The sequence below is a fragment of the Hordeum vulgare genome, chromosome 1H, assembly GCF_904849725.1.
Source record: "Hordeum vulgare subsp. vulgare chromosome 1H, MorexV3_pseudomolecules_assembly, whole genome shotgun sequence".
Lineage (NCBI taxonomy): Eukaryota > Viridiplantae > Streptophyta > Magnoliopsida > Poales > Poaceae > Hordeum > Hordeum vulgare.
Window position 1 is genome coordinate 421,309,492 of NC_058518.1, and position 72,089 is coordinate 421,381,580.

At 44.6% G+C, this 72,089-nt stretch overlaps 3 protein-coding genes across 3 annotated transcripts; all 3 read left to right on the plus strand.

Moving 5' to 3' along the window:
- Positions 1 to 21,067: 21,067 nt before the first annotated feature.
- On the plus strand, positions 21,068 to 31,392 carry LOC123442049 (mitochondrial proton/calcium exchanger protein-like). The gene is made up of 15 exons (XM_045118169.1): positions 21,068 to 21,214; positions 23,169 to 23,838; positions 23,954 to 24,266; positions 24,600 to 24,746; positions 24,857 to 24,945; positions 25,027 to 25,119; positions 25,839 to 25,965; positions 26,344 to 26,408; positions 26,499 to 26,670; positions 27,909 to 28,127; positions 28,206 to 28,253; positions 28,362 to 28,508; positions 29,924 to 30,006; positions 30,738 to 30,853; positions 30,941 to 31,392. The coding sequence occupies exons 2-15, from the start codon at positions 23,240 to 23,242 to the stop codon at positions 31,030 to 31,032; spliced, it is 2,310 nt and encodes a 769-aa protein (XP_044974104.1). The 5' UTR covers positions 21,068 to 21,214; positions 23,169 to 23,239; the 3' UTR covers positions 31,033 to 31,392.
- Positions 31,393 to 35,483: 4,091 nt separating this feature from the next.
- On the plus strand, positions 35,484 to 39,604 carry LOC123442058 (probable E3 ubiquitin-protein ligase LUL4). Its single transcript, XM_045118176.1, has 4 exons — positions 35,484 to 36,164; positions 37,338 to 37,830; positions 37,929 to 38,056; positions 39,322 to 39,604. Exons 1-3 carry the CDS (start codon positions 35,689 to 35,691, stop codon positions 38,040 to 38,042), a joined length of 1,083 nt encoding a protein of 360 aa, XP_044974111.1. The 5' UTR covers positions 35,484 to 35,688; the 3' UTR covers positions 38,043 to 38,056; positions 39,322 to 39,604.
- Positions 39,605 to 41,885: 2,281 nt separating this feature from the next.
- On the plus strand, positions 41,886 to 45,028 carry LOC123442069. The gene is made up of 2 exons (XM_045118184.1): positions 41,886 to 42,182; positions 44,224 to 45,028. Exons 1-2 carry the CDS (start codon positions 42,048 to 42,050, stop codon positions 44,542 to 44,544), a joined length of 456 nt encoding a protein of 151 aa, XP_044974119.1. The 5' UTR covers positions 41,886 to 42,047; the 3' UTR covers positions 44,545 to 45,028.
- Positions 45,029 to 72,089: the final 27,061 nt, after the last annotated feature.

Here is a 72,089-nt window from a genome sequence, read left to right on the forward strand (position 1 = left end):
CACCGTCGCCGCCCTCCTCGCGCCCCTCACCGTGCCCCTCCTCCCCGTGCTGCCCTCCTCCCCCTGCGACCTCTCCTCCCCCTGCGGTCCTCCTCCCCCCGGTTAGTTTTCTTTCTTCTTTTTTTAATAGTTTTTGTTTAATTAGTTATATGTTTTAGTGAGGTTTTGGCTTAGTTTTAGTTTAGTTTAGGTTCAGTTTTAGTTTAGTTTTAGTTAGGTTAGTTTCCTATTTAGTAAAGGAGAAAAGGAGAAGAAGAAGGAGGAGAAAGGAGAAGAAGAAGAAGGAGAAAGGAGAAGAAGAAGAAGGAGAAAGGAGAAGAAAAAAATAAGAAGAAGAAGGAAAAGGAAGGGAAGGAGAAGAAAGAAGAAGAAGAAGAAGAAGAAGAAGAAGAAGAAGAAAAATAGGATAGGAAGAGAAGAATAAGAGGAACAAAGAAAATAATAATAATAATAATAAGAAGAAGAAGAAGAAGAAGAAGAAGAGAAGAAGAAAACAAGAAGAAGGAGAAGAAGAATAAGAGGAAAAAAGAACAAAGAAAATAATAATAATAATAATAATAATAATAATAATAAGAAGAAGAAGAAGAAGAAGAAGAAGAGAGGAAAAGAAGAAGAAGGAGAAGAAAATAAGAGGAAAAAAGAAAAAAGAAAATAAGAATAATAATAATAATGATAATAATAATAATAATAAGAAGAAGAAGAAGAAGAATAAGAAGAAGAGAAGAAAAGAAGAAGAAGGAGAAGAAGAATAAGAGGAAAAAAGAAAAAAGAAAATAAGAAGAAGAAGAAGAAGAATAAGAGGAAAAAAGAAAAAAAAATAAGAGTTAGGTCACATATTTTTTGATTATCTTATAAAAACATCATATTTGTGTTGATCGGGTGAATTTCAATGTGCAGTTGTTCGACGACCTCCACGTGCGTTGGACGAGCTCCGCCCCTACGTTTGTTGGTGAGCACAAATGACTTCTCCTCCTACCCCCTTAATTTGCTATGTCCCGGTCTTCGTGCCGATGAAACTTGCTAGCTATATATAGGTTTCTTCAATCATGAGTATGCGTGACCAGTATGCGTCTCCCGTTTGAAAGGGCGACATCTATAAATATGCATGTCTTTGCATATTTATAACCACCATCCTTTTGAATTATCCAACATTATCGATGGACAGCCCGAGTATGTGTAGATTGGGTTCGTTTTCCCGTATGATGTGCTCTGGATCCGATGCGGAATTTCGTCAGTGCCTCCCTGTTGTTCTCCAGATGCACATCCTCTCTGTTTATTGTGGAGACGTGTATCAGGAGAACAGCGGGGAGGTGCTGCCGAAATTTTGCGTTGGATCCGGAGCAGAGCATGGGAAAACGAACCCAATCTACACATACTCGGGTGGGATTAGGACCTATCTTTACCTATTAGCGTGTAGGTTGCCTGGACGTAATAAAAATGGTGAACCTGATTAACCGATGAATATAAATGCTAAATTATATATAAATATATTTATTCCGCCTTTAGTAGCTACGCAAGATGAGTGATTGTGCGTGGATGTATACCGGTCACCCTAGTCAGAAAGAGATGACGAAATAATGGTTTGTAAAACCAAAGGAATTTGTGAAAGCCGCATTCGCAAATGGCCAGGAAAGAAACTATTGCCCCCGTCCTGGATGCGACAACTATAAAAACACGACAGAGGCTGTAATGACTAAACACCTGCAGAGGAGGGGTTTTAATCCTAATTATACGGTGTGGACATTTCATGGTGAGTCTATACAACGCACAAGAGCTGAGGTGGTCCGTCGTCGCACGGACGAGCATGCTACCGGGATCGAAGACATGGTGCAAGACTTTGATGATGCTCGGGATTCGGAAGATGGGATGGAGGAATCTGCAAAGGCCTTTTATGAAATGTTGGAGTCTTCAAAACGTCCTCTCCATGAGCACACTGAGCTCTGTCAGCTGGATGCAATTGCACAAGTAATGGCTCTGAAGGCTCAGTTCAACTTGGGAAGAGAATGCTACGACGCGATGATGACACTATTTGGACGCTTCCTACCCAAAGGCCATATCATGCCTGCAAACCTGTACCAGTCGGACAAAATATTTCCTGTACTTAAGATGCCCTATGAGAAGATAGATGCATGTGAGAAAGGATGTGTCTTGTTTAGGAAGGAGTATGCACACTTGGACTATTGTCCCAATTGCGAGTCTTGCAGGTATCTTGTGGTAGACAACGGTATGGGTGAGAAGAGGCAGACCAAAATTGCAATTAGTGTTCTTCGGTATATGCCAATCGTGTTGGAAATATGCCCTAGAGGCAATAATAAATTAGTTATTATTATATTTCTTAGTTCATGATAATCGTTTATTATCCATGCTATAATTGTATTGATTGGAAACACAATACTTGTGTGGATACATAGACAAAACACTGTCCCTAGTAAGCCTCTAGTTGACTAGCTCGTTGATCAAAGATGGTCAAGGTTTCCTAGCCATAGGCAAGTGTTGTCACTTGATAACGGGATCACATCATTAGGAGAATCATGTGATGGACTAGACCCAAACTAATAGACGTAGCATGTTGATCGTGTCATTTTGTTGCTACTGTTTTCTGCGTGTCAAGTATTTGTTCCTATGACCATGAGATCATATAACTCACGGACACCGGAGGAATGCTTTGTGTGTATCAAACGTCGCAACGTAACTGGGTGACTATAAATATGCTCTACAGGTATCTCCGAAGGTGTTCGTTGAGTTAGTATGGATCAAGACTGGGATTTGTCACTCCGTATGACGGAGAGGTATCTCGGGGCCCACTCGGTAATACAACATCACACACAAGCCTTGCAAGCAATGTGACTTAGTGTAAGTTGCGGGATCTTGTATTACGGAACGAGTAAAGAGACTTGCCGGTAAACGAGATTGAAATAGGTATGCGGATACTGACGATCGAATCTCGGGGAAGTAACATACCGAAGGACAAAGGGAATAACATACGGGATTATACGAATCCTTGGCACTGAGGTTCAAACGATAAGATCTTCGTAGAATATGTAGGATCCAATATGGGCATCCAGGTCCCGCTATTGGATATTGACCGAGGAGTCTCTCGGGTCATGTCTACATAGTTCTCGAACCCGCAGGGTCTGCACACTTAAGGTTCGATGTTGTTTTATGCGTATTTGAGTTATATGGTTGGTTACCGAATGTTGTTCGGAGTCCCGGATGAGATCACGGACGTCACGAGGGTTTCCGGAATGGTCCGGAAACGAAGATTGATATATAGGATGACCTCATTTGATTACCGGAAGGTTTTCGGAGTTACCGGGAATGTACCGGGAATGACGAATGGGTTCCGGGAGTTCACCGGGGGGGCAACCCACCCCGGGGAAGCCCATAAGCTTTGGGGAGACACACCAGCCCTTAGTGGGCTGGTGGGACAGCCCCAAGGGGGCCTATGCGCCAAGAGAAAGAAATCAAAGGAAAAGAAAAAAAAGAGGGAAGAAGTGGGAAGGGAGGGGGACTCCTCCCACCAAACCAAGTCCAACTCGGTTTGGGGGGGGAGTCCTCCCCCCCTTGGCTCGGCCGACCCCTTGGGAGTCCCTTGGACCCCAAGGCAAGGTCCCCCTCCCTCCTCCTATATATATGGGGCTTTTAGGGCAGATTTGAGACGACTTTCTCACGGCTGCCCGACCACATACCTCCATAGTTTTTCCTCTAGATCGCGTTTCTGCGGAGCTCGGGCGGAGCCCTGCTGAGACGAGATCATCACCAACCGCCGGAGCGCCGTCACGCTGCCGGAGAACTCTTCTACCTCTCCGTCTCTCTTGCTGGATCAAGAAGGCCGAGATCATCGTCGAGCTGTACGTGTGCTGAACGCGGAGGTGCCGTCTATTCGGTACTAGATCGTGGGACTGATCGCGGGATTGTTCGCGGGGCGGATCGAGGGACGTGAGGACGTTCCACTACATCAACCGCGTTCTTTAAACGATTCTGCTGTACGATCTACAAGGGTACGTAGATCACTCATCCCCTCTCGTAGATGGACATCACCATGATAGGTCTTCGTGCGCGTAGGAAAATTTTTGTTTCCCATGCGACGTTCCCCAATAGTGGCATCATGAGCAAGGTTCATGCGTAGATGTCTTCTCGAGTAGAACACAAAAGGTTTTGTGGGCGGTGATGTGCGTTTTGCTGCCCTCCTTAGTCTTTTCTTGATTCCGCGGTATTGTTGGATTGAAGCGGCTTGGACCGACATTACTCGTACGCTTACGAGAGACTGGTTTCATCGTTACGAGTAACCCCCTTTGCTCAAAGATGACTGGCAAGTGTCGGTTTCTCCAACTTTAGTTGAATCGGATTTGACCGAGGAGGTCCTTGGATGAGGTTAAATAGCAACTCATATATCTCCGTTGTGGTGTTTGCGTAAGTAAGATGCGATCCTACTAGATACCCTTGGTCACCACGTAAAACTTGCAACAACAAAATTAGAGGACGTCTAACTTGTTTTTGCAGGGTATGATTGTGATGTGATATGGCCAACGATGTGATGTGATATATTGGATGTATGAGATGATCATGTTGTAATAGAAATATCGACTTGCACGTCGATGGTACGGCAACCGGCAGGAGCCATAGGGTTGTCTTTATACTAACATATGTGCTTGCAGATGCGTTTACTATTTTGCTAGGATGTAGCTATAGTAGTAATAGCATAAGTAGCACGACAACCACGATGGCAACACGTTGATGGATAATCATGGTGTGGCGCCGGTGACAAGAAGATCGTGCCGGTGCTTTGGGGATGGAGATCAAGAAGCACGTGATGATGGCCATATCATGTCACTTATGAATTGCATGTGATGTTAATCCTTTTATGCACCTTATTTTGCTTAGAACGACGGTAGCATTATGAGGTGATCTCTCACTAAAATTTCAAGACGAAATTGTGTTCTCCCCGACTGTGCACCGTTGCTACAGTTTGTCGTTTCGAGACACCACGTGATGATCGGGTGTGATAGACTCAACGTTCACATACAACGGGTGCAAAACAGTTGCGCACGCGGAACACTCGGGTTAAGCTTGACGAGCCTAGCATGTGCAGACATGGCCTCGGAACACATGAGACCGAAAGGTCGAGCATGAATCGTATAGTTGATATGATTAGCATAGAGATGCTTACCACTGAAACTATTCTCGACTCACGTGATGATCGGACTTGAGATAGCGGATTTGGATCATGTACCACTCAAATGACTAGAGAGATGTACTTTTTGAGTGGGAGTTCTTAAGTAATATGATTAATTGAACTAATTGTCATGAACATAGTCTAATGGTCTTTGCGAATTACGATGTAGCTTGCGCTATAGCTCTACTGTTTTTATATGTTCCTAGAGAAAATTTAGTTGAAAATTGATAGTAGCAAACTTTGCAGACTGAGTCTGTAAAACTGAGGATTGTCCTCGTTGCTGCGCAGAAGGCTTATGTCCTTAATGCACCACTCGGTGTGCTGCACCTCGAGCGTCGTCTATGGATGCTGTGAACATCCGACATACACGTTTCTGATGACTACACGATAGTTCAGTGCAAAGTACTTAATGGCTTAGAAGCAAGGCACCGAAAACGTTTTAAAACGTCACGGAACATAAGTGATGTTCTAAAGAGATGAAATTGTGATTTCATGCTTGTGCCCTTGTTAAGAGGTACGAGACCTCCAACAAGATTCTTTGACCACAAAGTAAAGGAGAAAAGATCAATCGTTGAGCGTGTGCTCAGATTGTCTGAGTACGACAATCACTTGAATCAAGTGGGAGCTAATCTTCCAGATGAGATAGTGATGGTTCTCCAAAAGTCACTGCCACCAAGCTTTGAGATCTTCGTGATGAACTATAACATATCAAGGATAGATACAATGATCCTTGAGCGATTCGCGACGTTTGACACTGCGAAAGTAGAAATCAAGAAGGAGCATCAATAGTTGATGGTTTGAAAAACCACTAAGTTTCAAGAAAGGCGAGGGCTAGAAGGGATACTTCGTGAAACGGCAAAACAGTTGCTGCGCTAATGAAGAGACCCAAGATTAAACCCAAACCCGAGACTAAGTGCTTCTGTAATAAGGGGAACAGTCACTGAGGCGGAGCAACTCTAGATACTTGGTAGATAAGAAGGCTGGCAAAAGTCGAGAGAAGTATATTTGATATACATAATGTTGATGTGTACTTTACTAGTACTCCTAGTAGCACGAGGGTATTGGATACCGGTTCGGTTGCTAAGTGATTAGTAACGCGAAATGAAAGCTACGACATAAACGGAGACTAGCTAAAGGCGAGGTGACGATACGTGTTGGAAGTGTTTCCAAGGTTGATATGATCAAACGTCGCACGCTCCCTCTACCATCGGGATTGGTGTTGAACCTAAATAATTGTTATTTGGTGCTTGCGTTAAGCATGAACATGATTGGATCGTCTTTATTGCAATACGATTATTCATTCAAAGAGAATAATGTTACTCTATTTGCTTGAATAATCACCTTCAATGGTTTATTGAATCTCGATTGTAGTGTTACACATTGGTGCCGAAAGATACGAGTTAATGATGATAGTACCACTTACTTGTGGCACTGCCGCTTGAGTCATGTTAGTATAAATTGCATGAAGAGGGTCCATGCTGATGGATCTTTACTCACCTGATTTCGAATCACTAGTGACATGCAAATCATACCACATGAGCAAAGCCTTGTTTTCATTGAGATGAAACAAGATAGTAACTTGTTGGAAGTGATACATTTTGATGTATGCAGTCCAATGAGTGCTGAGGCACGCAGTGGATATCATTATGTTCTTACTTCACTGACGACTTGAGTAGATACAGGAGTATTTACTTAATGAATCACAAGTCTGAAATATTGAAAAGTTCAATTCCGTTTCAGAGTGAAGTTCGTCGTAACAAGAGGATGAACTGTCTACGATATGATCATAGAAATGAATATCTGAGTTACGAGTTTTTGGTACACAGTTAAGACAATGTGGAAATTGTTTCACTGTTCATGCCACCTGGAACATCATAGTGTGATGATGTGTCTGAACGTCATAGCCACGCACTATTTAGTATGGTGCATGCTGTGATGTCTCTTATCGAATTACCACTATCGTTTATGGGTTATGCATTAGAGACAACCACATTCACTTTAAATAGGGCACCGCGTATTTCCGTTGAGATGACACAGTATAGACTGAGGTTTAGAGAAATCTAAACTGTCGTTTCTTGAAAGTTTGGGGTTTCGACACTTATGTGAAAAAGTTTCAGTCTGATAAGCTCGAACCCAAAGCGGATAAATGCTTCTTCATAGGGTATCCAAAACAGTTGGGTACATCTCCTATCTCAGATCCGAAAGCAAAGTGTTTGTTTCTAGAAACGGATCCTTTCTCGAGGAAAGGTTTCTCTCGAAAGAATTGAGTGGGACGGTAGTAGAACTTGATGAGGTTATTGAACCATCACTTCAACCAGTGTGTAGCAGGGCGCAAGAAGTTGTTCCTGTGGCGCCTACACCAATTGAAGTGGAAGCTGATGATGGTGATCATCGAGCTTCGAATCAAGTTACTACAAACCTTGTAGGTCGACAAGGTCGCGTACTGCTGCAGAGTAGTACGGTAACCCTGTCTTGGAGGTCATGTTGTTGAGCAACAGTGAACCTACGATTTATGGAGAAAGCGATGGTGGGCCCAGATTCCGACAAATGGCTGGAAGCCATGAAATCCGAGAGAGGATCCATGGATGAAAACAAAGTGTAGACTTTGGAAGAATTACTTGATGTTCATAGGACTATTGAGTAAAGATGGATCTTTAAAGGAAAACAGACGATAATGGTGATAAGTCACTATTAAGAAAAGCTCGACTTGTCGCAAATATGTTTTCGACAAGATCAAATAGTTGACTATGATGAGACTTTCTCACTCGTAGCGATGCTAAAGGTCTGTTAGAATTATGTTAGTTGTTGATGCATCATTTATGAAATATTGCATGTAGGATGTCAAAACATTGTTTCCTCGACGGTTTCCTTGAGCAAACATTGTATGTGATACAACCAGGAGGTTTTGTCGATCCTAAAGATACTAGCAAGTATGCAAGCTCCAGCGATCCTTCAATGGACTGGTGCAAGCATCTCGGAGTTGGAATATATGTATACTTTGATGAGATGATCAAAGATTTTGGGTTTGTACAAGGTTTATGAGAAACTTGTATTTCCAAAGAAGTGAGTGAGAGCACTATAGAATTTCTGATAAGTATATGTGGTTGACATATTGTGGATCAGAAGTAATGTAGAATTTCTGTAAAGCATACAAGGTTGTTTGAAAGGAGTTTTTCAAAGGAATACCTAGATTGCGCTACTTGAATGTTGAGCATCAAAGATCTATGGAGATAGATCGAAAGCACTTAATAGAAGTTTCAACAAGATGCATGCCTTGACAAGTTTTTGAAGGAGTTCAAAATAGATCAGTAAAGAAGGAGTTCTTGGTTGCGTTGTAAGGTGTGAATTTGAGTAAGACTCAAAACCCGACCACGGCAGAATAAAGAGAATAGACGAAGGTCGTCTTCTATGCCTTAGCCGTAGACTCTAAAAGTATGCCATGCTGAGTACCGCACCTGATGTGTGCCTTGACTCAAAGTCTGTTGAGGGTACAGAGAGTGATCCATGATTGAATCACTAGCAGCGGTCAAAATTTATCCTTAGTAACTAATGGACTAAGGAATTTTTCTCGATTATGGAGGTGGTTAAAGAGTTCGTCGTAAAGGTTTACGTTGATGCAAGCTTTGACACTAATCCGAATAACTATGAGTAGTGAAACGGATTCGTATAGTAGAGTAGATATTTGGAGCATTTCCGAATAGCACGTAGTAGCAGCATCTATAAGATGACATAAAGATTTGTAAAGAACACACGGATCTGAAAGTTTCAGAACCGTTGACTGAAACCTCTCTCACGAGCAAGACGTGATCAGACCCCAGAACTATATGGGTGTTGGATTCGTTGGAATCACATGGTGATGTGAACTAGATTATTGACTCTAGTGCAAGTGGGAGACTGTTGGAAATATGCCCTAGAGGCAATAATAAATTAGTTATTATTATATTTCTTAGTTCATGATAATCGTTTATTATCCATGCTATAATTGTATTGATTGGAAACACAATACTTGTGTGGATACATAGACAAAACACTCTCCCTAGTAAGCCTCTAGTTGACTAGCTCGTTGATCAAAGATGGTCAAGGTTTCCTGGCCATAGGCAAGTGTTGTCACTTGATAACGGGATCACATCATTAGGAGAATCATGTGATGGACTAGACCCAAACTAATAGACGTAGCATGTTGATCGTGTCATTTTGTTGCTACTGTTTTCTGCGTGTCAAGTATTTGTTCCTATGACCATGAGATCATATAACTCACGGACACCGGAGGAATGCTTTGTGTGTATCAAACGTCGCAACGTAACTGGGTGACTATAAAGATGCTCTACAGGTATCTCCGAAGGTGTTAGTTGAGTTAGTATGGATCAAGACTGGGATTTGTCACTCCGTATGACGGAGAGGTATCTCGGGGCCCACTCGGTAATACAACATCACACACAAGCCTTGCAAGCAATGTGACTTAGTGTAAGTTGCGGGATCTTGTATTAAGGAACGAGTAAAGAGACTTGCCGGTAAACGAGATTGAAATAGGTATGCGGATACTGACGATCGAATCTCGGGCAAGTAACATACCGAAGGACAAAGGGAATAACATACGGGATTATACGAATCCTTGGCACTGAGGTTCAAACGATAAGATCTTCGTAGAATATGTAGGATCCAATATGGGCATCCAGGTCCCGCTATTGGATATTGACCGAGGAGTCTCTCGGGTCATGTCTACATAGTTCTCGAACCCGCAGGGTCTGCACACTTAAGGTTCGATGTTGTTTTATGCGTATTTGAGTTATATGGTTGGTTACCGAATGTTGTTCGGAGTCCCGGATGAGATCATGGACGTCACGAGGGTTTCCGGAATGGTCCGGAAACGAAGATTGATATATAGGATGACCTCATTTGATTACCGGAAGGTTTTCGGAGTTACCGGGAATGTACCGGGAATGACGAATGGGTTCCGGGAGTTCACCGGGGGGGCAACCCACCCCGGGGAAGCCCATAGGCTTTGGGGAGACACACCAGCCCTTAGTGGGCTGGTGGGACAGCCCCAAGGGGGCCTATGCGCCAAGAGAAAGAAATCAAAGGAAAAGAAAAAAAAGAGGGAAGAAGTGGGAAGGGAGGGGGACTCCTCCCACCAAACCAAGTCCAACTCGGTTTGGGGGGGGAGTCCTCCCCCCCTTGGCTCGGCCGACCCCTTGGGAGTCCCTTGGACCCCAAGGCAAGGTCCCCCTCCCTCCTCCTATATATATGGGGCTTTTAGGGCAGATTTGAGACGACTTTCTCACGGCTGCCCGACCACATACCTCCATAGTTTTTCCTCTAGATCGCGTTTCTGCGGAGCTCGGGCGGAGCCCTGCTGAGACGAGATCATCACCAACCGCCGGAGCGCCGTCACGCTGCCGGAGAACTCTTCTACCTCTCCGTCTCTCTTGCTGGATCAAGAAGGCCGAGATCATCGTCGAGCTGTACGTGTGCTGAACGCGGAGGTGCCGTCTGTTCGGTACTAGATCGTGGGACTGATCGCGGGATTGTTCGCGGGGCGGATCGAGGGACGTGAGGACGTTCCACTACATAAACCGCGTTCTCTAAACGCTTCTGCTGTACGATCTACAAGGGTACGTAGATCACTCATCCCCTCTCGTAGATGGACATCACCATGATAGGTCTTCGTGCGCGTAGGAAAATTTTTGTTTCCCATGCGACGTTCCCCAACAAATCGTACCAAGACTTCAACGTCTTTTCATGGTCGAAGAGACAGCCAAACAAATGACATGGCACAAATTGGGCAAAAGAACCGAACTAGATGCGGATGGGAATAAGATGATGGTACACACATCAAATTGGGCCAATCATACCAAGACTTCAACGTCTTTTCCTTGCTTTAATTTCCCCAACAATGACATAATTAGCCCATTTAGCTCCAAAATGCCATAATAACCTCAAAATGGCATAAGAACCTTGGTTAGCTCATGAATATTATATACTTAGCTTGTTTTCCTCTAAAATGAGATAATTAGCCCATTTAGCTCCAAAAAGACATAATTAGGTAATTTAGCTCCAACAAGAGGAGAAGAGGAGAAGAAATAGGAAAAATGAAAAGAAAGAAGAAGAAGAAGAAGAAGAAGAGAAGAAGGAGGAGGAGGAGAAGGAGAAGGCCAAGGACCTTCTAGTCCTTCTCCTCCTCCTCCTTCTCCTCCTTCTCCTCCTTCTTCTTGATTTCTTCTTCTTCTCCTCCTCCTCCTCTTTCTTCTCCTCTTTCATATTATCCTTGCTTTAATTTCCCCAACAATGACATAATTAGCCCATTTGCTCCAAAATGCCATAATAAGCTCAAAATGGCATAAGAACCTTGGCTAGCTCATGAATATTATATACTTAGCTTGTTTTCCTCTAAAATGGGATAATTAGCCCATTTAGCTCCAAAAAGACATAATTAGGTAATTTAGCTCCAACAAGGGGAGAACAGGAGAAGAAATAGGAAAAATGAAAAGAAAGACGAAGAAGAAGAAGAAGAAGAAGAAGAAGAGAAGAAGGAGAAGGAGGAGGAGGAGGAGGAGAAGGCCAAGGACCTTCCAGTCCTTCTCCTCCTCCTCCTCCTTCTCCTCCTTCTCCTCCTTCTTCTTGATTTCTTCTTCTTCTCCTCCTCCTCCTCTTTCTTCTCCTCTTTCATATTATCCTTGCTTTAATTTCCCCAACAATGACATAATTAGCCCATTTAGCTCCAAAATACCATAATAAGCTCAAAATGGCATAAGAACCTTGGTTAGCTCATGAATATTATATACTTAGCTTGTTTTCCTCTAGGGATAATTAGCCCATTTAGCTCTAAAAAGACATAATTAGGTAATTTAGCTCCAACAAGAGGAGAAGAGGAGAAGAAATAGGAAAAATGAAAAGAAATAAGAAGAAGAAGAAGAAGAAGAAGAAGAAGAAGAGAAGAAGAAGAAGGAGGAGGAGGAGGAGGAGAAGGCCAAGGACCTTCTAGTCCTTCTCCTCCTTCTTCTTGATTTCTTCTTCTTCTCCTCCTCCTCCTCTTTCTTCTCCTCTTTCATATTATCCTTGCTTTTATTTCCCCAACAATGACATAATTAGCCCATTTAGCTCCAAAATGCCATAATAAGCTCAAAATGGCATAAGAACCTTGGTTAGCTCATGAATATTATATACTTAGCTTGTTTTCCTCTGAAATGGGATAATTAGCCCATTTAGCTCCAAAAAGACATAATTAGGTAATTTAGCTCCAACAAGAGGAGAAGAGGAGAATAAATAGGAAAAATGAAAAGAAAGAAAGAAGAAGAAGAAGAAGAAGAAGAAGAAGAAGAGAAGAAGGAGAAGGAGGAGGAGGAGGAGGAGAAGGAGAAGGCCAAGGACCTTATAGTCCTTCTCCTCCTCCTCCTTCTCCTCCTTCTCCTCCTTCTTCTTCATTTCTTATTCTTCTCCTCCTCCTCTTTCTTATCCTCTTTCATATTATCCTTGCTTTAATTTCCCCAACAATGACATAATTAGCCCATTTAGCTCCAAAATACCATAATAAGCTCCAAATGGCATAAGAACCTAGGTTAGCTCATGAATATTATATACTTAGCTTGTTTTCCTCTAAAATGGGATAATTAGCCCATTTAGCTCCAAAAAGACATAATTAGGTAATTTAGCTCCAACAAGAGGAGAAGAGGAGAAGAAATAGGAAAAATGAAAAGAAATAAGAAGAAGAAGAAGAAGAAGAAGAAGGAGAGGAGGAGAAGAAGAAGGCCAAGGACCTTCTAGTCCTTCTCCTCCTTCTCCTCCTTCTTCTTGATTTCTTCTTCTTCTCCTCCTCCTCCTATTTCTTCTCCTCTTTCATATTATCCTTGCTTTAATTTCTCCAACAATGACATAATTAGCCCATTTAGCTCCAAAATGCCATAATAACCTCAAAATGGCATAAGAACCTTGGTTAGCTCATGAATATTATATACTTAGCTTGCTTTCCTCTAAAATGGGATAATTAGCCCATTTAGCTCCAAAAAGACATAATTAGGTAATTCAGCTCCAACAAGAGGAGAAGGGGAGAAGAAATAGGAAAAATGAAAAGAAAGAAGAAGAAGAAGAAGAGAAGAAGGAGAAGGAGGAGGAGGAGGAGGAGAAGGCCAAGGACCTTCTAGTCCTTCTCCTCCTCCTCCTTCTCCTCCTTCTCCTCATTCTTCTTGATTTCTTCTTCTTATCCTCCTCCTCCTCTTTCTTCTCCTCTTTCATATTATCCTTGCTTTAATTTCCCCAACAATGACATAATTAGCCCATTTAGCTCCAAAATGCCATAATAAGCTCAAAATGGCATAAGAACCTTGGTTAGCTCATGACTATTATATTCTTAGCTTGTTTTCCTCTAAAATGGGATAATTAGCCCGTATAGCTCCAAAAAGACATAATTTGGTAATTTAGCTCCAATAAGAGGAGAAGAAATAGGAAAAATGAAAAGAAAGAAGAAGAAGAAAAAGAAAAAGAGAAGAAGGAGAAGGAGGAGGAGAAGGCCAAGGACCTTCTAGTCCTTCTCCTCCTCCTCCTTCTCCTCCTTCTCCTCCTTCTTATTTATTTCTTATTCTTCTCCTCCTCCTCCTCTTTCATATTATCCTTGATTTAATTTCCCCAACAATGACATATTGAACCCATCTAGCTCCAAAATGCCATAATAAGCTGAAAATGGCATAAGAACCTTGGTTAGCTCATGAATATTATATTCTTAGCTTGTTTTCCGCTAAAATGACATAATTAGCTCAAAAACATCATATTTTGTTCTTCTTCTGACTTTCTTATTCACATTTTTGCAGATTGGATATACTACATGCATGGAAGCTGGCATTCATGGAGTTGAACAATGTCGATGGATGAACTTTATATGTATATCATCTAGTTTTCATTTGAGTTGATGAACAATGTCGAACTATATGTATATATGCATAAACAGTGCAATACTTTGTATGCTAGTTCTTTCGATATATGGGGATGTACATTGATTTATATGTATATCATATATGTGTGGTGAATTATATATATATATGTTGGCAAGTATATGTGTGGTGAACTATATATCATATATGTGTGATGAATTATATAAATGTGTTGTCAAATATATATATGTGTGTTGTGAAATAATATAAAACAAAAAAACAGGTACTATATGAGCTCTTTGCCGTCTGCCAGCTGATGGCAAAGACTTGTGCCATCAGCTGGCAGATGGCAAAGGTGACACATGGCACCCAGCTGTGCATCCTGGGGTGTCTATGTAGGCTCTTTGTCGTCTGCCTCCAGGGTGGGCAGACGACAAAGAAGAGGGTGCAGAGGGGGGGAGGAGGAGGCAGACAGCAAAGAGTGGAGGGGGGAGGAGGAGGAGGCAGACGACAAAGAATAAGGGGGAGGCAGACGACAAATAATAAGGGGGAGGTAGACGGCAACGAATAAGGGGGAGGCAGACGGCAAAGACTCCGTTAACCCCTAACGGAGGCAACGCATGTCGGCTGCCGTCTCGAGCACTTTGCCGATTGCTCCTATGGAAAGCTGACGGCAAAGAGCTTTGTCGTCCGCTTTGGGGGGACAGACGGCAAAGAAGGTACGATGCCGTCGTAGGCTGACGCAGAAATTTTGCCGGCCGTGAGATTCTTTGCCGTCTCTGGTTTTCTCTTTGCCGTCCGGGATTTAGTCTTTGTCGTGTGTGATGGCAGACTGCAAAGAAGCTGATTCCTGTAGTGGAGAAAGGAAAAAGCTTAAGTTTAACAATATCACCATCTACTTCTTTATACTTTTGCATATCACAAAGCTCAACAAAATTATTCAAGTGCAAAGCAGCAGCATCTCCACCACCGGAGAATTGATCTTTAATAACAAGGTTCAGTAAAGCAGGTTTAATCTCATAGGAGGTAGCCCCAATAGCAGGAGCAGCAATAGGAGTGCACATAAAGTCATTGTTGTTGTGACTAGTGAAGTCACACAACTTTGTGTTTTCAGTGGAACCCATAGCAACAGCAACAAGCAAGAACAAAGCAACTATTTTTTGTGGTTTTTGGTAGAAGACTTTAAAGCAAAAACTAGAAAGCAAACTAACAAGACTAAAAAGCAAAGGTAAAAGATAGCGTGCAACTCCCTGTCTTGAAGACTGGAGTCCCCGGCAACGGCGCCAGAAACTTGCTTGATGATGAGTTGATGGATATACTTCTCACCCCTCATTGGTTACCCCAAGTGGAAGGTGGACATGTAGTCAGCAACAGGTTTCCCTTACACGGGGACTGTAGGGTTTATCGAAACAGGAGGACTCCGAGGATCAACAAGTAGGTGTCCGCTGCTCTCGCGCTAGCAAAAGACGTGGACCTGCACACACAACAAATAACTTTGCTCCCAACGAGTACAGAGGGGTTGTCAATCTCTCCGGCCTTGTAGTTTGCAAAGGATCAAAACACAAGCGGGAATAGTGACAGTGATTGCAACGGAAAAGTAAATGAAAGCAGTAAATGGTGGAGGTGTAAGCAATGATGGTAATATGGACCTGAGTCACATGATGTTCACTAGTGATGTCTCTCTCCCAAAAGACGATAAACAATTATGCTTGGGTAAACAAATTACAGTTGGGCAATTGACAAAATTATAAACGCACCGCAATGCTAATCATGCTACTAGAAAGTTAGAGGCTCAAAAGTAATGGGCAGTACGCCAAAACAAGTAGACCGTTTATTCATCAACATCTACTTACTTATCATCCACCTTGAGATATCTATCGAGAACATCTCGCTGGTATTAAGTTGCGTGCCCCACCCAAAGTATAAACTCAAAACAACGGACAACTACATTAATGAACTTTGCGTAAGGTAAACAATCCTTGCAACCGTGGTCACAAGCACCGTTGTTTCTCCCTGGTGGAAACAACACATCCCCTAGTCCCATGTTTCTGTCACTCAAGCTAGACATCAGGGGGCATGAACCCACAAATCATGCATAACGCTCCCTCTTGGAGTTACAATCTACCACTCGGCCAAAGCAATAAAGAGTAACGGAGAACATGCATGAATCACTAAAGAACATAATGTAAAAGGATAATCAAATATATAAATCATCACAATCTGAACATAATCTCATAATCCATCGGATCCCAACACGTAGGGCAGCTCACAAGGGCTAATCATGGAAGCACAAGATTAGAGAGAAGACATCACATAGCTATTGGTAATGTACTCATGGTCCAAGGAGGACTACTCACAACACGTCCGGGAAGCGTCCATGGCGGTGTAGAAGCTCCGAGAGGTCAATCCTCCCTTTGGCAGGGTGTCGGGAAGAGGTCTCCTGACGCTCCCGATCTCGGAAGCGCTCTGGCGACGGAACGATGGAGAAATTCGCGATTCTGGATATGATTGAAGGGTTTCCAATCGGAGGGGTAAATATAGTCCAAAGGAAGGCGTCACAGGAGGTGGGGCCCACCTTGGCGACCTGTGGGCGCGGCCAGGGGCCAGGCCGCGCACGGAGGCCATCTGGGCAGCCCCTGGCTCCCCTTTGGTCCATCTTCGATGCTCCGGAAGCTACCGTCACGCTGATTTTTATATATTTTTTCTCGAGATTTTTGGGACTTTGGAAATTTGGGTAAAAGTACCTGCAAAAAAGACATCACGAGACAGAAACTGGCACTGGGTGCACTGAGTTAGTAGGTTAGTCCAAATATGTGTAAAATATATAAAAGTATAGCAAAGCATATAACAATGTCACCCAAAAGATAATGGACACAAGCATAAATTATAGATACGTTTTGAACGTATCACTTAGTACCCTAGAGATTGTTCTTCGTGGATGCTTTGGCGTCCTAGAAGCTTGGTGGTGCCTTGGAGCTCAATCATTGTGGTGTAAAGCTCTACGCAAGCGTCGGGGTCTCCAATTAAGTTGTGGAGATTGCCCTGAGCATTTGAGGTCATCACGGAGCCACAGTCCATTGTGGTGAAGCTTTGTGGTGTTGTTGGGAGCCTCCAATTAAGTTGTGAAGATTGCCCCAACCTTGTTCGTACGGGTTCGGTGACCGCCCTCAGGGCCCCCCTTAGTGGAATCACAACATCTAGCATTGTGCGAGGGCGTGAGGAGATTACGGTGGCCTTAGTGTCATCTTGGGGAGCATTGTGCCTCCACACTACTCCAAACGGAGATTAGCATCCGCAAGGGTGTGAAGTTCGGGATACATCGTCGTCTCCGCGTGCCTCGGTTATCTCTTACCCGAGTCCTTTACTTATGCACTTTGTCCTGTGATAGCCATATTGTTTCTTGTCATATATCTTGCTATCACTTAGTTGTTTATCTTGCTTAACATAAGTTGTTGGTGCACATAGGTGAACCTAATTGTTTTAGGTTTTGTGCTTGACAAATTAAACGTTAGTTTTATTCCGCATTTGTTCAAGCCTAAATCGTAATTATTTTAAAGCGCCTATTCACCCCCTCTAGGCGACAACATCAATAGGTTTTTCTTGACCGACATTGTTGTTGTCGTGGCGCAAGGGGGTTTGAGGTCCTGCTACACCTGGAGATTCTTCTTTTGGCATGTAGTACGGCGGTTCAAAACCCATAGCAGAGGCACCAATTTTGATGGCGGTGGAGAAAGGAGCAGACATGATGGGACGTTGCTGCAAGGCAGCCCGAGGAGGACTAAGCTATTTTGGATGCCATATTATCTTGTTTTTTCTAACTCTACATGTCAATGATTGATACTGAAGGAGGCTCAACATTGATTGTTACGCCCTGCTAAGATTTGAGAAATACTTACGAATTGCAATATTTTTCTGTATTTCTCCAGAGCCACCAAATATGACTTCTGTTTTCTGCGGAACACTACTTTTTGTTATTTTTATTTTCAAAAACTGATTTTCATTTTGGCCAGAGATATACCAAAGCGATGATGGTTAACTTGGAAATAGAGTTTATTTGGTAACATGCCAATGTAATATATACTTCTGGAAGAATGATCAGTTGAAAGTCTACAAAAAACATTAGAAATGACATGCTTGGTCGAGAGTGCACCATTTCGTTGGCTTCCTTCACACAATCCTTCGCCATGCTATATTTATGAAGAGGTAATATTTAGTGTTGTATGTGCACATTATTAGCTCTTATGTGCTAAATGTCAGTCATTATGTAGGTAAAGACATATGACAGGCAAAGAATAGCAAACGATTTCACATATCGGTTAGTGTGCCTTTATGGCCCAACTCCATGTTTCGAACCTTCTACATTGATATTATGGTTTGATGATTCTGAAGGGGTAAGAAAATGGCAAATAATCCATCAAAATTCATGGTGTGGATGTGCAAGGTTGGGGGATTTTCAGACGGATGCGCCATTGATGGTGGTTGCGAGCTTGGCAGCAAGCTTGGCTAGGGAAGGTAAAGATAGTGGGTGAAGAAGTGGAGGAGAAGGAGCAAGAAGAAGAAGAGTGCTTTAAGGATAGAAAAGAAATCAACAATGCTACTTAATGTGCATTAGGATCCTAAAAATGTACGTTTGGGACAATTAAGCACTAGCACATTCATGTCGTTGTTGCAACACACAAGCTGATTAGTTCAAATTGTTTTGTCTCCGCGTCTTGCTTGTGCACTACATAATTATGTCGTCCACAAATAACATACAAAGGGTGAGATGGTGTTAGACTACCGACGTAAGGTGTTCATGAGGGTGGGTGAAGACGAAGGGGAGGAATAATAGGATGCCACATGCATATTTCAACCGGTGCGAAAATATGTAGACGGATGGCGTATGGTCCCTACCATATCATTCACTAAATAAACTTATAAAATGAATTATAAATACATATTGACATCTCGCTTAATTATCTATTTGTTTATTCACTAATATCTGATTGAATCGGGCATGTGTGCGCGAGGGAGGGAATATGAGAGAAACATTGGCATTTTTCATGTCTTGGATGAACATTTTTATTCATAGCTTTCGTTTTCTATGAGAACACATGAGTGTGGCTATGTCGTGGTAGAGCCTGGGAAGAAGGCTGGGTCCAGTATAGAACCGAGAGGTACTAGCACAAACAAGGGAAGACGGTTGCCATCCTTATTCCTTGCTGCTGGGCGGCCATGGCGACGTTGATCATTGCCTCACTTAAAACACAAGTTGATGGATTGTGATAAGCGTGAGGGTTGAGAGTGAGTGGGGTGGGCATTAGGGTTGTTCTGTTCGATTACGTATCTGCCTTCTTGGCTTTGAGGGCGTCACAGACGACACATACTTCCTCTCCCTTGATGGCGGTGATGGAACAACACAAACACGGGGGATGAGATCATGATAGCAAGCAAGGCAGACATTACGACAGACTGCTCCTTGACGGTCTGTGAGGAAAGTATGATGTAAAGGGAATAGGGTGTCATGGAGAAAGTAAGGTGGGTGCCATCCTGTTTTAAAGAAGAGGGCTCCAGCATTAAATGTCCCGCTACGATGGAAAACCGAGCGAAAAAGGGAGGGTTCGACGCGAAAAGGAGAGGGTACATAATGGGGGTTGGGTTTTGCACTGGGACCGTGTGTTGGAGATAACATCATGAATAGTTCGGACAACCACATTTCTTCCTCACATGTGCGCAAGATTTGGGAAACCCGGATTGTCTAGACTGTTGAATTTTGAAGAACATACTAGGCGCCCGTTTGATGTCCGAACACTTTCGGATGTATGAGAAAAAAAGCTTTGATTTTGAAGACAATTTTAGTTATTTCTCTGATTTATTTATATGCATTGTTATCCGTAGCAGCCCATAGCAACGCATAGGTATCCCATAGTAACGCATATGTGTTCTATTAGTTTCTTTTAATGATTTAGAGTGGTCTTGTTTTCTGTTGCGCTGCTACTTGGGCTAGGCCAAGGACAAACCGCTCGTTTCCACTCAGTGGGGCCCAGATCTAGCCAAAACGGGTCGTGTAACCGGGCCGACCCGACAGGCCGCGTGCCTGGCACGACATGGGCCCAGTCCGACACGGGCTAATCGTGCTCGGGCCCGACATGAAGCACGCCTCGGACCGTGCCTGGGCCTAGAGGCTGGGCATGCGGGCCGACACGTCACGACCCGTTTACCGTTTTTATTTTTTGTTTTTATTTATATATATATAAGATAAAAAAACCCAATAGGTTAAAATTAAGGCCCTGTTTGGGACTGCTTTAATTCACTAAAATCAGCTTCACTTCATGAAATTCACTTTGGAGCAGTTTCATACAGAAGCTACAACACTATCAAGAGAGTGTTTGGCTTCCATCTAGCTCGAGCTTCAAGAATAAAAAAACTGGTGAAAAGAATCTATTTGATTAGTTGATGGAAAAGAAATGAAGGAGTATTCACTTACTGGTGGCAGTGGTGGACAATTTCTCCTCAACTCCAGCTTCTAGAGTTTTTTGGAGCACCCTCTCAGGAGCTTCATAAAAACTTTGAAGTTGTACTCCAGATTCTAGTTTTTTTACACATCAACATATCGTGAAGCTACCCGTTTGACTTGTCTTTTCTGAAACAAAGCTGAATTTTAAGGAGCAGAGCAGTCCAAACAGGCTTTAACACAAAAAACAGCCCAACATGTCAAAATCGGTCCAAATAATAGCCGAACAGGCTGAAATCGGCCCAAATAACGGCCTAAAATACTAAAATCCTAACAGGCCAGCGGACGTGGCATGCCGACGGGCCGACCTGCATAGCCCCGTGCCGTGCTTGGGCCTGGACCCCGGACACGTGGCTCGGCACGACACAACTTCTTTAATAAACGTGCCTCGACGGACCGTGCCGTGTCAGACACGATTCTGGCGGGCCGTGCTGGGCCGTGCCGGGCCAGGCCCGTTTGGCCATGTATGGTCGGGCCCGTACGATGCAACCAGGCCTGCACGGGGCAACAGCACATTTTCCCCGATCCATTCCACTCATTTCCGCCGCCGCTGTCTCTCACATCTCTTTCGTGCGAACTCCCGGCCCCTTTCCTCCCTTCCCCTCTGCTCCCCAAGGACGCAGGCTCAGGTAGGTACTGTAGCACCGGCGGACGGCGGTCCGGAGCTGCTCTTTGTCCGTGGAGGTAAAGGACCTCCTCTCCGCCCCCTCCTTCCCCTTCCATCCTCCTCTCCATGATTCCATTTATGGTCGCGTTTCGCCTTTGTTTTCTTCAAATTTGTGCGACCAATCTGAGACGCCGCAGTTACTTCGACCGCTGATTTGTGGGGGTTTGGACGCCAGGGTTTGGGCCGTGCTCGTACCCATGCCTGCGAGGGTAAAATCTGCGACGCGGACTGTTGGAGGTGTAGGGTTTTGGCGATGTTCGTGAACTTGCCCGCGCGGGTGTGATTCTTACAGATGCCTAGTTCTTACTATGATGCTCGGTTTGCTTGCTTGCTCGGCTTGCCCATGATTATTTTCTCGTGACGGCTTCTGTTTTGGACTGCTTGTGTGATTTATTTATGCTTAGGCCACGACTGAAAATGATGCTATGTGATTTTTTTTTTGCCATGTTAACACGGATGCACCTCTTTGCTTGTTAAAATGGCCTAGGATGATGTCTTCTGTTGGTAATTTCAGTTGTACGTTATGTATGATGCTATGGTAAACCTAATGCACCTCCTTAATTGTTGGCCTATGGTGGTTTTATTGGTATGGGAAATGTGGAATGCTGTTTCTCATGCACCTTACTAGCTGTAATCGTCCTAAGATTGGTTTTCTTGGTTGAAATATTCGATGCCATGTTGAATTTGATATAGCAGTGTGAATTATTTGGTCTTTGCACGGTTGGCATAAATGGTCTGAGTCCACATCTTTCTTGCCAAACTATTGTGAGGTGCAAATGATGTTTACATTAAATATTGGTGCTTCCTGTTGCCATTTAACTTTGCAATCCGATGATTGGGTATATGTTAGCACAGCATCTGTTGCAGAGCATTAGGTGTAGGGTCAAATGGTCAGTGATCACATGATACTGGAGGAGCATCGTTATGATATGGCAGCCTTTTCATGTCATGGGCTGGGTTCACTTCCATGAATTCAACCATTTAAGTAGCAGCAGAAGCATTTACTTGTGGTTCACATGCCTTAATTTTGGATAGATGGATGACTTTGGCTGGACCCAAAATGTTGATAGTATGGGCTGCAGTGTGTCATGGCAAATATATGTGCTTACATGGCCATGATTTTTAGAAGGGCCAGAACTACCCATTCACCTATTGTGCAATAATTTGGAGAGACATGTAGGATTCCAAACCTACGCTTCGTAACCACTCCAATTAGGATACAAATTGCCTATTTCTTATATTGTCACCTTTTCCTCGATTGATTATTGCCGCAGCACAACCTTCATAGCTCTGTCGAGGAACTAGTTACCATGACCCTGGTACAACCATAGGTTTTGGCATTGCAAGCCACATCTACTCAATTTACACACCACATCATATTCTGCCATTATTAATTCATTGAACCTAAACCTAACACGAACAGCAAAGGTATGTTTCAGGTTTTTTTGTGTGGACTCCACCTGTTGCTATTATACTGCTGAGCCCGTTGCTTTAAGTGAACTGCTGCTGATAGCAAATTTGTTGAAGTAAACTCTCGTTGCTTTATATTCATGGTCCTTTTGCAGCTAGCAAACTTGCTAGGCTTATTTGTTCTGCTGATTATTCATTGGACTAATGCCAAGCTTGCTTGGAGACTTGGGATCAGAGTTGATTCTCTTACAGCTCGGCCATACTCACTTTGGATGATCACGCTATTACTGTTATTTGCTATTCATTTAGGATTCTATGTCACTGTACTGGAATGTCTCGAACATCAGATTTGAGGAAATTCTCGAGAACTGACTGTTTTTTGGTTAGGTCAGAGCCACTATCTAAGATGCCTTGAAATGAAATAGTGCCTGTGGGTCTGTGGTGTGTTTCAATATTGTGGTTGTTGAATATTATTTTCTCTACATACATTGCTTCTTTGTTATGTCTTCTTACTAACCCCCTTTATTTGTCAATGTGCATTTCTGCTTATGGTCAAATCAGATCACTTCAGGGCTCCATCTGAAAAGACATGACCTTGGCCTCCACATTGGGAAGGTGAGTAGCAACCAATCATGGCATCAAGGGCAATCATTAGGAGAAGAAAGTATCTCTTGGATCATGTTAACGCACCTATCCTCTCGTCTTCCTCCTCTTCATTCCTCCATGGAACATTTGGTTTTAAGCCTGAGCCAAGAATAGCACAACAATTTCTTGAGCAAAGCTTAGGGGACTCGAAGTCTGAGAAGGAGAAGGAGCAATATAGTGTCAATTTTACAAAGGGGGGTCTGCTAGGTCCTGATAACGGGCTTCTGCGACGTCCAGCTCACGTGATTTCTCACTATGGTTATGGAATTGGAAGGAATGAATTCACATTGCCTTTGGGAGCTAGAGGTTTGTTGCAGTCAGTTCGCAAAGCATCAACTGCAACTGCTGGGCAACCTAAATTGGATATTGAAGAACAGGGTGATGATCAAAACCAGAATAAAAGGAAAAAAGAGGCATCCCCAGAAGAATGTGATCAGGCTGTGGAAGGGCTAAGCACGGCAAAAGCTAAAGCCAAAGCTAAGCAGGTGCAAGATTCGCTAAAGGCTGACCAGTCAATCGTAAAGAAGTTCTGGGCAAGGCTTCTGGGTATTGGTCCGGCTCTTCGAGCTGTTGCTTCAATGAGCAGGTCTAAATTCTTTGTATTTGTCTCAAACGTATATCTTAAGACAAGATATTTCTTTGCTGCCCCATTTCCTTTACTCTTAACACATGATTTTACCTTGTTTTGTTTGTTTGTGCAGAGCTGATTGGGCTGCAAAACTGAAGCATGGGAAAGATGAATTTATTTCCACACTGCAGCATTACTGGCTAGGAACAAAGCTACTCTGGGCAGATGTTAGGATTTCATCAAGATTGCTGGTGAAACTTGCTGGTGGAAAGAGCCTCTCAAGAAGAGAGAGGCAACAGCTCACCCGTACAACAGCAGATATCTTCAGGCTGGTACCTGTTGCTGTGTTCATTGTTGTCCCATTCATGGAATTCCTACTACCAGTGTTTCTTAAGTTGTTTCCAAATATGCTGCCATCAACTTTCCAAGACAAGATGAAAGAAGAGGTTTGTGATGTAACCACTTGAATTACTAAATGTCTTGGTATGATTATACCGTTCATTAATGTTTTTCAGCATGCTGTCATGCTACTAATAGTGTATGCATGTCAGAACCTATGACACACAAGTTCTTTGCCCTGTTCTCTCGCCGGTAGATGTGCAGTGCAGTATCATTATGATTCCATGGCTTCTTACCCTGTTGTAGTCCATTTCTGCTGATACGGCAGATTTAGTGTATCACATTTGAATCGTCCTCGTAGTTCCATTTGTATAGGAACTACCAACATAACTACTTTGCATATTGATTGTCTCATGAATGTAGCCCACTTTCATGTGCAGGAAGCGTTGAAAAGGAAACTGAAAGCAAGGATGGAGTATGCAAAGTTTCTACAAGATACTGCAAAAGAAATGGCAAAGGAAGTTCAAACATCACGTAGTGGAGAAACAAAACAGACAGCTGAAGATCTGGACGAATTTTTAAACAAGGTATTGCTACCAGCTCTTCTGTAATTCAGAGTGCCAAATCCTTTTAAATGTATATTATGAATATCCTTATATTTTGTTGGATAATTTACATTAAAGTAAACTGCAATCAGGTTAGGAAAGGTGAACGTGTATCCAATGATGAAATCTTGAGCTTCGCGAAGCTTTTTAATGATGAATTGACCTTGGATAACATGAGCAGGTTACCCATCATTTCAGTATTGTACACCCTTGTAAGTTCAGGATCAACACTGTACCAGAGCTGACCAATGTTTTTCTGCAGAGCACGCTTGGTAAATATGTGCAAATATATGGGTATTCGACCTTTTGGCACGGATCATTACTTGAGGTTCATGCTTCGCAAAAAACTACGCGAGTAAGTATTTATAGAGAAAAGTAAAAGATACACTCTGCAATTTGTGAAGTAGAAGTGAACATGTATGCAAATATGAAACTTATAACTGGAGTGTTAGTTAGCTTGGATCTGTTGCCCTTAAGCACTATTTTGTGTTATGCGTATATACCCGGAACCACCAATTTTGGTGATAAGCCCATGATGGAGACATTAGGTTCTGTAATTCTGTTATCATTTTTCAGAGCTTACCAAACAATCATTCAGATTAGAATTTCAAGTGGGTGATCTAATCTTGTAATACATAGCAGTATGTATTATGACATGATCACCAAAAGGGTAAATTGTGTATATGACTTCTCCTAGTAAAATAAATGAAGTTATTCAGCGGATATTTTGGAGCACTTTATGTTAATTCATACACGAAGAGAAAACACATAGTAGTTTGCTGAACGTGGAAGCTTAGTAGACATCAGAGACCATGTCAAATTTATCTACAATTGAGTCTGCATTTGAATAGATCTAACATGTTCTTGACTCAAACTGTACATAACGTTCAGCATATATGTTTATTTACTGTAATTATAAGATGGTCCTGATAACTTATCATTTACTGGATTTTCCCTTTGTCTTACTGTTTTTGACATTTATTTCAATGCAATCTGGCATTTATGTTTAGAATTGTGGTGTAAAAATGTAAAATATCTGTTCATTTCTTGCTAATGATACTCTCACGTATGCAGCATTAAGAATGATGATAAAATGATTCAAGCTGAGGGTGTTGATTCTCTTTCTGAAGAGGAGCTCCGGCAAGCTTGCCGTGATCGCGGTCACCTTGGTCTGCGGTCAACAGAAGAAATGCGTAAACAGGTTTACCAGCATCATTCCTGCGATACTCACAATTTCAAGAGAATACCTGTTTGTTTTGTAGCTTTTTCAGACTGTACATCAATGTGCTATTCAGTGCCATGATGACCTATTATCCTAGTAGTTACCATGTTCTTGGTGTATTATAGTTTATTTATTTGTTTTCATTTTTCTTGCTGCCATTATATTAGTTTATCCTGTTGCACTGTTGAAGGAAAACAACATCCATTACCTCAGCTTCCACTTAGAATTAAGCATATCTGAAGTTGGATTGCACTGCCTTTCACCACAACTTCTGTGTGTTCAATTTTTTAATCTGCTACCTTGTAAATGGATATTAAACTTTGGTAGTAATTCCTTGCAATTTTATTTTCTGCCCAGCTACGAGACTGGCTGGACCTGTCACTTAATCATGCTGTGCCATCTTCTCTTCTCATACTTTCAAGGTAAATTTGATTATGTATTTCCCATTGGCTAGTGGCTAGAACAGCTCTGTTAGGACTTGCGCCCTTATTCATCTTTGCTAATGCCGTCAGAGCTTTTACCCTGGCTGGGAGAATGAAACCCGAGGATGCTGTTGTAGCAACATTGTCTTCTTTGCCAGATGAAGTTGTGGATACAATTGGGACAGTATTGCCATCTGAAGATTCAGTTTCTGAGAGGAGGAGAAAACTGGAATTCCTTGAGATGCAGGAAGAACTTATCAAGGTGTGTAACATATAAGATTGATTGTATTGTTTTTTTATGTATAGGTTATCCATACTAAAAAATTGCGTACTACTTTACGTCGTTTGTCAATGCAAGTATGCAACCATGATACTTGGCATAAGTATGAAACCCACACTGGTAGTACGTGTGATAAGCTAACACATGAATGCTCTCTTTCAACCCGGCCTTCATATTTGTATTTTTAGCGGAGCGGGCACGTACTGGCTCCTTATTTTATTAGCTTGTTTATCTGTTGTTAATTCAGACACTCATTTACCTGATGTCCTTTTTTTTCCTGACACCCCATGGTAACATATGTACCCTGCACTGCTTCAGATTTTGGAATGTGTCTAATATCCTGTCATGCCCTTCTTCTTGTAATTGAACCTCAAGAGTCTTGCCTATTCATGTCCTCCTTGTATGCAATATATGTATTAATATTTAAAAAGCATGTGCTATTCCATGGTAAAAGTAGATTATGTCTAGTAGAAAGGGCATATAACTAAAATGTCATTGTGGAAGTAAAATTTTGTCTGAACTCTTGATATGCCTTTATTTGTTACTTAAGGCCATGTAGTGTAGTGTCAACTGTCAACATATCATATCATATGAACAACTTCTAGATACACACCTTATGAGAAAAGATGTGTCCTGTTCGATTGGGCTGGGGCTTGTCTAAAAGCAGCTGTGGTTGGGCTGTGCTGGAAAAGCTGTTATGGAGCTGTACGGTCATTTGGCAAACTAGCAGTGAGAGCTGTGGCTGTGTGTGAGAATGTCTAAGATGCACCGAAGGTTCTGAGAGCTTGTTTATATGCTGATCTAACGTTGGGTGTGTAAGATTGTGATGATTCAGATTCTACTGATTTAAAGAGAATTGCTTAATTTCTGCTGATTATTCTATTATGCTAATTTAATAATCATCACTAGTTTCTCAGACAGTAGCCATATGACCTGTTTTCAAGCAATGGAGCAATTTAAAGCATTAAAAAATATGCATGGGCAACTATGTGAATTGAGAAAGGGTGGGCATCAAAGCCGTGAAAGCACCGCCCGACCAGCTTTGCATAATATAAACAAGCCATTGTTTTAGCATAACACTCTTACCCAAGTATATTATTTTCGGCATAGTGCTGTATTGCTGCTAACACTCAGCTGTTACCTGTTTATTTTAACTTTAGCGTAATGCTGCTACTGACCATGTAATCAGTTATTTTAATGCTTTGTATGAAAATATTCAGGAGGAAGAGAAGAAGAAAGAGAAAGAAGAGAAGGCAAAACAAAAGAAGGAAGAAAAGGCAAATCTCACAGAACAGGAGGCTGCTGAAGAAGATTTGGCTTTAAAGGAAATGACTGAGCCTACTGCTAGGGAAGAAGAAGAACTGACTGACGCAAAACGACATGACAAGGAACAGCTCTGTAATATCAGTCAAGCATTGGCTGTGCTGGCATCTGCATCGGTATGATCCTAGTCAATCTGTATTTCTGCCAGTACTTTGCGGACTCTTAGTGATAGTGCATAATTACTTACATTGCAGTCTGTTAGCAAGGAGCGTCAAGAGTTCCTGAGCCTTGTCAACAAGGAGGTACGATGTGAATTTTTGAAGTGGGGTCAGAGTGACATATACCATATAGCAATTTATGAACTGTTTTACTGTGGAGGCTCAGTAGGACTTAATTTTTGAGGAATGCAGATAAAACTATATAACTCCATGCTTGAAAGAGAAGACACAGAGGGGGCAGAAGAAGCTAAGAAGGCATATATGGCTGTTAGAGGGGAGTCAGACGACACCACAGAGGTTGCTTCAGAGGAAAAGGTCTCGTCGGCGCTGATTGACAAGGTATGTATTTCTTCCATGCTTGAAAAGTCAAAGCTTGTAACATTCTGGTTCTATTGGTACACGATATATTTGCTTTGGTTCGCTGTTTAAGGTAATTGCTTTTTCCCTGACTCCTGTTGGCTACCGATGACTAGCTTGAGATGCAGAAACAGTTAAATTAATTGGGCACAATTTTGTCAGATAATGATTTACTTCTTTTCCTTCGTTCTTAGGGTATGGTAACATCTTAAATACTTTTCTCAACAGTTGTAGAAATAAGCATTGTTTGATTGCGTGCTGTTGGCAATTTATGTGATACTCACTCTGTAAACTAATGTAGGATGTTTTATTTGAACTGCAAAAACGTCTTATATTAGTGCACAGAGGTGGTACAAGCTTAACTGTTACCCATTGGTTCCTACTTTGGAGTGAGTATATGGGTTAACTGGCCTTGTATTCGGCCTTATACCCAGTTGTTCCGGTAACCCGGTGACAGTATGTGGTACCAGTTTTCGCTCTAGTAGTCTACTAGACCTAGTTTGGTTTGATTCCGTTGTTAATTGGAGATAATAAACATAACAAACGGATCTCTTCATCATAAACTGTATCCTAAATTAGACAGTATGAATGGATCTCTTCATCATAAACTGCATCCTTAATTAGTCCTGGCCTGCATATACTGTTGACACGTGCTTGATTGAATTTCACCTTTATTTTACGTGTTCATTTGGTACGAAATGCTGAACTAGCATCAACAGAGTTATACTACAAGGTTACTGTGTTACTCCCTCCGTTTCTTAATATAAGGTGTATTAGTTTTTCAAAAAGTCAAAGGATGTCTATGTTTGACCAACTTTATAGAAAAATATATAAACATTTACCATACTATAAATACAAAATATAAAAATATATTTCATGGTTAATCTAGTGATAATGATTTAGTATTCTAAACATTGATATTTTCATCAATAGACTTGGTCAAAGTTAGAGAAGTTTGACTTTTTGAAAAAATAATACACCTTATATTTAGGAACGGAGGGAGTAGTTTACATTGAAGTATACGATTGAGAGTTGCTCACAAGTTAGCTCCAGGCAATTATGATTGGTCGCTGGCACAAGCTCCTCCTTGTGTTCTTTATGTCAAAATGATTGTAACAATCCTTTCTTAATGCAGCAAATTCTCTCTTTAGCCTAAAAAAAGAACAATTGAAGTATAGCATGTCAGCATTAGAAGTGTAAGGGTCCTGGTTGCTCTTGTTAAAAAAGTTACACCATGTGGCTTTATGACTGATATCTATGCCTACATTCGCCATCCCCCAAGTCTGTTAGTTGGAGAGATTTCTTTGGTGGAGCTACCATTGATGTTGGTCATCTATACATTGTTATTGAATAATTTATGGGTTAGTTGCTGACATATACTTTTTGCTCTGTTTTAGGTTGATGCTATGCTTCAGGGATTAGAAAAGGAGATTGATGATGTGGATGCACAAATCGGAAATCGCTGGCAACTGCTTGATAGGTACGTCGATTGCATGTGTATCAAAGTCATTTCATATTGCATGCCACTTGCCAGTCAGCTAGTGCATTGTGCTACTGGTGAATTTCCTCTAGGAGTTGGACCTTCATTAGGGTTTGTTTAGGTAGGGAGGGCTAAGACCCAATCCAATCAAACTGGAAGCGATTGTTTCGGTAGTACTGAGTTTCCTGTCGATCTGTAGGAATTGAGCTGTTTCTGTGATCACTGTGTACCACCTAACCCCTAAGTGGTTGTTTAGTTGTCCATCGGGTAGTTTTGTTGTCCACCGCCATTCTTTGATATATGTTCTTGTGATTTATATGCTGCTGTGATGCAGATATGTCGACACTTATCGCCCCTACACTGATCCAGGGATTTACCTTTTCTCAGAAAAATGCTGATTTGGCAATATACAACTGACTACTTTTAAGCAATAACTAACAGAGGCAGAGGTAGAATAATAAACTCTACCTCTCTCAGTAACTACCGTCATTGGTGAGCTAATTTATATGGATTGTTTTCTGGAAGATATGTGAGAAATATTCCTATCTCAGATTCATTCTACAATTTAGTTACTCAGATACTCCATGAGTCCCCCGTGTTGCTTATGTGACATGATAAAGGAAGATCGATATTCGATGCAGTATATAGTATTCTATTATAGTCCAAAATGTTTGGCTGTACTTGGAGCATGTTTTGTCAACATGCTGATATCATCTGTACCTCATTTGCAGGGATCATGATGGCAAAGTGACTCCTGAGGAAGTAGCGGCGGCGGCAGCTTATCTCAAGGACACCATAGGGAAAGAAGGCGTCCAAGAGCTTATCAGCAAGCTTTCTAAAGACAAAGGTCCTTGTGCTTGTGACATTCTTTTCTGCTCATGATACCACATGTCTAGGTTTTCTCACTGTTTCTGACGATTTCTTATGTGTGCAGAAGGAAAGATCCGTGTGGAGGACATCGTGAAGCTGGCGTCTCAAGCCGAGGAAAACAACGAAGAAGAAGAAGAAGAAGAAGCACGGCATTAGTCGGGAACACATTTGACGACTTCTTTGTGAGATGGGTGTTCCAGTTCAGGCAGGAACTTTGGAGTATCTTTGTTACTCCGTAGCAGTGCTACATGTATAGATCAAAAGGCAAGACGGCCATTTTTGCGTCCCTCTTGGCAGACTTTGATAGAACCACCAGTAATTCGTAACGATAATTTACTGTGAAGATGATGACTTGCATATAGTTAGGTTCGGCCTCATGGATCCGCAGGTAAACGGCAACATAGATTTCAACTGGTTGCTATGGGAGAGAAAATACTGTTTTTGGTTAGTTACGGGATTCGCCACTCTACCCAACAATCTGAGAATTTTATAAGATCTATTCCAAGTTCTGATTAATCGTGGGTTAAGCACATCTTTTGCGAATGAGTGCTATTTGTTGCTTTTACAATCAGTGTGTTATTGGTAGCCGTTATCACCTTTTTCATAGTACCTTCATTATCTTCTTGTCCCTGATCCTAGTCAGTTCCCATTTGTTTTCAACTTCATTGTCCCCATTTGTACTCCCCTGTTCCTCCGACCTCCACGGATGAGGCGGACATGAACGTCTGGCCCAGATGCCCCAGGTGCTACGGTGATTACTACTTCGTTGCTACTCCCTCCGTTCCTAAATATAAGTCTTTTAAGATATTTCACTAGAAGTCTACATACGAAGCAAAATGAGTGAATCCATACTCTAAAGTATGTCTATATACATCCGTATGTAGTCCACTGGTGAAATCTCTTTAAAGACTTATATTTAGGAACGAAGGGAGTACTATACTGATGGCGCAGATCAAGGAAAAAAATAGCGGCCTTCAAAAAGACGCTATGAACGAAATAGCGTGCTAATAGCGCGCTATTTTGCAAAATAGCGTGTCACAAAACATTGTTCAGATTTCAGCATATAACAACACAAATGACAGATTTCAGCAGCTAAAACCAAGGAGGCGGCAAGAGGCGGCAAGAGGAGAGGAGGCTGCGAGCGGAGGAGGCGACAAGAGGTGGTCGACCGTGGCTGAAGGAGACGGGCGAAGCCCCGGTGGCCGTCGTTGCCGCCGTCGCTCGGTAGGTTTGGTTAGGGATTTATGGTTCGCTCGGTAGGTCTGGCCGTCGCTATAGGTTTGATCGCCGTTGGTTAGGGTTACTGGGCCGGAAAGCCCAAAAGAATAGTGGGCTGATGAAAAATTCATTTGAAAAAAAATAGCGCCGCGTCGAAAAAATAGCGCCGATACGCGCTATAGCACGAAATTGCCGTATTTAGCGTGAATAGCGCCGTAGCGAGTGAAATATGCATAGCGTAACATTTAGTTTTCAAATACGCTATTAGCGCGCTATAGCGGCGTCTTAGCGCGCTATTTTTTTCCTTGGGGCAGATGTGGGGTGATGCCACCCTTTGACATACCCACCTCCAACTTTTGAAAACTCACATTTAATTGTTTCTAAAAAATCAGCAAAAAATTGTGGATGTTCACAGAAATGTTAACATCTAAAAGTTTCAGACCAAAATTCAAAATTCATGTTGAGAAACAAAGAAGACAAATCTGGCAAATCCAGCATGAATAATATCAAAAGAAGGCAAAGCATCCGGAGTTGTCTTTTTATTTTTATTTTTAATGCTTGTTTTGAATTTGCATGGTTTGTAGGCACATGTCTTGTGAATATTCACACAAAAAATCTGAATGTTTTGAAACATTCAAATGTGACTTTTTAGAAGAAGAAAAATGGAGTATGAGAGCATGTGAATGGTGGTTGGCGCCATGTTGGCATGGGAGCTAACCGCGAGTCTTGTGGGTTGTTGGAGCAGGTTTAGAGCATCTCCAGCCATTTGGCTTTCAGTGTGTCTCGGTGATAGCGTTTTTGGTGTTTTGTCGACGCTATTCTCGGCCTGGGGACGAGTGAGTTTCGAGCCGCGCCCCAGGTTTCGCCCCCCAGACGCCAACGTTTTTAAAGTTCTTTTTTCCCGCTGCCCAGAAACACGCCGCTCAGTCAGCGACCAGTGCCACAGTTCGGCGATCAAACACACCAACAGTTCGGCGATCAAAAGGAAAGGAAAAACGGATCACACGGCCGACTCGGCGGGGTGCGGCTCCTCTACCGCGGCATTGGCTGGGGTCGTCGTCGGCGTAGTCGGGCTCATCATTGGCGTCACCAGGCTGTTTGTCGTTGGTGTAGTCGGGTTCGCAGTCGGCGTGCGCTCTGCGTTCGGGCTGGGCGCCGTTGTGGTCGCCCTTGCGGTCGCGGTTGTGGTCATCATGGTCACCGTGGTCGCCGTTGTGCTCACCGTCGGTGCTGGCATTTGGCTTAAGATGAGGCCGCGTTGTACTATGTAACACGCCTTCACCTTCTCGTCCATCGTCGACGTGTCTGCCCTCATCAAGAACTCCAGATTGGTGTTCCTCTTCTTCGCAGCGACGTTGATCATCAACGCCGACCACCGCGCATCGGATTTCTCCTCCCTCCCGGCAGCGCTGCTCTTGACGTCGGCGGTACATTGCTCGATCGAAGCCTGCAGCTGTTGGGCAGCGGGCGCCGCGTCCCTCGCCGCCATGGCTTTTTTGGTGCCATCCGAGCGCCCTTCTACCGCAGCGGGGGCAGACGTTTCTGGGTTGTAGGTCTCCTTGGCCTTGTCGAGAGCGAGCCAAACTTCCCTCCACTTCTCGCATGAGTCGATCCTGGAGAACACGTGAAGGAACCTAAACTCTTGATGCTCGTGGTGTCCATTGTTTTCCGAACTCCGGGTGCGACACGGCGGCGACGGAGCCGCTTGTGATGATCTCGTCCATGGCGAGGCTGCTGACGAGTACACCGTCGGTGAGTAGCTGTACTGGGTGTTGAGGCCGGCGCTAAACGTAGGCGAGGGAGTACGCGAGTCGTGGCCGAAACCGGTAGGGGAGGAACGCTGCGGCGCGCCATGCGGGAAGGTGGTGTTGGGATTGAAGCCATCATGCGTATCGCCGTCGGAGTAGCCAGGCGACTACCCCGAGGGTCATAACGTTAGTGAGTGGGTGGCCGACACAACGCCGTGGAGACCTCTCCATGCGGTCTGCGGGTTGCGGCCGGGCGGATTCATCATGCCCGCGCGGGACACCTCTTCTCATCGACCGCGGCGGCCACCGCTGCGTCCCTGATCTTCTTGGCGTCGAGCCTCCTCCGCCGGTCTGTTGTGACCGCCCCCCGGCGCTGGGCGTCCGCCCTCCACTCGGCATCCGAAACGCCCGTCGGCCTGGGCATCGACTTCCTCTGCTTCGGCTGGCTGGAATCGGCAGTGGTGGCGGGCCGTGGGAAGGTGTACTTCTTCGACGGCATGGCGAACGGATGGCGGGAGCGGAAGAAGAGAGGCGGGAGGGGGCGGGGAAATGGAGGAGGAAGGGGGAGAAAACGACGGGAAAGACTCAGCTGCGGTCGACAGAGCGGGCCCGCTTGGCTTTTCGCTTCGCCCAACACTCCCAGGCACCCCTCGGAGAGCTGTGTTCGGCTCGGGTTCGCCGGCTATTATTTTGGCCTAAACCGGCGATAAATGAGGAGTTGGAGGCGCGATTGGACCGATTTTGCACCACCGGCGCTAAAAAAGTCGTGTGGGAGGGCTTGTTTTGGGGGGGGGGGGGGGGAAGGGGGGAGTGGATTGAGGAGGTGGTGGTGGCTAGGTGCGGCATGGTGGCAACCGCGGACTTTGGCTTGACGATGGGAGGTGGCATCTACAGGAAGATGCTCGAAAGATGGAGATATGCAGCAACTGAATTAGGAGTGGATCGACACGGCTCGTTGAAGTTAACAACGCCGCGTCGACTATTACTCTGAAGATGTCATCGTCCATGACTTTGATGTCGGTGAGAGATGGCCATTGGGAAGCGGAACTTGCTCCCGTAAAAAAAACTTGAAATTAAGCATTAAGAGAGAGCAAGACATAATAATTTTTAAGATGGATGATTTTTTTTTGGTTTTGGGAACCAAAGGGGTGAGCGAATGTTTAGGATTTGCGTTGAGAATCTGACTTGCCCGAGGGTGTTTGCGGTGAGGCGCTAAAACTCTGGTCTTTGAGTGACTTTTTTAAAGTTCTTTTTTGGGGGTGGGGGGGGGGGGGGGATGGGGATGGGTTAGAGCTGCTCGAAGGTTGAATTGTGGGTTTGAACATGCAATTTCATCACATGAGTTCAAATATCCATGGATTCAAATTCGGAACTACTGGTACTATTAATGACAGAACGCGTTTCGGTTGCATCACGTTACCTTCCCTCCCCTCTCGGGCGGTCTGGGTACGGTCTAGCATGCTTCTTTTTGTGGCAAAAAGAAAGAGAGAGAGAGAAAAGATGTACCATCCGCACCCTTCCTGTCCCGGTCCGTTAAACTGTGCGTCGACGGTGACAGGGGAAGCAGGCCGAGCCAGAGCAGGGCGCCGTTGCCAGGGACAGCTCCTTCCTTCCACCGCGGGATCTCCCTCCCCTCGTGAAAGAAAAAATAAAAAAAATCCCACCTCGCCAGAAAAAGTCAATCGGAGTCCTCTCCCCCGTTGGCGTCAACCCCGCCGTACGCCCGCACTCTCTTCTCACGCGGCCTAAGCAACCTCCTCATCCCCCTCCTCCTCAAATCCACCGCCCGAACCCCGGCTCAGCCTCCCCTCCTTGCTCCTCCTCCTCCTCCCCAGACCCGGAGGCCATGGGCGGCTCGTCCTCCAGCCGCCGCCGCCGGGACGACTACTACCCGCCCCCGCCGCCGCCCCTCCACCACTACTCCAACTACCCGCCGCCCCCACCTCCGCCGCCGCACCACCCCCATCACCCCCACCACCCGCCTCCCCCGCCGCCTCACCACCACCCCCACCCCCACCACCCGCCTCCCCCGCCGCCGCCGCACCACGGGCCCTCCTCGTCCGCCGCGGCCTACTACTACCACCACCACCACCCGCCGCCCCCGCACGCGTACCACGGCCCATGGCACCCCGCGCCCCAGCCGCCGCCGTCGCAGATCCCCGCCCTCACGGGCCCCCCGCCCGAGTTCGTCGGCCACCAGCAGGCCCTCAAGGTGAAGAACGACATCAACCTGCGCAAGGACACCATCCGCCTCGTGCCCGACGCCGGGGACCCTGACCGCCGCCTCGTCTCCTTCACCTTCGACGCGGTCACCGACGGCAGGTGAGATAGCTGTCTCCAACGCTGAGATCAAGGCTAGATTTGTTTTGCCTGCTCTAAATTGTCTAGCTACTGCCTACTTGCTGACCTGTAGGGTTTAGTTCACCTAGGGGGAGGGGGGGCTACAGCTCATATTTTAGGACAAACTCTTGTTGGAATCTGGATACAAACTTGACCTACGTGAAGCTTAGAACAACTCCAACAGTTCAATTAAAATTCTACCCATAAAACTGGATTTTTGGCCTTCCCGTGGAAGTTATGGAAAGTTTACTGGAAACAACTTTTATCAGTTCCCCTAAACTTCTTCCTTAAATCCATTTTTTTATTAATAAACAAAAGATAGATAATTGCATAGGACCCGTCAGTCAGTGACACCCGTGACGACGGGCAGTGCGGTCGTGGCAAAATCAGCTCCACTCCACCAAATCCACTTTGGAGCAGTTCCAACCAGGAGTTACAGCTCCACCATAGATCAGTTGATCTTGTTTGGTTTCCAGCTTCAAGAATGGAAAATTTTGGTGGGGAACCAGGAGTTGCAGCTCCACCATAGATCAGTTGATCTTGTTTGGCTTCCAGCTAGCTCCAGCTTCAAGAATGGGAAATTTTGGTGGGGAAGGTCTATTCTGTCCAAGGTTTTGCCGGAGCGGCGGTCTGGCCGGCATTGCTGGCCGTGCCGGGCCGAACCCGAAGCTTGGGCAGCCATGCCCTTCTCTCTGGGCCGTGGCTCGGAGGCTCAAGTTGGGCTGAGAAACCGGGGGTGAGAGGAAGAGGGCCACCGGATCTATCCATTCTGGTGGATTAGTGACTTCTTCATCTTTGCATCTATAGTGAAGGATAGATTAGAGAAGGAGTTACATGCATTTGCTCGACTAGTGTATTCTAAATCTGAATCAAAACCCTCTAAAGGTAGGGGTTATTTAAATTTAAGAAGTTATAAATGTTGTATCCAGGGTTTGTACATCACTCTCAACTGTAGTTCTTTCTGAATTACTGCAGCATAGGTGTAACATATTACATTAGTTCGCATGGGTACATGGCATATTGGCTAGTTATAAAATCCATTTTACTAGGTGAAATTGTATCTGGTCGTTTTGACCTCTAACCAAGCCTGGTTAATATTCCAGCTCAAGTTAGCGTTTAATGACCATATTTTGTACTTATTTTTGTGCATTGCAGTTTAGTTATACATTACTTTGCCAAGGAAGGAAAAGACTGCAATTTTTCTTCAGTGTATCCAGACCTGCAGACACCAACAAAGATACCTTTCCAAAAAGGATTGGCTCAAAATTATGTCCAGCCCTCTGGGTCTGGTATTGATCTGGGATTCTTTTCTCTGGATGAGCTTTCAAATCCTTCAGAGGAAGTATACCCACTGGTAGTTTATGCAGAAGCTTCACCATCTCCAGAGGAAGGTGATCAGACAGTAAACTCCACACGGGCACAAATTACACTTGCTGTTATAGAGAAACATAATGATGATCTTCAAGTCAAAGTTGTCAAGCAAATATTGTGGATTAAGGGTGTGCGCTATGAACTGAAAGAAATATATGGGATTGTCAACTCCACGGAAGCTGATGTTCCTGATGCTGATGATGATGGCATGGGGAAAGAATGTGTTATCTGCTTGACAGAGCCAAGGGACACTGCTGTTTTTCCGTGCAGGCATTTGGTAAGATAATTCGTTGTAGCCTGTAGTTCTACTTTTGCTTTCTCAGACCTCACTTACATTACTGAATGTTGTTATCTGATTGGTCCTGTGTTGTACAGTGTATGTGCAGTGAATGTGCACAAGCTCTAAGGCTCCAGTCAAATAAATGCCCCATATGCAGACAGCCTGTTGAGAAACTAATGGAGATCAAAGTGAGGAGTGCTGAGCCATAAGGAAGACTATGCTGGTACGGTTGTTGCTGCATCCTGTCGTTTATTGTCCATATATTTCTAAATAGTATGTATCAGTCTTCAAAGTGTATAGTTGTGTTGATGGTTGCGATCTACTCCCTCCGTCCGGAAATACTTGTCAAAGAAATGGATAAAAATGGATGTATCTAGAACTAAAATACGTCTAGATACATTCATTTTTTCGACAAATATTTCCGGACGGAGGGAGTAGTAATTAATATTGACGCTTGAACTATGTGTGTTTAATGTTTCTGGTAGTTCTCTAAATATAGTATTAGCTAGGACATGGTTCATCGAAACCAACCCTTGTCAAAGTTTTGTAACATGCCTTCTATTGAGTTAATTTTCAACATTGTACATCTTCTCTGTTTGGTGTTAACTTTATAGTTATGTAATGCACTACACTTGCTCTGGCTAAGTTTCTCCCAATATGTATGGCATACTGCAATCCATGTGTACCCTGTTCTAGTTAGCCATGGAACAAAGGCATAGTTCGCTGCTTAGTGTCAGGGCCCTACTTTAGAGATTAATGTGGTGAAAGATGTGTAAAGCCCGCCGGGGGCTTCAACCAGCTTAAATGCTTTATGATCATTTTATATGGACTTGATTTGGTGCATCAGTTTTGCCATGAACGCCAACTTAGTAGATGATGATACACATTAAGTAGATGCAGGTTTAATTCAGGTGTTATGCATTCTGCAATTACATCGGGCAGTTAGCACTTCATATAAAATTCAACAAATTGGGTGGGTTGTCTTACATACGAACTTATAGGTCCAGCATTGCTGCATTTGCTGATACAAAGCTATGAATTTAGAGTCCTTTCCTGAGTGGGTACAACTGCATGAAAATTCTTTACTCAGTCGAAGTTTTTGCTCACCTTTTTGTGCATACAACATTGTTTCACTGCAAGGAAATACCTTTGTTTCCTTTAATTTGGTGGATCTGAACTCGAAACTGCATATTAGGAGTGGTGGATCTTTTACTGTGCCAGTTAGCAGGGCCAGAAGGGCAGCCAAAATGAATCTTGAGGAAGCAAATGCTCCCTCTGTAACTTTGTACGGTCCAAGTTGTAGCATCATTTTGCATTCCCTACCTATATTGGTACACCAAAGTTGTAGTCCAAGAAACCAAAAGTGTGTGGCTATGTCACAATCGTAGAGACATCAAGCGAATATGAAGCGTCTGAAAAGATTATATCCATTTAATTTTAGTTTTCTTTCTTATACAATGTGTAATGGTGTTTGTTTCTGCTTGACAGCTTGCTCCACATGTCGAGGATGTGTGAATAAAAGCTGAAGTGATGGTGTATGGGGCTTGATCAGCCCCCGAAGTTTCTTTTTGTTTCTGGTTAGCGGGCAGAGTCTTTGGAGAATGGCGAATATGAATTGTACAGTACAACTGTAAAGCCGTGGCCGATATTGGGCATACCCAAACATGTAAAAAGCGTCTAAGCTTGTGAATCCGTGTACATATTTGGTTGCTGCTAGTATTTGTGTGAGGCACAACCTGTTTTGAGAAGAAAGGACATGCACTTTTATTTATCCTGGAGATGCTCAGTTCGCTGATGGCGAGATTGATGACCGAGATCATTATGATGTATCCGCTGCCTGTGAATCCTGTGGTGGACTCAAGACCTGACGCATCGCCGTCTCTGACGATATTTCGCTCCGTTTCCTCCCACTGTGAGAATCGTAACCAACAGTGGAAAGAGGTTCAAGAGACTCGGAGAGAAACTAGAAATTTGCAGCGCCCATCGCCTTGTCGCAAAACCTTGGTGCCGACAAAAATACCTGGGAAACTCTACCGCTCTCCTAGGCATGGAATCAATCTGAAGGAAGTCTAGTCTGCCGACCGCTCATGCATGGGCGGCACCGTGCGCACCGTTACTGCAGGTAGGCAGCACCACATACAGATACAGTACAGTGCTGCTGCTACTTGCCGGATAGTGCCAGCCAGGTCGCAAGCCCGCGCACGTTGGCCCAAGCTGGTGGCTCGCCACTGACAGCCTGCACAACGTGCACAGCTGCCTCTACTTGTCGCCCGTCGGCACCCCGCGGCGGCGCTGCAACACGAGCCGCCAGCGCGCAAACATCCAATCCCAAGGCCGTGGCGCCGTGCGAGCCTACGTCGGCGGCGGTCACGGCAGCCACACAAGCGCACGCGCGCGGCATCACCAGTCGTTGGCTCGCCCCCCCCTCCCTCCCTCCCGTCCAAAAACGGCTCGCCGTACTCCCGTGGCCGTACGTACGCGCCCTCCCCCAAAACTGAAGAGGGAAGGGAGGTTAACGTAACGTGCACATGGAAACAGAATGCGTATAGCAGCAAGCGAGTGGCCTCGGGCGGCCGCGCCCATCCTGCCCAGTCTCAGCGACGTGGAGCGCCCGGGGCCTTTGATCGGCGCCGGTTGGGTGGTTCGTGCAGTCCAATCCGATCCGATCCAATCCCCCGGGGGTTTCGGATAGGAACCGAGGGGCAGCGGCCAACCCGGGAGCCCCCCTGTCCTGCCCCATGATGCGAACCACTGTTGCCGCACTGTAGGCCCCTGATATGGATCTCTCTCTCATCTCCCTCTCATCTCCTCCTATGATGATTACCACCACCAATCACCACCTCGGCCGCAGAAACAGCAGTACGTACGTACTATTGCAGGCCGGCACCAGCGCGCACCTAAATGCGATTTGGCGGCGTACTTAGTACTTAAATGCCTTGTTTAGTGAGAGAGAGAGAGAGGGGGAAGGGAGGGTGTGCGACATGGCCAGCCTTTCGGGAATCGTGGTGTGTTTGGATCAGCCCGGCTCATCAAATCACGGTACAGCCTGCTGATGCAGATGCGGATGCGGATGCGGTCATTCATTCATTCGTCCGCACTTCGCAGGTGCACATAAAGGAAAGGAAAGGAAAGGAAAGGAAAGTGGGTGGGTCCCGGCGTCCGGGGACGGGCTGACAGGCTGAAGAGGACGGGCGGCACCACCCCCACCCTGGCGGCCATGTGGGCAGGCAAAGCCAGCGGACGATGCGGTGCGGCGGTGCACGGCGTCGTGATGAGGAACTCGACCGCGGATTTCGCGATGTGGCCTCGGTGGCCAGCCCGGCGCCGGAGCCTCCTCATCCTCTCCTCCATTCCCATTCCCATTCCCATTTCCATCCGGTCCAGTCCAGTCCAGGAGCAGCAGACGGATGGATAGATAGATAACGCCGCGTTTACTATAATTAATAATAATAACCCGTCACTTTCTCTCACGCCCGTAGGCTCGCAGGAGCCCTGGCGTGGTCGCCGGATCCGGACTCGACTTCCTGGATTCCGACGATCCAATCCGATAGAAAACACTGTGCGGACGGATTCGGCGTTTCGTTGGACAACGAACGGAATGAAGGCGCGATCGATGGACAGAACGGAACGGCTCGAGCTCGCTGAGCGCCGTCCATCCAACCCACCCAACCCAACCATCCATCGTCCCTGTCTGCCTGACCAGAAACAGAAACGGAAACGGATAGGGGGGAGGATCGAGTAGCTCATCGTCACCGTGATAGCCTCGCTCGCACTCCCAGCTACCCTCCATCCCTCCGCAATTCCTGCCCGGAGCAGACCCGGCTTTTCCTTTTTCCCTTTCGGGTTGTACTAGTAGTGAAACAAAGAGGGCTCCACTTGCTGACGTGCGGGCCCGCCCTGTGCCTCCGGCGATGATGTGGGGGCGCACCTCACCGCAGAGACCAGATTGTATGTGCGGCAGGCGCCCGCACATTCGTGGGACCCACGACCTTTCCAACCAGGGATTGGCCAACTGCTCCACCGGCCCCACCCCACCCCCCTGCCCTCAAAAATCTTATTAAAGCGCCCCCCCGCGGCCGAGCTCGGCGGCACAACGATCCCTCTGTTTTCCCTGCTACTGCTGTCTGCTGCTCCGTCCGTCCTTGCCTGTTAAGCAACCGCTCCAGCTCCGGCGAGCAAGGTCGGCACGCGACAGCTCCAAGAGGAGGAGGAAGATGGAGGTGGAGATGCAGCTGGACGACGACGTCTTCTTCGCGGAGCTCAGCAAGCGGATTTCGCTCCTCATCACCGACGACGACGAGGCCGACTTCGGCTCCGCGCAGTTCCCCGCCGCCGTCCACCTCCCACCGGTGAGCCGCCGCCGCCGCCCTTCCCCATCTCCTTTACTTCCTGCTTTCATAGCCTACTGCTCTGCCTTGCCATTTCTCCATCTACATGCATGCCGTGTGTGAGCTCGCTCGCTCGCTCGATCGATCGAACCATCCATCGTTTTTAGTTAGCTGTGCTTCTGTTAGGTTCTTGCAGCTGGCTCTCCTCGATTGGTAGTTAGTTGGTGGTGGTGGTGGTGGTGGTGGTACTGCTAACTTGGTAGTACGTACTCCTACCTGGTAGTTGCGGCTAGCACGACCACATGACATGACATGGTTGCGCCCGCGCACGACCAAATCAAATCACACCAAACCATGCTTTCCTGTTGCCCTCCCCTCCCCTGATTACAAGTAAGTGAAGAAGACAAGGCGACTTATGCATGTTCGTCCCTCGTTCTTCGTGGTCTCCATGCCAAGAGTTCTTCACTTGGTATAAGCAACAGCCTTGTCTCACTGTTACTCCATTTTTCATGACAAGTAGTAGTAATTCCGGAAGAAGGGAGCAGTAATTAGCAGCATCCTAATTAAAGTCAGCCATGTGCGCAGGCCTCTTCTTACACCGCCCGCCGCGAGTTAAGTGGTGAGTTAAAAACTGATTGATTGAGATGGTCGCGGCGTGGATCCAGGGAGGGATCGAGTGGCTACCTGTCGCTTGCCCAGTTGCATGAGCGTACGCGCAGAATTTCCCTTTTGTTTACGCGCAGAATTTTTTGATGGATAAGCACCAGCCAGCCAGCCAGCCAGCCAGGAGTTACATGTACGTACCTTTCGTGCGCACGTCAGTCGGTGAGAGGAGAGGATACAAGCACCTTTTCTGTGAAATTGACCATTTTTTCCCAAGTTGCCATTGCCAAATCCTGCTCCGCGGTGGGGCCTTCTGCCACGGCGGACTAAGCCTTTTTTTAGGCCTAATATCATAAAGAACCTGCTTTGCTTGGATTGGATCGCATTTAATTCCGCCGAAATTCTGAAAGAGTCGTATGAGCAGCGCTGTCCTCTAAGTGTCAAGTGAGCTTGGCATCAGCGGCAGTGCTTTTCCCGGTGAGAGCAGAAATGGGACAAGTAGAGACCAACTCGTCTGCTCTACTAACTAACCCGGATGCTTAGCTAGGGCTAAGGAAAGGGTCAGCCCCTGATGTGCTGTGCACTTAACAGTTAGTGATATTTTCATTCGTGTTGAGAGCCACAGAGAGAGAAAGAAACATATGTCCCTCTCATTAGCCATTCCTGAAGTAGAAGCTTGCAAGGTACGCCCTCCCAACGGAGCCCCACGTACACATGGCTGTAGACGATCCGCGTCCTCGCCACCTGCGCATGTCCCTCTCTCGCGCTTGGCGCCAACATGCGGTGCGTAGTTGCTACGTAATTTACCGCTCCAAAGATTACTGTACTCTAGTACTACTTTTAACCTCCACTGGTTAGTTAATCGGTTTATTAGTTACCGTCGCACGTACGTAGATGGTGCTAATTAGTAGTAGCGCAGTCATTGCTCACCCTGCGTGCATGATTGACGAAGAATCAGTTGTTTTTAACTATAGGAAAAAAGATAGGAGTGGCGTCGATCGTCCGGACACTTATCATCTTGCATACGACCAAGTGATCGATCGATGTTGCTTGGACTTTTGCTTAGCCTCGAATCTATCTGTGTTGCTTGCACACAAACCGCTCATCACGCGACTCGTACTGCATGTTTGCTGTTTCCTCTCCTTTCCTTTATTTTCTATATCATGTGTTCCTTTATTTATCTTGGTACTACTATGTGACAAGATCGAGTAGCGTTGCATGCACGCAAGTCGGCATGAGTTATTTGTACCAACAGAGCTAGTTGCTGCCTCCTACTCCTATGGGCCACCGGATTTTTCTTAGTAGTAATCTTGTTTTAATAAGTGTGTATAAGTTAGTAATAAAGCTTGAGCATACTACATGCATGCACGATGGCATGATCCCATCGCATCACATCATGTGCACTCGACAGCCCGCCTCGACACTAACAGCTAGCGATTTTTGATTCGGAATCGTCCAGGGTTTCTCCATGTCGTCTATGGCGCCCCATGTGCCGTCGATGTTGGCGCCACCGGCCTACACGTTGTTCCACCACGCCGCCAGCTACGGCGCCAACAACAGCGCCGGCGACGCCGGGAGAACGTGGCAGCAACAACAGCCTCAGCAGCAGCAGTGCGGCAGCAAGGGCACCGGTGTCTTCATCCCCCGGTCCACGCCCGGCTCCGCGCACCCCAAGAGGAAGGGCAGGAACTGGAGCGGCTCCAAGGCCGCCGTGCACAAGGCCAAGGCGCAGGCGCAGGCGCAGGCCGACGCGCCCGTCAAGAGAAAGAACCTGCTCTAAAAATGCACTCCAAAAACAAGAAAAAAATGGCCGACTAATTAAGTACGTAGCTCCAGATGCAGTGCTGAGTTCTCAAATGGGGATTGGATTAATTAAATTAATATGCTTAATTGTGTATTACTACTACTACTACTGTTATACTACTACTATGGTACAGTAAATAAGCCATTGATGCTCCCAGGGTTAGTTAAATGTGTAATGGGAGCCCTGGGGATGCATGCAGGGGAGGGCACACCACACCAATAATAAGCTGGAGGGGTGAGTAGTATTTTAGGGTACTGCCTGCCTGCCTCCTCCCCCCCACAGTGGAATTGTATGTATAGTAAAGCTGGCGTGCATGTGGTGGTGCCGTGGTTCCCTTGGCTGATTTTTTGTAATCTCTATACTACTATATTCTTTTCTTCTTCTGCATAAGATTAATGTAAGTGCCGCTAGTGCTACTGCTCCCCTTGTTAAAGAATGAAACGAGTAATGATTGATGTCTTGTGCTGGGCTAGCTCATGCGTGCGTTCCATTTTCTTCTCTCCGTCGGATCCCGTTCCCGTCCGTAGAATGGAATCTCGGGCAGGCCTTGGAACATGTACTACGGAGTACTGTACTGTATATTAGGTAGATCTGGAATCTGCTGCGGCGCCGCCCCTCCGTGGAACATGGGGATCGGGGAGATTGCGTTTGGGAGTTCGTGTGGGTGTGGCGCGCCTCCGCCTCAAGATCTTGTCTAGAAAGATATTTCCCCGATCGGAGTAGCTACCTCCAGCACGAAACCGACGGGGTTTCGGCTGGATGGTTTGGGCGATGGTCAACTGGTGTGGGGGAGGCATGTACAGTCTGGTTATGTGCACGCACACGCAGGGACGGGGTGTTGACTGTCGAGGCGCACGGTGACGGCGGTGCAGCAGTGTGGCCGGCAGGCCGAATCCCCGGGGTGGTGGGCGACGTCTCCTAGAGTGCACCGCGACACTGAACGGGGCTGACAGCAACATTTGTACAGAGGCGTAATGGCTGTCGTTTTAATCTTTTTCGAAAATGGACACTCTATTATTTTAAAAAATTAAGTATTACACTCGGCCTCTTTACAATTAAGATGCATACAGCCAACCAATGTTATTTCTCACTAATAAAAATAAAAAGACGAAATACGGAAAAACATATAGAGTTCGTGTAACACCTAAAGCGAAGAAAAACCAATCCTAAGATTGTGAGGATCTAGCTATTCAGTTGCCCAGCTTGCGAATTCATGACGAATCGGAGTAGGGTTTGCATTTAGGATAGAAGAATTCCTCACACCCACCCACACCTCTATCCACTTACACACGACAAGTCCCGACCGTAGCCGTTCAAATCCTAGCCAAATCCTCTCGCGACTGTACCTACGACTATTTAATAGTGCACCCGCTTCAGCGGGCCTGCAAGCCATTGATGAAGATTCTTGGGCTGCATAGACTTGGGCCTCGGTCGTGCTCCCACTTCTTCATCACTTACGTCGACAACGACTTGATCTGCAACACTCCATCGCCCGATCTCCTCTGTAGTATTCGCATCGGTGACGCTCACATCCCCCTTTCGATAAGAAATGGCTTGACCCCAAGCCGTTGCACGAAGAAACTTTTGCCGAAGTGACTCCAAATCATCCCTGGTTGCTTCTTCTGGAGTTGAACCACTCCACTGGATTAAATCTTGTGCAATAGTGCGCTTGCCTTGCTAGTGCACCCGGTGTTGTAGAACGTGCAAGGGTACTTGGAGATATGCATAGGACGATGGTAATTCACCGTGAACATGGCAATTGGGTAACACTACCTTCTTGAGGTGAGATACATGAAAAACAGAGTGAACTCTGCTATCAGATGGCAGCTCCACCTTGTAAGAAACATCACCAATTTTGCCAATGATCTTATAAGGACCAAAGAACTTGAATGCGAGCTTATGATTTGCTCGGTGCACCACTGAAGATTGCACATAAGGTTGTAGTTTCACGAACACTTGTTCACCCACTTCAAAGGATCTCTCAATTCCGTTTTATCTGCCACTTGTTTCATTCTCTACTGAGCTCTCAGTAAATGTTGCCTGTCATAAGCTATCACCACTTCTGTGTCTAACAACCACTGTTGAATGTCGACAAGAGCAATAATATCACTAGCAACAACACAAAAATATCTAGGAGTATGTCCATAAAGAACTTCAAAAGGTGTTTTACCCACTGCTGAATGCCAGTTGTTGTTATACCAAACCTCACACATAGACAACCACTTACTCCACTTGGAAGGATGTCAGTTGATAAAACTTCCGAGATATCACTCAATTTGTTGGTTAATTCTCCCAGTTTGTCCATCAACAACAAGATGATAAGCAGTATTCATGTTCAACTGGGTACAAGTTCTGTGAGTGAGTGTTTGCCAGAAGTTGCTAGTAAACTCATGATCTGTGTCAGATACTATATATTCTGGCATACCATGTAGTTTATACACATTGTCTAGGAAAACTTCAGCTACTTTGTCAGCAGTGAAGGGATGCTTGAGATGCATGAAATGACCATATTTCGTAAACTTATCAATGACCACAAATATGCAATCAAACGGATAGGATAGAGGCAAACCACTGATGAAGTACATAGTGAAAGTTTTCCAAGCTTTGTTTGGAACTGGCAATGGAGATGGCAGACCAGGATACTTAACCCTCTTAGGCTTATCTTGCTGACAAACTAAAAAAGATTGCACTTTATCTTGAAGAAACTTTTTCATCCCTGTCCACTTGAACAAGGAATGTATCCTATGATATGTAACAAGGAATCCAGAGTGACCTCCAATAGGTCTGTCATGGAAGGCATAGAAAATTCTGGTTTGCAGTTTCAAATCATTTCCAATCCAAATGCATCCTTTATACCTTAGCAACCCTTGAACTAACTGAAAATTTGGTCTAGCAGAGGGTTTCACTGCAAGTTCCTGCAAAGTTTTAGTGGCTTTGTCATCAGAGAATAACTGGCCACATTGTCTTCCATCCACACAAGTTGTGCCTTGGAAATGTGAAAGAGCTGACTATTGTGTGGTCTCCTTGAAAGAGCAACTACAACAGAAATTTCAACTCCTTTTTTTGTAGACTATTGTATGTTCCAAACCCGTGAGCTTGGTGAGAGCTTTCTGTTTCCAAACATTGTGCAACTTCTGATCTTGCAAATGTACCAAACTCTTCTGATTAGTTTTAATGGTGAAATGCTGGAATTGCAAATAAGGTCTCCATTGATCGAAAGCAAGTAGAATAGCTAAATATTCCTTTTCATACACTGAGAAACCTCTGTTATTGGGACCCATGGCCTTACTAACATAAGCTAGGGGATGCCCTTTGTAACGCCCAAAATGCGGTCCTATCCTTATTTTGGCACGAGGGCCTTGACAGGGATAGAAATGCACCTCATCGTTTCGCAAGAATGGATATCGTTACAAGTACATGTACTCAAAAGATGAGTATAAGGAGTTGGCTTATACTCGCCACAAGCTACATCAGAGTCACATCATTACAATACATACAAGCATCATGAAGAAGAGCACAGTCCGACTACGGAAGGAAACAAACGATAAAAAAATGACGTCCATCCTTGCTATCCCATGCTGCCGGCCTGGAACCCAGCTTAGATCGATGATGAAGAAGAAGAAACTCCAAATAGCACAATCAGCGCGCTCACGTCAAAATTACTCCTTACCTGTGCCTACAACTGGTGTTGTAGTAATCTGTGAGCCGCAGGGACTCAACAATCTCATTTCCAAAGGTATCAAGACTAGCAAAGCTTAATGGGTGAGGTATGGTTAAGTGGTGAGGCTGCAGCAAGCGACTAAGCATTTATTTGGTGTCTAACTTACGAGTACAAGAGTAAGAGGGTGATGATCTACGCATAGCGGACGTGAACTACTAATGATCAAATGAGTGATCCTGAACACCTACTTACGTTAGACATCACCCCACCGTGTCCTCGATCGGAGAAGGAGCTTACGAAAGAGACAGTCACGGTTACACACTTAGTTGGCAAGTTTTAGTTAAGTTACTTCAAGTTTTCTAGAACCGGATGTTAAACAAAGTTTCCATGTTGCCACATAACCGCGGGCACGGCTTTCCGAAAGATTTAACCCTGCAGGGGTGCTCCAACTAGTCCATCACAAACTACCACACGCTGCGACGGAATGACCTCAATTAGGGAAAACCCGTGATCTCCTCGGGTGCCTACTGGAAAACCTCAACGTCGAGATAACCCAAAGCATCCTCGGAATCCCTCGCACAAGACGCTCGAGAAAGGTAAAACAAGTCCAGCAAGGCCACCCGACGTGTCGACAATCCCGATAGGAGCCGTGTATCTCGTTCTCAGGACACGACGGATAAGCGAAGCGTACGGTGGCCTGATAGACATCACCCGAGTTGCCCCGGGTTGGCACCGCACGGTGCTCTGTTTTGGACCAGCACCATCAGCATTCGCCCTCTGTGTATTATGTTGAATTACTCCCGGGTAGCGCTAACTCCCTATATTTTCAGTATTAACATAAATATTATGTTGGACAAATATAGTACCAATGTTGGGCCTTGCCAGACGAGCTTTATCCCAAAACGAGAATCCAGGGGGTCCCCATAACAGCCCCAAGCATGTTAGGATCGCTCATTTATGGAACATAACACCGGTAGCCGAAACTAAGGAGACAAAGATGGAACAAAACACCAGGCTAGAAAGGCCAAGCCTTCCACCTTTACCAAGTATATAGGTGCATTAAATTAATTAGCAATAATATGGTGATATAACAAGGAACCCATGTTAGCACATGGAAGCAACTACACCTGCAACTAGCAACGCTATCCAATGGTTAATCAAGTGTTAACATAGCCAATCAGTGGTTTGCTAGGTTGTAGAAGGATGAAGGTTTCATGGCAACGTTGAGAGGCTGATATTTAACAGGTGTTAGGCAATGAGACATAGCGATACACATATAGCTCATTTGATCACGGCTACGATTCAAAATATATGATCACCGCAAGATATGATGCCATGAATGCAATATGTATGTGGTTGATAGTCACAAGCACTCCTAACCATACAAGCAGCACGATAAAATGAACCTACACGAGATTCTAAGCAAGTTTCATATAGGACACGATCAAATCGGAGCAACAGTTCAACAAAACAAGCTAAACAAGAAATAGCTACAATTTGCCCAAAATAGCAACATGGCATTTTCGTACACCCTATAACAACAAGCTATATACTTCTAAAATGCTCAAACAAGATGTGAGACAGTAGTGGCCAAGATGCACAACAACCCCCTACTAAAAACAGCTAGCATGGAAGCATGGATCCTAGGAAACGAACTCACAAAATGGCAACTAGCACACAATTACAAACTTAATGAAAATAACACTTTTGATAGTGCATTTTTCAACCAGAAGGCATATTGGCAACAGTAAAACTATATGCTACGGGGCACCGAATGGCATGAAACTCTACAACATGCTAGAGAATCTTAAGCACTACAAATAACTCCATTGCACCAATCCCAAAGGAGCTGTATGCAAAACTCATGGCAAGACAACAACAAAATATAACGGATCTCAGACTTAGAAATATTTCAGCATCTCAAAATAGCACTATTTTCTAGCATGTTGGCAACAAGCAAACAACACCTAAACATGGATTTCTATAGCAACCAAAATTACTAGGGGCTAACATGCATGTCCAAGGGCATATCTCTAGTTCACAAGTAAATCATATCACGCACGGAATAGATCCCATAAAATAAACAAAAGGGCACCATGGAAAAATATCATGCACGCTAACTTACTCGGAAGACAAAACTAAATTCATAGTTAAATTCTACGGATTTTTCTACCCCAAAAACATATATAATATGTGGGGTGAAAAATAAAAACTAATGCCACACATATATGCGAGAATATGTCCTAAACATGACATAGCAAACTATTGATGCCACCTACATGAAAATGGCAGGACAACTATTTCTAAAATACCTCGCACGGGGTTACAACAACATGGACATTTTATGTAACGACTAAGATGCGGTCCTTTCCGATTTGGGGAACGAGGCCCCGAATTGGAAAGAAGCGCATCTAAGCGTTTCGCAAACATGGTAACATAGCACATACAAATAATAGAGAATGACAATAAGGTATTCAACTGTCATCTCATAAATATATCAGAGTTACATCACGCATCCAAACAAGGTAGTTCCTCTACGGACTACAAAACAAGGGAAATGACTATGCTACCCTGCATGCTTGCCCATGATCACGACCATGCCTCAGTCTTCTGGATAGTTCACGTACAAGCGGTCGCTCTCCTCATCGTACTGCCACTCCAGCTGCGTGCCGTCGGGATCACCTGTCTCAGGGGTACCTGAACCTGTTGGTGTTGTGAAGGAATCTGTGAGCCATGGGGACTCAGCAATCTATGACCTCGGTGCCAGAACTACTCAAGTTATTAGGTTGGAAAGCTGGAGTGTTTAGGTTGCATCATCCTAAGATTTATAAGGTGGCTAACTTACGTAAAACATGTATTGAAGGTGGTCTATTCTAGCGGTCGATGATAGATGATTACTAAGTGATCCTGAACACCTACTTACGTCAATCATAACCCCACCGTGTTCCCGATCAAAGAGAGGTCTTCGAAGGGGACAATCACGGTTACGCACACAGTTGGCAATTTTATTAGCTTATGTTTAAGTTATCTATTACCGGATGTCAAAAAAAATTCCAAGTTGCCACATAACCGCGGGCACGGCTTTCCGAAAGATTAAACCCTGCAGGGGTGCTCCAACTAGTCCATCACAAACGTACACGGGCCGCAAAGTAATCCTCTATCACGAATCTCGTGATCTCGTCGGATTCCTTAGAGAAAAAACCTCAACTCTAGGGAGAACCAAAGCTTCACCGGGATTCCTATACGCAAGATATATTGCTAAGGTAAGACAACTCTAGCAGGACCTTCCGTCGTGTCGACGACCCCAATAAGAGCCGCGTATCTCAGTCTCAGGACACGATGGATGGAAAAGCCTACAGGAGCCAAACCTCAAGTTTCCCTGTGGTGGCCCCCGCAGTCTGTCCATTTTGGACCAACACTAATGAGGAGCACTGGCCCGGGTTGTTGATTAAAGATCCTCGGGGTGATCATTCCCTATGCAGATTATTATTAAGTGATTAGCAAATTAACACCAATGTTGGGTCCTGCCGGACAAGTCTTAACGCTACGCGATTTATCGAGGGGGTCCCCATAACAACCCCGAACGTGTTAGGAGCGATCATTATGGAATCAAACACCGGTAGCCGGTAACTATAGCGGCAATAACGGAACAAAACACCCGGCAAAAGGCTAGGCCTTCCGTTATTTACGAAGTATATAGGTGCAATAATTAAATAACAGATTTAGCATAATGATATCAACTCATGTTATCACATGAGACAAAGCACCTGCAACTAGCAACGCTAACATTAGAAGCTTAGCAAAGTCTACTTAGCCATTCAAGATTTGCTAGGAGGGGATAAGTGTTTGGGTTTCATGGAAATATCAGGAGGCAAATATTTCAGTGGTAGGCAGCGAGCATATGACAAAGGAAACGTAATCTAGCATAACAAGTCTAGAGATGGAATCAAGGTCATATCATCTTGCGTGTGATATCCTCAGCTTGGAACTGCTCTTGTTCGTCCTGCCCGTACTCTCCCCGATCCACGTACTCATTCTCCGATCCCGATGCTACCCAACTAAAAATAGCATCCAATGAACAACAGCACCTCAAGATGCAACAAGCACATGATGCATGAGATGAATATGAGCATGCATCCCTATTCTACTCACTAGCACAAGCATGATAAGTAAATACATGTCCCTGGACATAAATGCACTCTAAGCTATCTTGACATGCATGATAATGACATGATCAGATGCGTCACGTGAAAACGATGCAAAACCATATAAAGAACATTACAAACGGAGCTACGGATCAACGGGAAACAACGAAAACAAGATATGAAGTGCTACGTGTCAAATTCATCACAACACACCCCAATGGCATAACTCTGGTATTTCCAAGTTTCCAAGACCTAGAAAAACCAAAATGGATGGGGTGGTGCAAAGAATATCACCACACCATCAACTATGCACTCACAATCATCAAAATTCCAAAGCTACACAATCTGCCATAAACAACATCATAGCACTTTGTGAGCTACATGCAAAGTACCTACATCTACCTAAACATGCCAAATAAGATATGTGGCAGTAGCTATCCAAGAGTACTACAAGAACAAGCAAAAATATCACACAAAGGAGTTAAACACATAAAGTTACACAACTGCTAACTTGCCCCAAAACATCAGATTTCAGGGACTTAGTGAAAATTCCAGATTCTCACTATCTATTTATGCTCTCAAGCATTTTGACAGCACCCAAAACAATATCTATATGACTCCAAATGGAATGAAAATTACAGAGAGCTAGACAAACACATAAGCTTCAACTTTTCAGTTGAAAGCTAAGGCTAAATCACAACACATTGACCTGCACAAGTTCATCAACAGGAGAAGAAAATATAAACAGATTCTCAGACTTAGTGAAAATCTTAGATTTTCACTAATCTGGAATTTCAGCCACATGACTACTTTGAATGGGCACAACTTGCACATATGGGTTCCTAAGCATGAAACAAAACCAACATGCCATAGAGGGGGTTACCCTCTTATGCCACAACAAGGAATCAACCTCTTGTGCTCACCACATCTCATGGAACCAAGCTCTAAACATGGAACAAATCTGAAATATGCCATCTCCAGAAAATGTTCCAAAGGCAAAAATGACTTCACCAATGGTTTTCTGGGATGTTTATTCCCCAAAAACATATATAATACCTATGCACTTGTATAGAACAAATGGGCACAAACTAGAGAAGAAAACCTACATAGAATCACATAGAGATGAATAGGGCATCATCACATGTGATTCCACTAGCTCATCACCTACACATGAATATACACACACTCACAAGGAAGGATAGACACTCACACATATGGACATGTGTTGGTGCACCGTGCTTTAGTAGGTTGGGGTGAACCCACATACACCCACACATCTACACACACACACACACTCACATGCATCACAACTAACATGCTCATAAACACCTACACTTGCTAGAATCGCCACCACTAGCTACACACACATCATGACAAGAGCTCCTACATATCACAAGGTAGGTGATGGGGAAAACCCACACACACTTCACATATTGCACAAGAGGTGCACAAGCATATCACCCTTGGTGCTTGCACCACACTCATGCACATGAACTCTTGTTATGGGTGTGAGATGCACACACACACAAACATGCACCACAGTGCACCACTTGTATGTGTGCCATCACACACACACTCCCACACACACAATACATACACTTGCATGGCAACAAACCCACATACATACACTACACAACCTACACACACATCACATAACCTACACATATCATACCTTCACATGCAGCAAAATAAAAGACACCACAAGGATGGAAATAAACTAGCCTACATAACCTGACTCACATGCACCTGCAGCCACTGTTGCTAACAATAAAAATACACAACAAAAGAGAAAACAATGAAAAATATATAAGGGCTCCAAGCCCCTCTAAACCTGTTCTGCTGCTCTTGCCACCCTGCTGCTGCCACTGCATACGACAGAGAAGGGAGGCTTACAGAGATATCCCTCTGCTGCAGCTATTCTACTGTCGACCGAAAAAGAATATAAGGGGGGGGGTGCACCAACTGGGATTTGAACCCTGCACCTGACGCCAACACACACAACAGGCACACGCTGCTAACCACTAGGACACTGAACGGGATCTGACAGAGAGAAGGAGGTATGGTAGGTATACTAACATGCCACTCTGCTTTGCGTGCGTAGGGTCGCCTGCGACAGGGAACCACCGGAGCGCCCTTGCTACTGCTGCCACGCAGCGAGGAGGGAAACACTAAGGCTACGAGGAGGAACCTCTCTGTGCTACTGAAACCAACGAGCACACCACACACACCTCATGATCACTATAACACACGGGATCTATCGCTTCCCTCTTCGAACAGAGGCAGCAAGATCCCCGGCCGGAGCTCCTACTGCGGACCTACCCGACGGGGAAGGGGGAAGGAGAGGCTTGCTCACCTCGGGAAGGAAGAGAGGGCGCTGATCGAGCGGGAAGAAGCCGGAGAAGACGCCCTGACGAAGACCTACGACGCTCTGTTGCAGAACCGAGGGAGGGGACGGAGATCACCGGGACCGAGCTGATGGCGAGCTCCTGCCCATCGGTGAGGTTGCTCCTCGACCTCAGCGACGGCAGGAATGGAGCGCGGGGAGCATCGCCGAGTCCGTGGACATGGCGGCGGCGCCGGACGCCGACGGGAGCGGGGTAGACGCTGGCGAGGTGCTGCTCTCCTCTCTCTGTTACTGATCTACAGAGACTTACCGAAGGGGGAAGGAAGGAAGGAGGGAGATGGAGAGAGGTGGCGGCGCAGATGAGGAAGGGGGAAACCCTAGGGAGAAAGGCCCGGACGCCGAGGCTATAAATCCACTGATGGGATGGACGCCGTCATGCCGCGCCTCCCTCTCTCTGCACTTCAGACGAAAAGCAGCTCGGGGTGTAGACGCCGTTAGAGGAGGAAGGAGGGACGCGCTGCGTGGGCCACCGCGCGAGGGAGAGAGTAGTTGGGCCGCGGGAGGAGAAATGGGCCAAGGCTGGCGACAGAAAGAGAGAAAGGCTCTGTGAGGGGTTTCCTATTTTCTAAATAAGCCAGAGAAGGTTTAAATTCAAAGCAAATCTGAAGGGGAATAAAAATAAAACAAATACACCGTGGTCATAAGGGAATTATGACCAATTTGAATAAAATAGAAAAGAATTATTTGGGGCAACTAAATATTTTCAAAACAGCATTATTATTGGCTGTTTTGGGAATATTTGCACCTGTTGAAACACCTTTTAAAACAGCATTTCCACATCTCAAAATCACCACAAAATATGCTAACACCTGGGCATTTTTAAAACAGAGAAGAGGCAAAAATATTTGGGCTTGAGATAAATAGGAGGGAGAGAGTTTTGAAGGCTATGCAAACCACATCTATTCCTACTATCACATGCAATCTACTAGAGTTGCACCACACCACACATTTCACAAAACCACATATCACACAAGATAACACGTCACCTCATATGACCACAAAGCAACAACACATGACACATGGAATGATATGGACTGCATGCATGCAAAGGAAGAAAATCACAAGGTGACACATGAAATCACATGCATTGATAGCTCTCATGTCAAAGACAAGTTGGACCCACACAGGAAGGATCCAAATATGGTAAGCTACACACTTGGGGCATTGCATTTTACCTACGGCTTTGAGCAAATCGTATGCACGCATAATTATCTACGAAATAATTAACCTAATAGGAAAATACGCAAATCTATGCAAACGACAGGTCAAACAACTTCAAACATGCACGCAAGTTGAAAAATATTAATCTACGCGAAATTCTACCCAAGTTACATATATAACTTGCCGCAGTCCGACGCACGGCTTAAGATTTACAAGCGTTTGAAAATATTGCATTTTCATGAAGTTACGCAAAACCTTAAAAAAACTAAACGTGCCGAATCTGAGCAACTGGGCCTACAGTACCCGGCGCTGCATAACTAAAATGTGCACATAGGCGGGATTTAGAGGCTCATGCTTACCTCGGCCTCATGGGCCGTCTCGGAAGGAGGCGAGGCTTGCTGGGGGCGAAGTGAAGCGGGCCGGCTTCGGCTGGAGGACGCCACACGACTGGGCCAACTCGTAGGCTGGGCGAGGCCCACCACGCCGATGCGAGAGGTGGCCCACATGGAACGAGGCGAGGCTGGCGCTGGCGCTCGCGATGCGGTCAACAACGCGAGAGGAGGGTCGGGCTGGCAGCGGGGGTGGCCGGGGCCAGCGGGATCCGACGAGGGCTGATCCGAGCGGCAGGATCGAGCGATCCGACGTCTCGTCGGTAGCGTTGACCGGTGGCCGGCTCGCATCCGGCGGCACGGCTGCGGCTGCATGCGGGGCTGGACCCGGCCGGGGCTTGGCCTACTTCGGTAGGCGGCAGCAGCGCACCAACGGCCGAGGTCGGCCGGAGGCGGGGCAGGGCGGGTGGCTTGGGGTTCTAGTTGGAGCTGGCGATGGGGAGGAGCTCGGCTCCTCGAGGCGCGCGAGGCTGAGGGCGGCTGATAGCGCAAGCTTCGGGCCCGGGCGGGCCTGCTCTAGGCCTGGCGGGCCCGCTCAAGGTGGGAGGTGATCTGGGAAGGTGGTGGCGGTTGGTGGCTAGTGGGCACGGAAAATGAGGAGGAGGCTAGGGTTTGGTCAACATTAGGCAAGGGTGGTTGTTAAATAGGGAATGGAGTTAGGTTTAGAGGGTTTTTGCACTGATTCCAACCGCACGATCGTGATCGGACGACACCGATCGCGGGCTTAGGCTAGGTGGCTTAGTGGCTGTGTAGAGAGGGGGGGGGGGTTGCGCCCGGCAATGAGATTTAAAACACCGAAAAACCGTCCGACGATAGACCGAAGACGGTGCCGCTACGGTCGACCGTTCGGCTATCAAACGGACTTCGATTGCGATGAAAAATGACAGGTGTCCTACCTACATTAAAACAAGACCGCACGCCAAGTTTCACCCAATTCGAGAATATTTTTCGGACACCTTTAAAAACAATATTTTATCGATGCCGCGGGCGCATGCGTGTTTGGTTGGGCTCAAAACGGTCAACGACGGAAACGAAGAGAACCGACAACTAATAACGGATGCAAGTTTAAAAACTGGCGGCAACAGAGTCTCGATGCAATGTAGATGATGTGCATGATGCGATGATGAATGCGACAGACAATCTAACAACACGGCGACAACGAAATAAAAGGGGAATCTTCTGGAGCATCGGTCTCGGGCTGTCACAACTCTCCTACACTAACAAGAGATCTCGCCCCAGGATCTAAGAATGTAGAGGGGAAGAGGATGAGAAAGCAAGAGGTAAAATTTAGTTGCTTCTTTGACAAACGAGTGAAACCAATGACTCTTGAAGGTTGCAAATAGGTGAAGAATGACATGAGAAACAAGCAATAATTCAAACAAAATTTCGACAGCACTTCGATAGGAAAAGGGGACAAAAATTCGATAAGATGGAATGATCTTGAGAAGATTCACAACAAACTAACTAAATTGAATAAGCAAGGAGAGAACATGATCTTTACAAGAAGAGATGATTGACTCCAAAGAGCAACATCATAACAACTCCAGAACAAGAGAATAGGAACTAGATCACTGAGGAGAAGGAATGGAGAAGAAAATGACAATTTCCATCACAATTGAATTTGAGAAGCATCTAGAAGAAGCATTGAACGGAGTTACTGGAAAACCAACAACGAAAAGAACAAGCTTGTAGTGTGCTTATGGAAACCATTTAAAAATAATGAGGTGACAACGGGCCACTAACAGAACCAAGGATTGATTGAGAGCAAAAGATATGCACAACTTCTTACACCAAGAGGAAACATTGAAAACTTGGGTCCACGATAATCACCGTAATAGCAACAATCCATTGGAAATGCTTTAGGTGAAATCCTACCAAGATAGCTCAATGAAGAAATGAAGGGGTGAAAATATCTCATGATTAAAGGAATTGGTGGGTTTACACATTTCATTCTTGAAACAACTTCTCTTCGAGACTCCTCCACTAACAAGGATGCTATAACACCACCTCAAAAGATAAAGAAAAAAAGAATTGCACTTCGAAATGCAAGAAAAAAAATACTTGAGCACCATCAACTAGAATATTGAAGAACACCTTGAGAAAAGAATTGATATCATAAGCCACTCCGGAAGAAGAATTGAAATCACTATGAAACAAGAATAAGAATTATGTTATGCTTATCCTTCATCAAGTTAGATTGATGACCATCAATAGATTTAGCATACCACTTATTCTTGTTGAAAAGATTGAGGGGAAATATGAGCACAAACTTGAATAAGTCTTGAAGGATACACCGGTAAGAATTGGAATGAATGGGGGTAACAAGAATGAATGGAGATACATGAGAATGAAGAGATCATGAGCCACCTGAGAGAAAACTTGAACAAGGCACCAGAATAATTGAGAGACGAATGAAGAGGCAACAATTGAGAAGAATTTGAGGATGAAAGCTGAAAGCTGAGAACGAAGAAATCTTCTGAAATGATGGCCTTCGGAGGATCAAGAATGAAAACAAATATGAAATGCAACGGATAGATATGGAAAGAATTCTCATGATTGGGAACAATTGATAAGATCACACGAAGCTGAGATGACAATCTTCGAAGGATGGAAAAAGAATTGAGAAAAAACACCTCTTCGGTCTTCAATGTAGAGATTGACGAGAAGAAGCACCACCCAAAATTACTGAGACACTCCGGAATAATAAAGAATGAAAGGTTGAGCCAAAGATGAGAATTAATTCAAAGCGATCTTGGAGAAGGAACTTGACTGATGGCATACATACTTATGTCACACTTGAAAAGATTTAGAGATCTCCGGGAAAGATTAGAAGAGTCACATAAGATCCTGGGAAAGAACGTGTGGGTTATGGGCCCACTAAAATAAAACATCGTTGAAAGGATTGCTCAGAAAGAGAGATACTGCACCGATACAAATGAAAACTTGATGAAGTTAGCACTGATACGTCTCAAACGTATCTATAATTTTTGATGGTTTCACGCTGTTATCTTGTCTTCTTTGGTTGTTTTATGTACCTTTTATATCTTTTTTGGGACTAACTTATTAATTTAGTGCCAAGTGCCAGTTCCTGTTTTTTCCGTGTTTTTGACTCTTTTCAGATCTAATTTTGGAATGGAGTCCAAACAGAAGAAAAACCCCGAAATGATTTTTTCCTGAACGAAAGAAGACCAGGGGCCTTTTGGGCCAAGCCAGGTGGGCTCCAGGGAGCCCAGAAGCCCCCACTCCGCCACAAGGGGGGAGGCGGCGGTGGGCAGGCTTGTGGCCTCCCTGGCCGCCCCTGACCTAGGTCTTTGGCCTATAAATTCCCAAATATTCCGCAAAAAATCAGGGGAGGCTCAAAAATACTTTTTCGCCGCCGCAAGCTTCCGTTTCCGCGAGATCTCATCTGGAGACCCTTCCCGGCGCCCTGCCGGAGGGGACTTTGGAGTTGGAGGGCTTCTTCATCATCATCATCGCCCCTCCAATGACTCGTGAGTAGTTCACTTCAGACCTACGGGTTCGTAGTTAGTAGCTAGATGGCTTCTTCTCTCTCTTGGATCTTCAATACAAAGTTCTCCATGATCTTCATGTAGATCTATCCGATGTAATCTTCTTTGGCAGTGTGTTTGTCGAGATCCGATGAATTGTGGATTTGTGATCAGATTATCTATGATATATATTTGAGTCTTTGCTGATTTCTTATATGCATGATTTGATATCCTTGTAAGTCTCTCCGAGTCTTGGGTTTTGTTTGGCCAACTAGATCTATGATTCTTGCAATGGGAGAAGTGCTTGGTTTTGGGTTCTACCATGTGGTGACCTTTCCCAGTGACAGTAGGGGCAGCAAGGCACACATCAAGTAGTTGCCATCAAAGGTAAAAAGATGGAGTAATAGTAGTAGATGCAGAAAGTATCGGTCTACTTGTTTTGGACGTGATGCCTATAGAAATAATCATTGCATAGATATCGTCACCACTTTGTGCGGTTCTATCAATTGCTCAACAATAATTTGTTCACCCACCGTCTACTTGCTTTCATGAGAGAAGCCACTAGTAAACACTACGGCCCCCGAGTCTATTCACATCCATCGTTTACATCTCCTCTTTTACTTTGCTTTGTTACTTTGTTGCTTTCAGTTCTCACTTGGCAAACAATCTATAAGGGATTGACAACCCCTTCATAGCGTTGGGAGCAAGTTTTGTGTTTGTGCATGATCTTGAGATACTCCTCCACTGGATTGATACCTTGGTTCTCAAACTGAGGGAAATACTTCCCACTGCTACGGTACATCACCCTTTCCGCTTCGAGGGAACACCAACGCAAGGCTCCAAGGCCACGGGGGAAATCCTTTGCATACTTGCCTAGGAAGTCCCTTAAGGCGTAGCCGTAGCTGAAGGATTCCTTGTGCCGTTGACACGACTATTTCTGGCGCCGTTGCAAGGGAAGCACAGCTGACATGAGAAGTATTTCTGGCGCCGTTGCCGAGGAGGAGAAATCAAGATCTATCCAAGTAGGTCTCATAAACTCTTCTCTTGCATTTACTTTTGTTGCCACTTGCCTCTCGTTTTCCTCTCCCCCACTTCACATTTGCCTTTTTCATTTGCCTTTTCCGTTCGCCCTTCTTCCGCTCGCTTTCTGTTTGATTGTGTTACCATGTGCCTTCTTTTAGCTTGCATCTTTGCTTGCTAAAAATCCATTGACATGGATCCTCATCCACTAGCTAGTCTCTTTAAGAGACCCACTATTGTTGAATGAATTGCTAGTGAGTTGAGGACAATTGACTATTTCTATGGAGTTTTGCTTGAGTTGCGTGAATCTGAAAATCGCGACGAAGAAACTTATGAAGTGATTCACGAGGGCTCCTTGGATGAAAAGCATGATTGCAATGGTTTCACTATAAATTCTATTAGTGATAATCATGCTAAAATTATGCAAAACCCTAAGCTTGGGGATGCTAGTTTTGCTTTGTCCACTACTTGTGGCAATAATCACGATTGGGGTGATGATCTTTCTTATGATCTTAAAAATTTGTTCAAACCTCATGATGAATATGATATTTGCAACAATACTGAAAGTGGGATTGGAGAAGTCATGACTTTATTTGATGATGATCCCACTATTTTTGAAGAGCGTAAACTTTGCATGCATGTGAATCATGAAAAGAATATCCTATGGGATAGCTATATTGTTGAATTTGAATATGATCCCACATGTAATTGCTATGAGAGAGGAAAATATTTTGGTAGAAACTTTCATGTTACCAAATCACCTCTCGTGATGTTGAGATTGCTATTGTCTCTTTCTTCTTCCTTGCATATGGCAACTATTGGTTGTCTTCACAATCTGTTTTCCTATAAAATGCCTATGCATAGGAAGTATGTTAGACTTAGATGTGATTTTCACATGCTTTATGATGCTCTCGTTGTGCTTCAATTCTTGTCTTTTGTGTGAGCATCATTGAATTATCAATGCCAAGCTAAGGGCGTTAAACAAAAGCGCTTGTTGGGAGGCAACCCAACGGATCTATCCTTTTTCTTTATATTTTGTGCTTTCCACACTTTCATAATTCTGTTATGGTTGTGTTTCCTTTTGCGTTTGTGCCAAGTAAAACCGTTATGATTAGTCTTGGGGATGATCGTTTGGTCATGCTGGAAAAGACAGAAACTTTCTGCTCACAAAAAGAATTTTTTTTCTGTAAGAGCTTTCGAGTTGATTCTTTTTGCTTCTGATTGCTACGCAAATTCTTCAGACTGTCGTAAGTTTTCAGAATTTTTGAAGTACCATAGGTATACGAAATATACAGATTGCTACAGACTGGTCTGCTGTTAACAGATTCTGTTTTTGTTGTGTTGGTTGCTTATTTTGATGAAACTATCATAGTATCGGGGGGTATTAGCAATGGAAGATTGAAAGTACAGTAAGCCAACATCAGCACAATTAGAATTTAAGTTTGCTACAGTACCTAAGGAAGTGGTGGTTTGCTTTCTTGTACTAATGTTATCACGAGTTTCTATTTAAGTTTCGTGTTGTGAAGTTTTCAAGTTTTGGGTGAAGTTCTTATGGACAAAGAGATAAAGAGTGGCAAGAGCTCCAGCTTGGGGATTCCCAAGGCACCCCAAGAGATTCAATGATGCCGTCAAAGCCTAAGCTTGGGGATGCCCCGGGAAGGCATCCCCTCTCTCGTCTTCAATTCATCGGTAACGTTATTTGGGGTTATATTTTTATTCACCACATGTTATGTGTTTTTGCTTGGAGCGTCTTGTATCGTAAGAGTCTTTTATTTTTGTTGTGTCATAATCTTCCTTGCTGCACACCTAGAGAGAGAGATACATGCACTCACCGTGATTTTTTCGAGCTTCACTTATATCCTTTGGTAGACAATTCAGCTCACATGTGCTTCACTTATATCTTTTGAGCTAGATACTTTTGCTCTATGTGCTTCACTTATATCTTTTAGAGCGCAGCGATGCGTGGCTTGGTAGTTGATCTATTCTTTGAAAGTAGTCTTAAAAGGGGTAGTTATCCAAAGGGATATGAAAACTTCCACCTTCATGTGCATTGAATAGTTAGAGAAGTTTGATTCATCTCAATTAGTTTTGAGTTGTGGTTATGGTAATATTGAAGTCATTCTAGTAAGGTGTTGTGGATCTAGAAATACTTGTGTTGAAGTTAGTGATTCCCGTATCATGCACGTATGGTGAACCGCTATGTGATGAAATCTCAGCATGATTAGTATATTGATTGTCATCTTTGCGTGGCGGTCGGGATCGCGCGGATGGTTTATACCTACCAACCGTTCCCCTAGGAGTATGCGTTGAATGCTTTGTTTCAATTACTAATAAAACTTTTGCAACAAGTATATGAGTTCTTCATGACTAATGTTGAGTCCATGGTTTAGATGCACTTTCACCTACCACCATCACTATATTCTTAGTGCCGTGCAACTTTCGCCGTTGCACAAAACCCACCATTAGCCTCCCTCAAAACGACCACCATACCTACCTATTATGGCTTTTTCAAAGACATTCCGAGATATATTGCCATGCAACTACCACCATGACATGTGCCACCACGTCTACTTTGCCTTTGCATGATCGTAAGATAGTTAGCATGATGTTTCCATTGATGTCTATGCCATGCTAGATCATTGCCACGGTACACTACCGAAGGCATTCCATATAGAGTCATCGTTACTCTAAGTTTTGAGTTGAAAGTGTGATGATCATCATTAATGGAGCATTGTCCCATGTGAGGAAATAAAAGAGGCCAAAGAAGCCCACCAAAAAAAAGAGGCCGAAGAGGCCACCAAAAAATGAGAGAAAAGGAGAGAAGGGACAATGCTACCACTTTTTCCACACTTGTGCATATTAAGCACCATGATCTTCATGATTGAGAGTCTCTCGTTTTGTCACCACCATATAGCTAGTGGGAAATTTTCATTATATAACTTGGCTTGTATATTCCAATGACATGCTTCCTCAAAATTGCCTTAGGTCTTCGTGAGCAAGCAAGTTCGATGCACACCCACTAGTTTTCTTTAAGAGCTTTCACATACTCGTAGCTCTAGTACATCATTTGTATGGCAATCCCTACTCATTCACATTGATATCTATTGATGAGCATCTCCACAGCTCATTGATATGCCTAGTTAATGTGACTATCTTCTCTTTTTTTGTCTTGCAACCTCCACTACATTCCACACCATCTATAGTGCTATAACCATGGCTCACGCTCATGTATTGCGTGAGAGTTGAAAAGGTTTGAGAAAGTAAAGGTGTGAAACAATTACTTGGCCAATACCGGGGTCGTGCATGATTTAAATTCATTATGCAATGATGATAGAGCATAGCCATACTATATGCTTTTGTAGGGATAACTTTCTTTTTTCCTTGTTATTTTGAAAGTTCACGATTACTTTGCTAGTTTGCTTGAATTATTATTGTTTCCACGTGAATAGCAAACTATTGTTTTGAATCTAATGGATCTGAACATTCACGTCACATAAGAGGAATTACAAAGGACACCTATGCTAGGTAGCATGAAAGCATCAAAAATTCATTCTTATCACTTCCCTACTCGAGGACGAGCAGGAGTTAAGCTTGGGGATGCTTGATACGTCTCAAACGTATCTATAATTTTTGATGGTCTCACTTTGTTATCTTGTCTTCTTTGGTTGTTTTATGTACCTTTTATATCTTTTTTGGGACTAACTTATTAATTCAGTGCCAAGTGCGAGTTCCTGTTTTTTCCGTGTTTTTGACTCTTTTCAGATCTGATTTTGGAACGGAGTCCAAACGGAAGAAAAAACCCAGAAATGATTTTTTCCCTAACGGAAGAAGACCAGGGGGCTTTTGGGCCAAGCCAGGTGGGCTCCAGGGTGCCCACAAGCCCCCACTCCGCCACCAGGGGGGAGGCGAAGGTGGGCAGGCTTGTGGCCTCCCTGGCTGCCCCCTGACCTAGGTCTTTGGCCTATAAATTCCCAAATATTCCGCAAAAAATTAGGGGAGCCTCGAAAATACTTTTCCGCCGTCGCAAGCTTCCATTTCCGCGAGATCTCATCTGGAGACCCTTCCCAGCGCCCTGTCGGAGGGGATTTTGGAGTTGGAGGGCTTCTTCATCATCGTCATCGCCCCTCCAATGACTCATGAGTAGTTCACTTCAGACCTACGGGTCCGTAGTTAGTAGCTAGATGGCTTCTTCTCTCTCTTGGATCTTCAATACAAAGTTCTCCATGATCTTCATGGAGATCTATCCGATGTAATCTTATTTGGCGATGTGTTTGTCGAGATCCGATGAACTGTGGATTTGTGATCAGATTATCTATGATATATATTTGAGTCTTTGCTGATTTCTTATATGCATGATTTGATATCCTTGTAAGTCTCTCCGAGTCTTGGGTTTTGTTTGGCCAACTAGATCTATGATTCTTGCAATGGGAGAAGTGCTTGGTTTTGGGTTCTACCATGTGGTGACCTTTCCCAGTGACAGTAGGGGCAACAAGGCACACATCAAGTAGTTTCCATGAAGGGTAAAAAGATGGGGTTTTTATCATTGGTTTGAGATTATCCCTCTACATCATGTCATCTTGCTTAAGGCGTTACTCTGTTCTTATGGACTTAATACACTAGATGCATGCTGGATAGCGGTCGACGTGTGGAGTAATAGTAGTAGATGCAGAAAGTATTGGTCTACTTGTTTTGGACGTGATGCCTATAGAAATAATCATTGCATAGATATCGTCACAACTTTGCGCGGTTCTATCAATTGCTCGACAGTAATTTGTTCACCCACCGTCTACTTGCTTCCATGAGAGAAGCCACTAGTAAACACTACGACCCCCGGGTCTATTCACATCCATCGTTTACATCTTCGCTTTTACTTTGCTTTGTTACTTTGTTGCTTTCAGTTCTCATTTGGCAAACAATCTATAAGGGATTGACAACCCCTTCATAGCGTTGGGATCAAGTTTTGTGTTTGTGGAGGATCTTGAGATACTCCTCCACTGGATTGATACCTTGGTTCTCAAACTGAGGGAAATACTTCCCACCGCTATGCTACATCACCCTTTCCGCTTCGAGGGAACACCAACGCAAGGCTCCAATGCCACAGGGTAAATCCTTTGCATACTTGCCTAGGAAGTCCCTTAAGGCGTAGCCGCAGCTGAAGGTTTCCTGGTGCCGTCGACACGACTATTTCTGGCGCTGTTGCAAGGGAAGCACAGCTGACATCAAGCACCTCGAACTAATTGGAAGGATTGGAACCCAGAAACTCTGAGATATCTTGAATACTCCGGGTAGAATAGAGAGAGATGAAAAAAAGAAAGACTGGATGTGAAGCACCAACATGAATCATTAGAGGAATAAAAAAACATGAAGAGCACTGACAGCTCGAGTTGAATCCACTAGAGAACAAAATAAGAATGAAGAATGATGAACTCGAAACTCCTAAGAATCTTTCAATGAATCACCGGGTACCACACAGAAGAAAAGATAGCGGAAGCATCCAAGAATTGAACTCCACTTGGATGATAATTGAATTACTGAAGAAAAAGGGTGGGAGGGCGGGGAAAAACAAAGACAACTTGGGACAGATGAGAGGAACTTCAGAAAGAAATGAGAGATTGATGTTCCAAATCATGAAAAGGATAAAATTGACTTGAAGAGAAGCACACCGGTTGAAAAGGAATTGATATGACGACTCGAGTTGAAAAGAATTGATAAGACACTTTGATTCAGTAAAAGAATCAGCATTCCCATAAAAATATGAGAACAACTCTTGGAAAAGATATGAAATCACCATTTGACATCGAAGCAAGTCGAAATACCCTTATCCAACAAAACAAAGGATGAGGCTTACTAAGCAAGCCGAAACTAATTCATGATAGAGATTTCGTCCGATATTTTCGTGGATAGGATCACACGGGCTCTATCCGATGGTAGCCATCATGTACAAGGTAGTGCACATGACATATGAAGCATCCCCGAGTCATAGCAAGCTACAAGGACTCTTTAAGACACAACGAGAACCGATGTAAGACGACCGTGAACAAACGAATCCACTAGATCTCAAACCCCAACCTCACGCATGCATATGTTGGAAGATTGTCCTATAAGTAACTACTTGAATTCCCACCTAAGAACTCCCGAAATTTTCTGGTCATGCAATCGGGTCCGTGGATACAAGGAGTAAAATCCATCACTCAACTCCTAGCAATAACACTACCCGTCTAGTGTATCACATCCGTCAACACATAACCAGAGATCTCGGAAACTCATCTATATCAGACACTCGTAATCACAACGATACTAAGTATGGCAGTACCCCCGAACTCTCTCCACCAGTACTGGGGATGCCGAGGTTATCTCGCCACTACCAGTATTGAAGAAATTTCGAACATCCTTCGTCGTGAGATATTAAGAAATCTGAATGATAACGATGAGATCAAGAATCCCTTGGAGCTCAACTCCCCGGAATAAAGTCAACACAGCAGGAGGCACCAAGTGAGAACTTGGTCACATCGACATCATATAGATTCCAAAAATATCCGCGTGATCCTAAATTTTTTTGAGTGAGAAGATGAGTAGAATTAAAATTTCCTAAGTCGTAAACCTCACCAGAGCATAGACAAGGAGAAAAAAAGAAACCTACTCTCTGATATATAACTAGACTCAAAGTAGTTTTTCACTAGACTCGACTCGGCCAAGTTCGATCAATCAAGGGGGCTCCTAGGTCGGTACTGCTCTGATACCAACTTGTAACGCCCAAAATGCGGTCCTATCCTTATTTTGGCGTGAGGGCCTTGACAGGGATAGAAACACATCTAGTCGTTTTGCAAGAATGGATATCGTTACAAGTACATGTACTGAAAACATGAGTATAAGGAGTTGGCTTACACTTGCCACAAGCTACATCAGAGTCACATCAGTACAATACATACAATCATCATGAAGAGAGTAGGGTCCAACTACAACAAACGATAAAAAAAGACGTCCATCCTTGCTATCCCAGGCTGCCGGCCTGGAACCCATCCTAGATCGATGAAGAACAAGAAGAACAAACTCCAAATAGCACAATCAGCGCGCTCACGTCAAAGTAACTCCTTACATGTACCTGCAACTGGTGTTGTAGTAATCTGTGAGCCACAGGGACTCAACAATCTCATTTCCAAATGTATCAAGACTAGCAAAGTTTAATGGGTGAGGTATGGTTAAGTGGTGAGGCTGCAGCAAGCGACTAAGCATTTATTTGGTGGCTAACTTACGAGTACAAGAATAAGAGGGAGATGATCTACGCATAACGGACGTGAACTACTGATGATCAAATGAATGATCGTGAACACCTACTTACGTCAGACATCACCCCACCGTGTCCTCGATTGGAGAAGAAGCTCACGAAAGAGACAGTCACGGTTATACACTCAGTTGGCAAGTTTTAATTAAGTTTACTTCAAGTTTTCTAGAACCGGATGTTAAGTAAAGTTTCCATGTTGCCACATAACCGCGGGCATGACTTTACGAAAGATTTAACCCTGCAGGGGTATTCCAACTAGTCCATCAGAAACTACCACACGCTGCGACGGAATGACCTCGATTAGGGAAAACCCGTGATCTCCTAGGGTTCCTACGGGAAAACCTCATCGTCGAGAGAATCCAAAGCATCCTCGGAATCCCCCGCACAAGACGCTCGAGAAAGGGAAAACAAGTCCGGCAAGGCCGCCCGGCGTGTCGACAATCCCGATAGGAGCCGCGTATCTCGTTCTCAGGACATGACGGATAAAAGAAGCGTACGGTGGCCTGATAGACATCACCCAAGTTCCCCCGGGTTGCCCTGCATGATGTTTGTTTTGGACCAGCACCATGAGCACTCGCCCTCCCTATATTATGTTGAATTACTACTCGGGTAGCGCCAACTCCCTATGTTTTCAGTATTAATAGAATTATTACGTTGGGCAAATATAGTACCCATGTTGGGCCTTGTGAGACGAGCTTTATCCCAAAACGAGAATCTAGGGAGTCCCATAACAACCCAAGTATGTTAGGAGCTAATTTATGGAACATAACACGGGTAGTCGAAACTAAGGCGGCAAAGGTGGAATAAAACACTAGGCTGGAAAGGCCGAGCCTTCAACCTTGACCAAGTATATAGGTGCATTAAATTAAATAGAAATAATATGGTGATATAACAAGGAACCCATGTCAGCGCATGGAAGCAACTGCACCTACAACTAGCAACGCTATCCAATGGTTAAGCAAGCGGTAACATAGCCAATCAGTGGTTTGCTAGGTTGTAGAAGGTTGAAGGTTTCATGGCAGTGTTGAGAGGCTGTCATTTAATAGGTGGCAGGCAACGAGACGTAGCGATAGAAACAAAACAACTAGCATGTCAATGTTAGTAATGGTATCTAGGGAAATGATCATCTTGCATAAGATCCCGCTTGGAAGAAGAACGACTCCGTGAAGCAGACGAAACGACATAGTCAAACGGGTCCTCACATTCCGACACGATTGCGGAACTCTATCGAGACGAAGCAAACCGGAAATAAGAATCAACACATGAAATTCACCACGACACATGCACGCTATGATGCAACACATATGATGCATGAACAGTTTAAAATATGCAAGGCATGGCAAATCACATCACGCCAACACTACACATTAAGTGAAGCTCAATATGCAACGAGTTGCATATTGACGAAACTCCACATTTATATATTTAGTTCACCCCCATTTATTTACGCGGCAATATTAAATGTTGTTAAACATGGCAAGAGGTGAAACATGTGATTCAACACGTCACTCTAGTCGGTTTACACATATAGCTCATTTGATCAAAGCTACGGTTCAAAAGATATGATCACCGCAAGATATGATGCCATGAATGCAATATGTATGCGGATGACAGTCACATGCACTCCTAACCATACAACTAACAAGATAAAATGAACCTACATGAGATTCTAAGCAAGTCTCATATAGGACACGATGAAAATGGAGCAACGGTTCAACAAAACAAGCTAAACAAGAAATAGCTACAATTTTCCCAAAACAACAACATGGCATTTTCCTACACCCTACAACAACAAGCTACATAATTCTAAAATGCTCAAACAAGACATGGGACAGTAGTGGTCAAGATGCACAACAACCCCCTACTAAAAATAAATAGCATGGAAGCATGGATCCTAGGATAAGAATTCACAAAATGGCAACTAGCACACAGTTACAGTCTTAGTGAAAATAACACTTTTGAGAGTGCAGTTTTCAACCAGAAGGCATATTAGCAGCAGTAAAACTATATGCTACGGGGCACCGAATGGCATGCAACTCTACAACATGCTAGAGAATCTTAAGCACGAAAAATAACTCCATTGCACCAACCCCAAAGGAGGTGTAGATCACTATCAAAACTCATGGCAAGACAACAACAAAATATAACGGACCTCAGACTTAGCAATATTTCAGCATCTCAAAACAATACTATTTTCTAGCATGTTGGCAACAAGCAAACAACACCTAAACATGGATTTCTATAGCAATCAAAATTACCACAGGCTAACATGCATGTCCAAGGGCATATCTCTAGTTCACAAGTAAATAATATCACACACGGAATAAATCCCACAAAATAAACAAAAGGGCACCATGGCAAAATATCATGCACGCTAACTTACTCGGAAGATAAAACCAAATGCATAGTTAAATTTTACGGATTTTTCTACCCCGGAAACATATATAATATGTGGAGTGAAAAATAAAAACTAATGCCACACATATATGCGAGAATATGTCCTAAACACGACATAACAAACTATTGATGCCACCTACATGAAAATTGCATGACAACTATTTCTAAAATATCTGGCAAGGGGTTGCAACAACATAAACATTTTACCTACGTGCTTTGAGAAAGTCGGATGCACGCATAATTATCTACGGAATAATTAACCTAATAGGACAACACACAAATCTATGCAAACGGTAGGTCAAACAACTTCGAACATGCATGTAAGTTGTAAAATATTAATCTACGCAGAATTATACCCAAGTTACATATATAACATATCGCAATCCGACGCACGGCTTAAGATTTACGGGCGTTTGAAAATATTGCATTTTCCTGAAATTACGCAAAACCTAAAAAACCTAAATGGGCCGAATCTGAGGAGCTGGGCCTACAGTACCCGATGTTGCATAACTAAAACATGCACATAGGCGGGATTTAGAGGCTCGCGATTACCTCGGCCTCATGGGCGGGCTCGGGAGGAGGTGAGGCCTGTTGGGGCCGAAGTGAAGCGGGACGGCTTTGGCTGGAGGACGCCACATGGCTTGGCCAGCTCGTGGGCTGGGAGAGGCCCACCACGCCGACGAGAGAGGCGGCCCACAGGGAATGAGGCAAGGCTGGCGCTCGTGATGCGGTCAACAGCGCGGGAGGAGGGCAGGCGCTCCTCCCTGGATCCCATTGGTGCGGCAACTACACGACGGCCGACAACGGGGCTGGCCGGGACCGGCGGGATCCGACGAGGGCTGATCCGGGCGACGGGATCCGGCGATCTGACGACTCATCGGCGGTGGTGACCGGTGGCCGGCTCGAATCCGGCGGTAGGGCGCTGCGGCTGTGGCTGCATGCGGGTGCTACGGCAACAGACAACAACGCCAGAAATTGACACGTTGACGGAGACTGGGCTTGCGTTGTTTTTTCCCTTGAAGAGGAAAGGGTGATGCAGCACAGGAGCAGTAAGTATTTCCCTCAGTTTGAGAACCAAGGTATCGATCCAGAAGGAGGTCTCGTCAAGATCAGAGTACCTGCGCAAACACAAACGAGCTTGCACCCAACGCTTCAAAGGGGTTGTCAATCCCTTCAAGATTGTTTGCAAAGTGAGATATGAAGGCGGAAAGTGCAATGAAGTAAAAGTGTAAGGCTGAAAATATGGTGTGGAGTAGACCCAGGGGCCATAGTGTTCACTAGAGGCTTCACTCAAAATAGCAAATATCACGGTGGTTAAACAAATTACTGTCGAGCAATTGATAGAACCGCGCAAAGTCATGATGATATCTAAGGCAATGATCATACATATAGGCATCACGTCCGAGACAAGTAGACCGATACTTTCTGCATCTACTACTCCAGACATCGATCGCTATCCAGCATGCATCTAGTGTATTGAGTTCATGACAAACAGAGTAACACTTTAAGCAAGATGACATGATGTAGAGGGATAATCTCAAACCAATGATGAAAACCCCATCTTTTTACCCTTG

Bases quoted from the DNA above. Each gene is read 5' to 3' on its own strand.
- LOC123442049 (XM_045118169.1), top strand. From the start codon at position 23,240: ATGGCATCAAGGGCAATCATTAGGAGAAGAAAGTATCTCTTGGATCAT. The intron at 25,120-25,838 runs GTAAGTATTTAT...TCACGTATGCAG, and splicing joins CTTCGCAAAAAACTACGCGA to CATTAAGAATGATGATAAAA. The intron at 28,509-29,923 runs GTATGTATTTCT...GCTCTGTTTTAG, and splicing joins CGTCGGCGCTGATTGACAAG to GTTGATGCTATGCTTCAGGG.
- LOC123442069 (XM_045118184.1), top strand. From the start codon at position 42,048: ATGGAGGTGGAGATGCAGCTGGACGACGACGTCTTCTTCGCGGAGCTC. The intron at 42,183-44,223 runs GTGAGCCGCCGC...GGAATCGTCCAG, and splicing joins CCGCCGTCCACCTCCCACCG to GGTTTCTCCATGTCGTCTAT.
- LOC123442058 (XM_045118176.1), top strand. From the start codon at position 35,689: ATGGGCGGCTCGTCCTCCAGCCGCCGCCGCCGGGACGACTACTACCCG. The intron at 36,165-37,337 runs GTGAGATAGCTG...TGTGCATTGCAG, and splicing joins GACGCGGTCACCGACGGCAG to TTTAGTTATACATTACTTTG. The intron at 37,831-37,928 runs GTAAGATAATTC...TGTGTTGTACAG, and splicing joins TTTTTCCGTGCAGGCATTTG to TGTATGTGCAGTGAATGTGC.